The following is a 60,948-nucleotide window of genomic DNA, read 5'->3' on the forward strand; positions in this document are numbered from 1 at the left end:
TCTTTCCTGCTACACAGAGGCACATAAATTGTCTAAGTCACATTGCCTTACATCCTTTTTGGCACAAGTGAGGAATCAAGAGAGTATCTAAGTATGTAAATATAATTAAAGCCCTGTGTTTTCAAATTTTTGGAAGCTGACTTCTGCATTGGTCACCTCTGATGGTCTGAGCAAATGTGGTTGTTGATTCCCTTTATTTTCTGAACACCAGTCATATATTCCATAAAAGAAACTTTTAGATTTACATGAAACCTGACCACAATACAACTAAAGCCCAGTTGTTTAATAGTGTATGCCTAATTATTGCCAACTAATTCCTATGGCTCTGGGCATGACTCAGTGCCAGAAATGCCAATAATTACTGACCTCAGAGGGTCATGTATTCCTTCTTGGGGAAATTATCTGGGGTAAACCCTTATTCAAAAGTTTCTGTGGAGTTACTCTTCATTCTATTTGTTGCAATGAATTAAATCTCTTATAGGCCTAGAATTTCATAACCCCTCACAAAATGAGTTATATTCCCAGTTCACTCATTATCATAAATGGATTATTTCATTCTATCACCAAAAAGAAATCTACATTCACTTTTTTTTTTTTTTTTTTTTTTGTAAAGCTTCTAGGAAAGTCCAAAAGCTTTGGGATCAAAAAGACCTGGGTTTAAATGCTAGCTCTGAACTTTAAAGTGAGGTAACTTTGCACACAGACTTGAATTTTCAATTCTCTGTTTCTTTCTCAGTCAAATAAAGATCATATTACCTACCTGGCAAGGATGCTTTCAGGATCAGCATTAGTCCAAAGAGGGACTGGCAGATAACAAGTGCTTAATAAATGGTGTCTATTAATTTAGTGTTTCAGTTAGTTGTAAACCATTATTTGTGTTCTTATAGTAACTCAGTAACTTCTCTAAAGTTGCTAGTTACATAGTTATCAGTAGTAACTTATGTAAACCATATTTGTGTTTCTGTAGTTGATGAAACACTTTAATGTATATTATCCACTTGAGCCTCACTTTAATTCTGTAGGCTCATGCATAGGCTAAGCACCATCTCTATTATAGGGATGAAGATATAGGCTCAAATATTAAGCATTTTGCCCAAAGTTACACAATTTGTTAGGGAGTGCAAGGATGCCAAATCAGGTACTCTTGTGCTACCCTGCTTCCTGTCACTGACCCAAGTCAGCCTGTTCATCCATTTAAGGTAATATGTTAACTGTTTGAGTAAAATTCTAATGTCACATAATCTCACTGGAACCTGTTGAGAGAAATTTCCTTCTTTTCAACCTTCAGAAATTCTACAAATCTGATCCTTAAGAAAATGGTGAGGGTGAGTATAAATAGCTTGAAGATAGCTTATTAATATGTAACCTTGAATAATTCCATGTTCTATAGCTCTATTGTTTAATATAGTAGCCATAACAACCCATGGCCATTGAGCAACTGAACTGTGGCTTGTATAACTGAGAAAGTGAATTTTAAATTTCATTTTTAAAGCTAATTTAATGTTAATTTAATAATTAAGTTATTAATAATTAATTACAGATTTACTTATTTATAATTAACTTAATATAAAATTTAAAACCTGACACTTGTTTCAGTTACTGGAAGACTTTTAAGTATGTTTTAAACAACTTGGGCATGTGGATCTATTTTTTAGACTGTACATTTTATGAATTCTAAATACAAATCAAATATTTCCAATGAATATTTAGCATCTGAATTGAGATGTGCTGTAACTATAATATATATATCAGATTTCAAAGGCTTGGTACAAAAAAATAATGCAAAATATCTTCAAAAAAAATTTTATTATTAATTGCACATTGAAATGATAACTTTTTGGATATATTAGGTTAAATAAAAAAATATTATTACAATTAGGTTGTTACTAAGATCTTTCAGAGGTGCTGCCTTCTCTGAGACAACCAGAAGGCAAGAATGGGGATGTTTTTGGTAGGGTAGGAATAAAGAGACAGGGAAATGCCTAAAAAATCCTGAACCTGACATGACTATTGAATTAAAAGCTATGTTCAGTTTAATTCAGTGTCTCAAACATTTATGAAACATCTACAAAATGCAAATGACTTGTTACACAAAGGTCAATGGAGCCCCAAATCCTGGCTTCCGAGATGCTTATATTCAACTGCAGTATTTCTCAAGGTGTGGTCCGCAAACCAACCCATCAGCATCACCTGATTCTGCCTGTTAAAAATGCATATTCCAGGAGGCTGGCCAGTTAGCTCAGTTGGTTGGAGGGTTGGAGTGAGGTGTTATAACACCAAGGTCAAGGGTTCAGATTTCATACCAGCCAACTGCCAAAAAAAAAAAAAAAAAGCATATTCCTTGATCCCAGCTAGGCCTATTGACTTTCCGGACATATTACTCAGGAATGTGTATGTTAAATGGTGATTTTTATGCCACTAAAATCTAAGGTCCACTGTCCCAGACGGTGAGGGAGAAACATGAAACAAACATTAGACATCATATGAGTACTCTTCTTGAGGCACTGAAGCATTCACAGTGGGCCATGGAAGACTTTTTGAACAGCAGGCCTCTACACTGAGGCTGAATGACGAGCAGGAATTAGTCACTAAAGAAGTATGGGAGGAGAGCAGCAAGCAGAGGGTCAGAATGAGCGAGTCACCTCAGCACGAATCCTATGGCTACACACTGGCCTTATGAGCAGGCTGTGAAGGCTCTTAGATGTAATGCAAAGAGTTTAGGAATCTTTTATCTTTAAGGTAGACTTTTTTTAGGGTGAAGGAGACATTGGTAGAGGTCATAGGGGAGGCATGTGTAGTTTGAAAACAGTTTCCAGAAAACCCTGATAGTCTGGTCAAGAACCATGGCCACAAGCAGGATTTTAAGCAAAGAAGTTTTATGTCCAGGACTGTGTTTAGGAGTTTTTCTGACAGCTGTTAGGAGAAGGGCTTTGAGAGGGCCAGCCTAGCACCAGGGAGTTTGATAAGTGTCTAAGCTGAAGTGCGGGAGGAGGGACAAGAAGGTGGGAAACTTTGGATACATTTTAAAGAAGTAAACTTAGCAGGACTTTGTGCTTGATTGACTGTTGGGGTGGGGAGAGTTTAGGGTGACTCCAAGTTTTTCGCTTCACTACAACTGAAAGGGTGGTAATGCCTTTCACTGAGAAAGAACATCAACCACCCAGTCTGTTCTAATTTCAAAACTTTGCTTGGCATGTTTTTTTGAGTGAGTCATTCTATGGAAAACATGTCAATGATCTTCAGAAGGAGCCAGTGAAGCCCTATCATGACATAAGACTGTATACCACTATGCAGGAACTGCATTAGTTTTTGCATCCATAAAATCTTTTCCATGTTACGTTATCAAAGAAGCCTACTTACTATGAAATGCTTTAAGGATTTTAATCAACATTATCATCTTGAAAATTCTGATATTCGCATACTGAAAGGCACCTTTAAGTGCATTATGGTGAGATTTTTTTCGTAGCTTTAAACATTAATAACACCTGCTTCATATATATCCATATACATGGGGTGTCTTCAAAAAGTTCATGGAAATGGGTACTATGAAAAAATTGTGCATGGATGGCAAAAACTTTTTGCATCAAAATAAACTCATACTAACTTGTTATAACATGTCTGAACAGGATTAAGTTGGAAGTACTAAAAAGGGTAAGACATCAGTTTGAAAAGAGCCCCTATGAGATCAATGTGAATTCTGCTAAAATTGAAGAAAGAAAAAACATCAAATTTACAGTGAAGCTTGAGTGAAAGAATGGTGAAATCATTGATGCTTTACAGAAAGTTTATGCAGACAATGCCCCAAAGAAACCAGCAGTTTACAAATGGATAACTCATTTTAAGAAGGGACTAGATGATGTTGAAGATGAAATCCACAGAAGCAGACAATCCACATCATTTTGTGAGGAAAAAATTAACCTTAATTATGCCCTACCTGAAGAGAACCAGTGATTAACAGCAGACACAATGGCCAGCACCACTGACATCTCAATTAATTCAGTTTATACAATTTTTCTGACTGAAAAATCTCAGTTGAGCAAACTTTCTGCTCAATGGGTGCCAAAACTATTCACCCAGATCAGCTGCAGATGAAAGCAGAGCTTTCCATGGAAATTTTAAACAAGTGGGATCAAGATCCTGAAGAATTTCTTCAAAGGATTGTAACAGGAGATGAAACCAGTACAATCCTGAAGACAAAGCACAATCAAAGCCATGGCTACCAAGAGGAGGAAGTGGTCTAAGCAAAGAAAAAGGAGACTGTTCTGCCTGTTGACTTTCTGGAGGGCCAAAGAACAATAACATCTGCTTATGATAAGAGTGTTTTGAGAAAGTAACCCAAAGCTTTAGCAGAAAAATACCCAAGAAAGCTTCACCAGAGAGTCCTCCTCCATGACAATGTTCCTGTTCATTATTCCGATCAAACGAGGGCAATTTTGTGAGAGTTTTTGGTTTTTTTAGTAATTTATTTATTTTTATTGGTTATGAATATTCATGAGATGCAAAGCTGAGTGTCTCCCTTTGTGCCCATGATGTGAGGGCCAGGTTCATACTGGCAGCATACCCATTACCACAAGTTGCATTTGTACCCTGTGTCCCCCACCCAATTATCCCCAAACTCCCTCCCCCCCCACTCCACTTTGTAGCCCAAGGAATGTTCTCTACCTGTGCAAGTCCAATGCACCACTGTGGTCTTTCTTTCCTTCCTTTCTTCTTTCTCTCTTAGCTCCCACATATGAGTGAGGACATGCAGTATTTATCCCTCTATGTTTTGCTTATTTCACTCAACATAAGTTTCTCCAAGCTCATCAAATGGGAGAATTTCATTCTTTTTTATGGCAGAGTAATATTCCATGGTGTATATATATACCACAGTTTCCTTATCCAATCATCCATCAATGGACATTTAGGTTGGTGTAATTTTTTCCTGTTTTACCTGCAAACCTGACTGTGTCAGGCAACAGTCTTCTGGTCAGGTCTTCCTCCCCAACAGAGGACAAAGCTTTCTCACATGCTTCCTTCCTATTTTCTCTGACCTCTTCACTTTCAGGAAAGCCTTTCACTCTAAAACGTAACACACCATTTGGCTTCTGAAGGAAATTTACACCTGTGATAAAATGGTACATCAAAGATTCTGACCAGGAGTGGGAAGCCAATTTTGTGAGAGTTTTGATGGGAAATCACTGGACATCCACCTTATAGTCCTGATTTGGCTACTTCTGACATCTTTTCATTTCCTAATCTTAAAAAAATCTTTAAAGGGAACTCATTTTTCTTCAGTTAATAATGTAAAAAAGACTGCATCGACACTGTTAAATTCCCAGGACCCTCAGTTCTTTCGGGATGGACTAAATAGCTGGTAGCAACCTTCACAAAAGTTTCTTGAACTTGATGGAGCTTATGTTGAGAAATAAAGTTTATATTTTTATTTTTATCTTTTAATTCCATTTCTCTACAAATTTTTGAAGTCCTCCACATAAATCAAATTGTTAATTAAGAAAATTGTAACAGTGTGAGGGTAAAAGGTATTTTCTTTCTAAAAGTATTTTGCATATGCATTGTTCTTTAAATATTCCATGAGGTTATCATTAACTCCCAGTTATTTAAAAGAAAGAAAAAGCATCAAAAGAGGTTTCAGAGGAAAAACTATATGTACTCTAGACTAAAACATAAATTTGAATATTTACACATATATCAAAATATTACATTGTACCCATCAATATATACAATTATTACTTGTCCATTTATAAATAAATAAATAAATAAAAAGAACCTTAATATGAGAACTTTAGTGTACCTGAAAAAATATTGCTTTTGCTTTTCAGGGGTAAAAGCGCTCTCTGCCAGGCTGTGAACTAAAATAGGATCAGATGAGCTCCCCAAGCTCCAGCAGAGGTAGAACTTTAGAACTTTGTCAAAATTGTAATACAAAGGATGATAAACACTTTGATATAGTTTCTTTGCAGGTTTTTTTCATTAGAAAAAGTAAATGTTTTGTTTAACACAAATGTTTAAACCAAATTAAGATAATTCTGAGAATTAGTTTTTTCATAAGCTGATTGACTATTTTTATTTATTTCCGTAGAATCATTACTTTCCCTGAAAAGTAAATCAGAATAAATAATCTCTACAGATGTCAAAACTTTGTAGTATTCATTTTATACATTAACAAACTTTATATTTCTAGCAATACATTTAAATGGAAAGAGTAGAGTTATGGTATACTTTCTCCTAACAGAGTTCAAATTTAAAATTATATAGTCCACTTGATGTGAAGGGCTAAAGAAAAATAATTCTCCTAAAGCTATTCCCCCCTTCTCGTTCTGCTGAGTTAAGAATTTCATTTTCTTAGACTCTGGGTTCAGATTTAAAAAAAAAAAAAGAATTAGGAAAGACATATTAGTAATTAGAAAAGTTGCCAGTTCTTACCAAACAGTTTTCGCAAGGAATAAGAAAGCTTTTCATAGTTGCTGGAATCAAGCAGTCACTCACTCGTTGATTTTATGTCTGGTTTTCAAGTGATGGCTCCTTGAGGTAAAGGAATTTACCTTGAGGTAAAGTCAATATTATATAAAGATATATAAAAGTAAATAAACAGAGATAAAATATGCAATGATAGAGTAGGAAAGGAAGAAATAAGATTCAGAAAAACAATATGTGACACAACGTGCTTTGGGGGAAAAAAAAGTTCCAAAGTCACATTGCCAAAAGACAGCAATCTAAACAAATCTTAGAAATAAAGCAGTACTACCAAGTATAAAATTATGATGTTGCTATATTTTGTAAGGCTATCAGCCTTTACCTGAGGACAGAATTGAATCCATCTGAAGGACCCATGATTTGAGAAGAATTACAAAAACATAGAGGCACAGGAATTAAAAGTTGGGGGCTGCCACAGAGTAGTGGAAAAAACTCAGAATTTAAAATTAAAAAAAAAACCTGGATTTAAACAATCCAAGCTTTGCAATTCATTATGTGTGACATTGGGCAAATCAGTTCACCTTTCTCAACCTTAGTTACCCTGCCCGAAAATAGGGAAAATAATATGGGGGGTGGGGAAGAGGGGACATAAGCAGAAAGACACAAACTGCTGTGAGGATTAAATGAGGTAATATATGGCAAAGCCAGTGGTAAACTCTAAAACCTAAATACAAGGCATCATTAAGTATATTACAAACTAACAGTTCCAACTTGTTCCTCATTAATTGTCATCAGCACAACAGTTATGTGCATGCTTGTGCTCAAGACCCCATTCCAGGAACTGAGTAAGTAGAAAGGTAAAAGATACTGTCCCTATCCTCTAGTTTACAATCAAGACTCCAAATGAGATAAGGCACATTTATAAAAAATAGATAGATAGACAGAAGGATCAATGGATCGATTGATGGATGGGTAGATGGATAGATGGATGGATAGATAGACTGACAGATTGATAGAGAGCAAAGGAAGGTGACATAGGCCATATGCTCAATAAGAGGCACAATAGGTAGGCATGAACACACAGGTGGGAGAGATGACTGTGGATTAGGGACGTCTAAGAAGGCTTCAAAAGGAAGAGTGGGCTTCAGCGGGGCCTGAAGGATGAGTGGCACTTACGTAAGCAGAGAGGAGGAAGGAAGGCATTGCAGGCGGGAGGCATGGTGTAAGCAAAAGCCTGAGATTGCCAATGGTTTTCTGGGGAGGAAACACAGTGCAGAGAGCATGGCAGGAGATAAGTTTGGAAGGTAGGCTGTGTTGTAAGGCCAAATGGCAATTGGTGTGCCCCAGCTGAGCTCTGCCAGTTGTCCGTAGCCAGGACCACTCTGACTGGCCAGTGTATGAGCCAATCTAATTGTTAAATACTATCGCCCCCAGGGTAAGGTTGTGTAGGCACAGCATCCAGAGCAAGCTCAGGGTGGGGAATGCCAAGCTAAAGAATTCAGATCTTATCTTGTCAACATTAGGGAGCCAGTTCTGGGTTTTTAAACAGATAAGTAAACTGCAAAAGTGCGCATAATGAAATTGATCAGGCAGTGAGATGTGCAATGGTTGGGGGAGAAAGAAACCACAGGGTGGAAAATTAATTAGGGGAGCGGTTATGGTAGGTAGTTCGGGGTGAAGTAATGATAACCTCAAAGAAAGTGGTGACAATAGGAATAGAAGAGATGCCCTGAATGTGCAAGAATCATCCAGCAAAAGACCTGGTTCATTCTCTCTGTAGGCCCAAGCCTAGCACAGTGTCCGACACTGAGTAAATACAAGCGTTCATAAATAAGGAACTGTGGAAACATTGTCAGGTATACAATGGTGAAATGGGAGACCTAGGTATTTTGGGGGAAAACAGAATATTGAAGACTGGAAACACCTTTAAAGATCTCTACTGCAACCTCCATGGTTTGAAGGTTTGGAGCACGAGGCTCAGAGAAGTGTGTTCTGCTCATACATTTCATGAACCTGGCTCAGAAAATCTTCATTTTTGTTATCTCAATAAGCCCGTAAATGTTATTCATCTTTTTGTTGTTGTTGTTTCTATTAGCCTTCTTATTAATACAAGCTTACTATTTTATTGGCTGACTTGGAAGCTGCTATTTTACGTTTATAACATATGTGGGAGAAGTAGAGAGAAGGAAGAATTAACTAAGAACAGTTGTGAGAATAGATAGGAGAAAAATTACTTTTATAAATTGGTTTTCAGGACTTTCCCCCAAAGCTTTGAAAAAGATAGGACTGTCATTTGGGGAAAGTGAGCGATTCCATAAAGCAGATTTTCTTTTTTTTTTTTGGCCACTGGCTGTTACAGGAATCGAACCCGGGTCTTGGTGTTGTCAGCACCACACTCTAAACAGCTGAGCTAACAGGCCAGCCCCAAAGCAGATTTTCTAAAGCAGAAGGAGGTAAAGCCTTCATCCTCCACAGCAGTGTTTTCCAAACTGTGGTTCACCACCATAAACAAACAGGGAACAAAAATCCTTCAGGGATCCTGACCAAAATGTATTAGAATAGAATAGAATAGAGAATAGAATAGAGGGTGTCAGATTGTGTGGTTGATAGTAAGGGGAAAGTATTATTTTATGAAAACTCGTTTTTAAAGCTGGGGAGGCGTATGCACGGTGTGTTGAAATAGGATGTAAGATGTGTTTCTTACTGTGAGTCACAGCAAAAAATCTTTGAAAGCCACTGCTCAATAAATACTTTTCTCAAAGTAAATGAAAGCCTTTCAAAATCAGTTGACAAAATACAAAATTCTATTAAAAGAAGAAAAGAACAAACATTTATTTATATACAAGCACACTTCAAAAGTTCATGGAAAAACAGAATTAAAAAATAATACAAATCATTTCATCAACGTTGTGAAGTATCCTTGTGTATCTAGAAAACTTTCTTTACTCCCCAATGGGTCTCTCCACCTAGCCTCTACCTCTCAGTCTCAGCCTTGTCTTTTAACATCTTAAATATTCTCCAAAGACCTTCCCTTGGTCATCTGTCTATATAAATTTATATTAGTAAATTCATGATACAGCACACCATTGCTTTCATGCAAATAAAACTCTTAAATACAGCATTTATTCAGTGTGATGCTGGTAAATGTTTAACAACTGGGTTTTCAGGGGGGAAAGCCCTTATTTGTAGTATTTGCCACTTTCTGTGATGTAAATACTCCAACCATAGCCAATTTCAAGCTACTAACATGACTTCACCAAATGCAACATTGGAAATAGATGCACAACAGCATATATTATATAGTATTTCCATCATACAGATGTAATAGACATAAATAACCTGAAGTGCATAGATAATAGAAAAATGTAGTAAAATATGAAGCGATGATTTTTGAATATTATCTTTTAAAATATAATATATTTAATTGTAAGTTTATATAGTTTACTTTTTAATAATGGCTGTGTCTAACAACCGGCTCACAAAATTTAGCTCCAGCATGCTACTGTCCTAGCTCAACCTCTCTAGCAGGCTGTGATCCCACACTCTACCACCTGCTGTACCCGGATCTCTTCCATAAGAAACCGCAAGTTTAACATACCGAAATCTAAACACACTTTCCTCTTTGAATCTCCTAGTGCACATTTCTCTTCCCCTCTTGACTTCCCTATTTCTATTAATGGTGCCTCCAATATACATCCAATCAGTTGCAAAGTCTTGAAGGCTCTGCCTATGCAATGTTCTTCTGATCTGCCTCCTCCTTTTCATTCCACTTTGGGTTACTGCCCTAGTCCAGACCAATTAACTGAACTCTTCTCCTTCAGTCTCTTCTCACTCCAATTTGTCTGACTGTACTGTTAGATTAATCTTCCAAATGCACAGCTCTCATAATATAGCTTTTCTATTCCACACATACACGCTGTAATCTGACCTTCAGTGTTCTCTCTGCTCCAGGCAATCTGGACAGCTCCTTGTTCCCTGTGCTTGGAAACACGCCTTGTGGTTCCTGATTGTGTGCTTTTGCTCACACTTTTCCTTTCCTCTGGACTGTCCTTCCCTCATCATGGAAAGACTCGTACCTTTTATTCAAGACTCAATTCAAATGGTGATGAAAATATGCAGTTGTCACAGGAATATATAAGTTGATGAAAATCTGGAGAATGGAAACAAACAAAAAGAGCCAAATCGAAGGAATCATTTAAAGATAAAAATGGGGGCTGGTCAGTTAGCTCAGTTGTTTAGAACATGGTGCTATTAATGCCAAGGTCCAGGGTTCAATCCCTGTACTGGCCAGCTTCCAAAAAATAAAAATAAATAAATGCATAAGAAAAAAGGAGATAAAAATGTATTTGGTTACTATCTCTTATGAAGGCTCTATGAAACATATTGCATTAAGGTGGCACTTTCCCCCATTTTATTACTAAAAGTGTTGCTGGTAGCCAACATGAGGTTTATGGCAAACCTATGGATTGTGATTATACATGCTACATCTGTGCTTCGTTAACCGAAATGATCAAGAGTTGTCTGTATTTTAACCATTTGGTGTTTACTGTAATTATCACCCTCTTAATACTCTGAGCCAAATAGGGTTCAAAGGGTGTGAAAGGGGGTTGGTAGACACATGGAGCTCTTGAACCATGGTCTGTCACCACCATTGATAATCCTCATTCATCTTTGGGATGCCAATCACGGGGGGGGGGGGTTCTTTTTTTTTAAATTAATTTATTTTTTATTTATAATTATACAATGTAATTGATTTTCATGGCCCTTTGCCAATTCCTCCCAATCACAGGTATTAAAGATTCGCCACATGTCCAGGATTTCCCAGCAGTCAGAAGCAAAACAGCTAGAATTCATATGTTTTATACATATTTCTTCCTTCAGCCCTTCCTCAATGTTCAGAGTAAAATAAAATGCTTCAAGTGCTTGCTTTTTTGAGGGGGAGAATCGTAATGACGAAAAAGTGATTCTTTTTCTTCCATGCTTCAGATATGAGGCTGAAATTTAGTAGTAAAGAAGAAGGAACAGGCTGCCACAGCCCTCTGGTCACTGGCACCAGCTTTCCCATGGAGTTAAATTATTTTGGGTTATGGAGAGCTCAAATTCTCAGCCCACAAGAGGTGAAAGAGAATGAGGTAGGGGAAGGTGGTGGGAGACAACTGGCAAAGATAAAAGTGTCTGGAGCCAGCCTGCCCTCACTCTGATATCGAGATCATCAACGGATGGTCTGGAGACCACTTCCATGAAAACTGTTTGGGCACTTGCTAAAAATGCAGCTTCTTGGGCCCCACCTCAGACCTCCTGAATCACAGTGTCTGGGGGGACAGCATGCGACTGTGCATTTTTCATGGGTATACCCAGTGATTCTGAAACACACTAACGATCAAGGATCAGTGTTCTAGTGTAGGCCAACTATGGCCAGATTCACGCTAAAAATTCTTACATTTTAAGGGGTTGTAAAAAAAAAAAAAGAAAGAAAGAAAGAAAGGAAAAGAAGAAAGGAAGAAAGGAAGAAAGAAAAAGAAAAAACAGAATATGCAACACAGTCCACAAAGCCTAACACATTTACTATCAGGCCTTTTACAGAAAAGTTTTCTTACCCCTGTCTAGGACAGCAAAAATAAAAGGCCATATCTGAATTTAGGCCCAGCGCAGCCCCGACACAGCTAAAATAACTGATGTAGCATATCTTTAAAAAATTTGAGCAATGAAATATTTAAAGTCTTCTAAAAATGCATTTGTAATAACTATAGAGGGAGAGAGAAAATGTGTAAATATAATTACAGTAAACATTCTGTAATGTCTTTAAAAATATAGTTGCATCCATGCAAAAATTTCGATAACTCCATTTGATTCTATCCTTCCGTATACTCATCAGATGGCAATATATCACAAGTTATATTAATAAAATTATTGTATGTATATTCTTTATTGGACTATATATATCCCCAAGCATATTTATTGTCATGTATAAGGAAAAAATGCAAAACTATACCCCAAAATGTCTGGGGAATGAAAATATTATAAATTCTTAAAACAGCACATAGGTAAATGAAACACAAAAGGAATAAAGGAAAATTGAACTTAGTATCTTTCTACTTAAAAGGAGTTTAAGAATCGTAGAGTAGTTCTACCTCCTAAGAATCTTGGGAAAGAGGCTATAAACTCACATCTGGGAGGGTTCAGATGCTCACATGTGTTCAAGAGGCTCAGCAATTGGGAATCACACCAGTTAGATTCATAAAGTAATCCCAGAGCCAGATCTCTTTGGAGGCAATTTCTAGATGTGCTCTAGATTTTTTTAATTTTTATTTTTGATGTGGAGAAAGAAACTTTATTATAGAATCCAGAAATAAACGTTGGCTTTAAAAATATATTAACTTGCAGGTGACTTGTCTTTTGGAATTGTGAACTGAAATATCTCACAATAATTTTGTTTGAGTGTTAATTATTTCTCAAGAAGTGTTAAAACCTTACTAGAAACTAACATTTTTTGATAAAGATTTAAAGTATATAACAATTTTTAAGAAACAAAGGTTATAAAACACCAAATAGTCTTGAAACCTAGCATGCTTCACCATTTAATAAAATTATGAGTCATTTTAGTAAGAACATGCTTTTTTAGTAAGAAAAATGCTTTCTGAGCTAAGTTTGAACTGCTGGGGCACATGGGACACCCACAAGCCCAGTCAGCAGAAGTCTCAAACTCCTAAAACATTAAAGGAAAAATAAATTGGTGTGTACAGAGAATGAAAAAAAAAAAAAAAAAAAAATCCCCAATGGTACTAATCTATAAACGGAAGTAAAACTAAAACTCCCCTAAAATCCCCCAATCATCAATCCTTATAAATTCAGCACTTAATCTTCTATTTCTTCGCGAACCTCTAGTTCAGTGAACACGAAAGTCTTCGCCGACTTTTTTCTCTAAACAGAACACTCAAATTAAACTTCAGCATGGATACCGACCTCCGTAGTCACAAACTGTTTTAAGTTTTAAAATCAAGCATGCAAACGTGGGGTTTTCTGAGTTTTGCTACGGGTGGGCTGTTTGGAAGCCGGTGTCCTTTTTTTACAGGTGTGTGATCCAGGGCGCGCGTGCTGTGCTGGGGACAGACGTGTGTGGTGGGCGCCGCATGGGCCTGGCGGGGTGGGTGGGGCAGGGCGTGTGCCCGGGTCAGAGTGAAGAGCCTGTGACAATACGACGGTGGCTGGTCGCCTGCAGGACCTAGGAGGGGAGTGAAAAGTCGGCCGGGGAGCCCCATAAGTAGCGGTGATAGCCAGGGCTTCACTCGTATTTATGTGTCCTTTGTCACTAACAGGTTGAATTAGAGAATTTGTATGTAACAGAAAGCACCTAGCCGAACGACCTATGAAGACACAAGCTCCCAGCCCCTGCCCCCCAGCCCACCCCAATCCCTCCATCTCCAGGAAGCTGAGTTTCAAGCCTGCATAAAATCCAATCCCCAAAGCGCGTGTTTCCCCCCACCCCCGCGACAGTGAGTCGGGGCCGGCGAGCTCGGGTTCTGGTGGCCGGGGGCACGCCGAGTGGGGCGACCGAGGCGCGGCTGCCGAGGAGGAGGGGAGGCGGCCGCAGCGGGATTGGCGCCTCCGCGGCCCGGGAGCGGGGTTTGCGCAGGAAAAGGCGCCGCCGCGGCTCCCGGCCGCCCCTCCCCGGCCCCGGGCTCCCCGCCCGCGCGCCTCCCCGGCCTCGCCGCGCGCCAGGCACAGCGCGGCGGCGCGAGCGCCGAATGGGAGCGGCGGCCGGGCCAGCTCGGCAGCCCGGCGGGCGGCAGCTCGGGCGACCCCGGAGGCGGCTGGCAGGGCGCGTGCGCACTGCAGGGGCGCCAGATTTGGCGGGAGGGGGAGTGTCCAAAGCTCTTTGTTTGATGGCATCTCTGTTTACAGAGTTTACACTTTAATATCAACCTGTTTCCTCCTCCTCCTCCTCCTCCTCCGTGGCCTCCTTCTCCTCCTCCTCCTCTCTCTCCCGAGAAACTTCACCCCGGCGGTGCGGAGCGCCTCTGCGCAGCCGGGGAGGGACGCAGGCAGGCGGCGGGCACCGGGAGGCGGCAGCCCGGTGCGGTTCCCGCAGATCTCGGCGGAGCAGCCCCGCGCCCGCCGCGCCATGGCCCGGAGACCCCGGCACAGGTAACTGGGAGCCCGGGCGGGCGGCCGAGGGCGGGGGCACGCGGGGCGCCAAGCCCCTGAGAGCAGGTGGGAATTTGTTCCCGGACCTTCTGCGGGGCTGTCAGATCCTGCGACGACTTGGAGCCCCTGCCTCAGCAGCAGAAGCCGCTCGGGAAACTGATGAATAGAAGAGCCTGTGCGGGAAACGTGTCAGGACGCTGGGAAGCACACCCTGCGGCTCATTTTGCAAGTTGTGCGGGGATGTATTTCTCTTTAGGGGAAAGCAGCAGCACGTTCCAGCCGGGGGCAGAGCGGTGCCCACCAGCCCAGGGGAGCCCACCAGGTGCCTGGCTTGACGCCGCGGGTGTCGGCGAGGGAGTCGCAGCGTAATTGCTGGGTGCATTGAGATATGTTTGGACTTGGAAGTGCAGAGCATATGGCACATATAGGAAAAATGCCGGATTGTTTAGTAGCTGCAGGTAGTTCATGTAAATTTCATTCATTCTGTGTGGAGGCGAGGAAGAGTGTCAGCTGACAGACGGCTGGAAAGGAGACTTTAGGTGAGGAAAGGGATCTCTACGTTTGCAAATTGTTTTAAGCCCTGGTTTTGAAGGTTTGAATCATTATTCTCTGGGAGGCTTTTATTTCTCCTGCAAACATTGCACGCGCAGCTACACGCGCCCGCGCCGCACATGTCACCGCACTTGGGGAGGCTCGCCGGGATGACGCGTGAAATCCCCTTACATTTTGGCCGGACAGATGGGAAGAGGGAGCGGAGGAGGAGAGAAATAAATAGTCGTCTGAACTGTCAGTTGCTGGCTCTCCACCGGCCTCTGGACTTCCCGAACTGGACACACCGGAGCTCCCTGCGATCGGCTGGGTGTGGGGGCTAGCTCGCGGTTGCAACTCGTCGCAAAGGGACGGAGGCAGGCAGCACCCAAGGGCGCTGCTGCGCAACCAGGACGCAATCCCCGCAGGCTCTTCCCCTGGGCGAGAGGTCCCGGCGCGGCTCGGCTCGCACACGTGGACGCAGCTGAGGTCGCCGCTCCTCCCTGCGCCCTGCTCTCGCCACCTTAGGTCGCCACGGCCAAGGCGGGGTGACTCGACGGACCCCGGCGAAGGGGCTCTGGGCAAAACGTCCGTGGAGGCAAAGCCAGTCCACGCGCTTTTCCTCGGGTTGTGTGATTTTCTCGTGCATATTTGTTTTTGAACAGGCAGGCGCTGGGAAGTTGCAAAGAGCGTGGGTGTGGGCCCTGCAGCACCCCCGGCTGCGCCGGTCGGGAGCAGCGCCCAGGCACTGCTGGGCGCCAGAGAAAAGGGGGACGACCTGGGGAGCCCCGGGCTCTCTAAGTCTTGCTTGGGGCCTGGCCGCGCGGGCAGGCGGTGCTGCCCATGGCGAGATTTCACCTTTCGCCATTGAGACTTAACAGGCGAGCTGCCGGGGTTACCGTTTTTTGTTTTCTCATCTTTTTTTGAGAGCAGAAACCGGCAGCAGGAGGAGGAAGCTGGAAAGCGGTGCTAGGGGGAGGCGCGGCGGAGGCCCCGAGCCCCAGGTCTCGGCTGCCCCCGCGGGGCGGGGCCGCGCAGGTTCCAGGCGGCTCCCAGGTAGCCCGGAGGGGAGGTGGCGGGGAGGGGCGCGAGCCTTGAACCTGCCTCAGGGGGAAGAGAAACCCGGCTGCGGGCTCGAAGCCGTTTCTTGCAGGGCAAGCGTGAACTTGGCAGGGATTATTAACCAGGTCAGCGAAATGAGTCTGAACCCCTTTTCTAGAATCACAGTAGCGGCCACAAGACACTTCCTCCCGCTCCCCTCCCTCTTCCCAACCCCCAACTCCTCTTTTCTTTTTCGTTTCTTTGCACGGTTTGTTTCCTTGAGAGAATGAAATATTCATATTTGTACTCTTGTAACCACACCGGGTCTAGCAGGTGGGGAGTCGAGTGCATCAAGCCTGAAATCGCCCTTTGAAAGTCCTCTGACTGTTGGGTCTGAGATCTTGTCAGAGCTGATAAAGGAAAAGTTATTTCAGGTCCTTAGTAGAAATTAATCATGCTACTGAGGCGACCGGGACAACCTAGAGCAAGGAAATCGCATGCAAAGCTCAAAGGCGAGCCCCGTGCCCAGCCTGCTGATAGACTCCTGAGTGTGTGTGCGGCCCTGGCCTCGCCCTGCTGCCCTCGTGGCCTCTTCAGGACCTGCAGATGTCGCACACCACGTTTTCCCCCCCATACCTTGGTTTTGCACATCTCTGTCTCTGTGCTTAATTTTTAAGAGGCACAGAAAGACATGGAATCATCCTTTATTAGCGCTGGGAAGTACCTTGGAAATAGAATCCAAGCCGTTATGTGGAGGCGAGGAACTAAGGTCCTGAGAGAGAGGAAGTGATTTGTCCAAGTCACGCAGTTAGGTGGAAGCAGGAGGACTGATACCTTTGCCTCTAGAACGCTCGTCCTATTTGATTCCTGTTCTCTCTCACCTGACGTTGGCTGCCCCCTGTGGGCGGCTGACTGTGTTGCTTGTTCCTGGGTTCTTAAAGCTGTTGCCAAGAGAGAAGTGCCCACTTACTAGTTTGGAAAACGCCCTCACTTCCGAAAATGTGATCTCCGGATCCAGCCAAACCTAAAAAGTTAATCTGAGTTGAATCTATGACTCCCTTTTTAGACTCCTCTGGTTTTCTTGGTATCCCTGATATTTCACAAGGGACTTTCATTTGGGGGCTTTCCAAGGAGTTCCCTATGAACTTTTCAAAACATGCTGATTTACAGCTCTGGGTTTATAACTTTTTTCTTTTCTTTCTTTCTTTTTTTTTTTTTTTGCTTTATCATACTGTTTATATTAAAGGGAAACTCGTAATTATTATTAATCAGAAGTTGTTTAGTGCCTCCTGTTTACAGCGTGAAACAGAACTAGGCTCTCATTTCAAAGGACAGGAACTAAATGAAAGAAATGATTACAGATTATAAATACAGTTTAGTGGGATTTTTTGGAGGGTGGTGATATTTAAAGTTTGGATCACCTGCCGCGATGCAACTCGGACCATCCGACTGTTGGCCAAAATAATAGTTTAATTTGTAAGAACCTCCGATTCAGGATTTTTGGTAAGCACTTTTGCTTGACTTGTAGGGGGTTGGTAATATACACTTGTGAGTTAGTTTAGGAAGACAAAACCTGATATGAATATAAATTTCCTTTTCAAAAATAATAATTTACATTATGATGTTGCTTTTTATCATTTTTATTGGTCTCAGTTTGATAGATTTCTCAATAATACAATGATAAATTTTAATGAAGTTTCTAAGATAGTACAATTTTCCTATCTTAAGTTTTATAAGAAAAATTATAACTAAAACTAAACTGTGTCTGTGAAATTACTCTCATTTATTCAGTATATGATTAATAAACATTAAGTATAGCCTAACCTCATAAGTCATCAAAATTTTTAGTTTTGGTCAACTAGGTAAAAGGAAATCTCTTTTGAAAATTATAATGGGTTCTTCTTAAACCCATGGATTTCTTTTGGGGAATCCCTCCGTTTTGAATTAGGCAAATTTTAACATATTTCAAATACCATTGAGTCAGAGACAGAAAAAACAGAAGATAAGTAAGATTCTGACTATCAAGTAGCCTATTTATTCACTTAGTTACTCTGGAAACTGAGTATCGTAAACATAGCCACAAGGTGGATCAGCCAGGCCCAGAGTTTTGAATAGTTTGACATTAATGTTATTTACAAAACAGTTTGATCACCTCATGGTCTTATCCTTCCTCAAGTTTTAAAATCCTTTCCTCTTAGATTCTCCTAATCTTCTAATCTTTAGGGGATGACTATTAATTATGTTATTGGATGTATTACTCCTTGATTTTTTTTTTTCTTTTAATAAAACACCAGCCCCGTTGGAATAACAGAATTGAGTTGTTTATTGGGTTTGGGAAATATTATTTAAAGGATGTGACATATGCCAAAGATTTTTGAGTGTGTGCTTATATAAAGGACATAGTCTCTTGTTCCTTTTCTTGTCCTTAACATTAAGTTTTAAACTTAAACCTTCATTGGTTGGAAGGCTGCCAAATGTGTAACTTGTCTCTGGTCTAACAGTAACAGCAGGTTTAAACATGCAGAGCAATAGGAAACTAAGTGCCAAAGCCTTAGCCGTATCTGTGGATACCAGTAACAGCAGAACCAGTTTACAATACTAGAGCAACAGAATGCAAAAAACAATCTCGTTGTGCCAGTTCTCAAAGTTTTATCTCCATAACCTTTGAAAAGATTGTTAAGAAGTTTTCGTGTGAATTTTGTAATCCAATAGTTTAAATCCTCTTGTTTCAGCCCACGTCTGCCCATTCTTATTTCTGCAGCATATACAGTAGTGACGAGGACGATGAAGACTTTGAGATGTGTGACCATGACTATGACGGGCTGCTCCCCAAGTCTGGAAAGCGTCACTTGGGGAAAACTAGGTGGACCAGGGAAGAGGTAACTAATCACTTTATCAAAACATGAAAAGAAATACAGTGTATAATTTATGAAAAACAAAATTTCAGCTAAAGTACCTGTGTACAGAGTCATTAGCAGGCTCTTCATACCTTACCCTAGGCTTCCCCTGGCAGCGATCTTACCTCTCACCTCTCCCCCTCATGTACGCTGTACCATCCATTTCCAAACTATTTGTAGCTCTTTGAATGTCCTCTCCTTCACGCTTCATACTTCATCTGTGTTTTGCTCTGCCTGTTGAGTTCTCATTTTTTTGTTCCACCTCATCTTACTACTTCTTCATTACCTGTGAAGACGTCCCCTCTTCTGTGAAGCCATCTCTGGCTTCCCTGGACAGGGTTAGATGCCACCTCATGTGGTCCCATGCTATTGACGGCATGTTCTGTGTTTTCATTGCTATGACATGTCTGCCTCCACCAGTAGATTGCAGGTATTTTGAGGGCAGGGCTAAATGTCTGTTCATCTTTGTGCTTGCTGAACCCAGAATTGCTTATTGCAGGGCAGGATATTAATAAATGTTCCCTGAGTAAATGAATTGCTATTTCTCAAAACAAATGAAGGAATAAAACAAAACACTCATAGAATTCATCTTGTTACAGAGTATTCATTTAATATTCTTGACATATAATATTTCACAGAGCCATATCCATGAAGGTATGTTTTAAAAGCATCCAATAATGGATGAAGATGGAACCTGCTTCCCACGTTTCTTTTTCTGCTGGCCTATCAAAAGCTTGATCTTTGTAGGAATGGGAAAATACTTCTGAAGCAAAATCGTTATCGTGTGAGGAAACATTTCTTTTTCTTTAATATTCTCAAAAATTTTTAGAACTAATTTCAGAAGATTTCATGTTAGCATAAACAGTATTAACTCTTCTTCGGTTTCATTGCACTCTGCTTCATTTAAACCAGGGCTCCTGTTGAATCCCTCAGGATTCCCAGGGAGACCCCTAAATAGATGCATGTTTTACCTATTTTTTTTTTTTTTTTTTTAAAGATGACCGGTAAGGGAATCTCAACCCTTGGCTTGGTGTTGTCAGCACCACGCTCAGCCAGTGAGCAAACCGGCCATCCCTATATAGGATCCGAACCCGTGGCCTTGGTGTTATCAGCACCGCACTCTACCGAGTGAGCCACGGGCCAGCCTCATGTTTTACCTATTGAGATTGTGCACTTGGTTGATCCTTAGAGATATAGAAATTCCTTTGTTATCACTGGTTTCCTAATTCCTACCACCTGTATTGTGTGTGAATGTTACCTTTGCAGAAACCTAAGAAGGAACACATTTAGAAAGACACTTGTGAATTAGGAGGATGTGCCCAGTACGTGAACTGAAAGAACTGATTGCTCATGCATGTTTAGTGTCTTCTGTGTTCTAATACGTTTGGCCTCATTTAAACTGTGCCTATATTGATACAAAAACTAAATAATTTGCTTACATTATACATGCCTTAAATAAGTTTAATAAAGAAAAGTGATCTTACTTTTTTATATGAAAGAGGTTAAACTAACTGGAAATATTATATTTCTCACTCAAGATCTTATCTGTTGCTGTAGTTAAATATCTACTGAATATAACATTGGAATTCATTTTTTTCCCTACAAAGTAAGACTCTTAACAAGTACCATATATTAAACATTTAATGTATGCCAGGTTTATGTTAAGTTTTTCTAATAATTACCTCATGTTGATATCAGAATTCCCATTTTATAGATGACAGTACTAATTAGGTCCAGAAAGGTAAAATTATATACCCAAGTTTATACAACTAATCAATAGATGAGTCAATATGCAAACTCTGGCCTGACTCTAGATAAGTCTATGCTCTAAGCCAGTATATTACATTAATATCAGCTGTATTTGGATACTTTTGAGAGATTATTTTTCTGGATTGAATTATTGGATTGGTTCCGTCATTCACTCTAACTTGAACAGAGTTGTACAGTAAATGATTGATATTCTAGGATTACCTTTAAATATCTTAGGATGAAAAACTAAAGAAGCTGGTGGAACAGAATGGAACAGATGACTGGAAAGTTATTGCCAATTATCTTCCGGTAAGTTAGTAATTTTTTCTTTTTGTAAAAGAAAAGTTGTCCCAAGGATTTAAATAGTATTCTGGGACAGATTATTGGCTATTACATATTTGCTCACTTATAAGAGGTAGGGGGAGAGATGCCTAGTCTATAACATATTAACTTATATTTTATATTATAATGCATATAATTTAGATTTCTAAATAGATTATTAAAGATTTTGACATTTTTTTTAATTGCTTCTTGTTTTATCTTTTCATTTATTAGGTTAATATAAATTAGCAGTTTGGTGATCTGTTACGTGGTAGATGATTAAACTTGATGTTTTCTCCAAGTCAGCTTCTTCCAAATTCTGTATCATGGGAGCTGGCCAGTTAGCTCAGTTGGTTAGAGCACATCCTTATAGCACCAGGGTCAAGGGTTTGGATCCCTGTACACACCAGCCACCACAAATAAATAAATAAATTCCCTTTTTTTTTTTTTTTTTGACCAGTGAGGGGATCGCAACCATTGGCACGGTGTGGTCTGCACCATGCTCAGCCAGTGAGCGCACCGGCCATCCCTATATAGGATTGGAACCTGCGGCCTCAGCGCTACCAGCGCCACACTCCCCCGAGTGAGCCACGGGGCCAGCCCTGCCCTGTTTTTGTTAATAACCATACTTTTGGTGCCCGGGTTTCAAATTCTGTAGTCTTAGGCTGGCCAGTTAGCACAACTGGTTAGAGTGCAGTGTTAATAACACCAGGGTCAAGGGTTCAGATCCCCATAGCTAGCTGCCAAAAAATCATAAGTAAGTAAGTAAGTAAAAGTAAATAAATAAATAAATAAAGCAAAATTCTGCCACCTTTTTGACTTATCCCACTCCTCCAACCCCTACATCAGATACTAAGAAACCTGGAATACCACTGTAGTCTGTCTCTTCCTTTCCATTCTCGTGGTTGTGCCATGGGGTCAGCCCCCTGCCCTCTCATCTGGACTATTATACTGGCTTCTCCACTTGCAGCTTTCCACTTTTCCAGCCATCCAAAACGCCACTGGCAGATGGAGCTTCTTAAAATAGCTGTCCATAATCTTCTCAAAACCAACCACAGTGACTTAGAATCTCACAATTTTAGTAAACTACATTGACCTGGCACACAAGGACCCTCCTGTATGGCCCCAGCTTACAGCTCCAGTTCTGTTTCCTACTTCCTCTCTGTAAGCAGGTTTGCTTGAATTCAATTCTGGTTTCCCTCCTCTGTGCTTTTGTTCCTGGTAATCCTGCCTCCTAGAATGTCTGCCTTTATTTCACCAGTTAAAGTTCTGTCCATGCTTCAAAGTTCATATCAAGAGCTTTTCCAAATTCCTCCAAAAGAGAAGCTTCTCTCTTCACCCCAATATCATTTTGCTTTGGTCTCTTCTTGCATATGAATCAAATTCGGCCTTTGTTAGAATTACTTCTATACTTCTCTTTTCATTCTTATAAGATTACTGGTTCCTCTAAGGTAGTACCTATCTTTTATTCATCTTTGTTCCTTCCACAGTATAGATACTTGTGGTCCTGAATTGAAGCACATCTCTTACTTTGAATAGGAAGCAAACTTGGTCATTTAGGGTGGGTTTCCAGAAAAACTGCACAATATGGAAACTCTAACAAGTTTTAAGCCACGCAGGTATTTCCACATGCAACAGACTGAGGTCAAGGTTAAGTTAAATTGACAGGCACATGTGCAATATGATGTTCCTCTAGTCCACATGGCAGGACTGTTTCCCTCAGGAGGCCGAGCTTCTAATTTTAGATGCAACTTTGATGTATTCTTTGTATGTTCTTTAGCCTTTAAGTAATGAATGATAGGTGGGCTACTGTAAACATGCCCTAAAATGTTCTTGAATGTTTTCACTGTATATTGTCTAGGTATGATTTATATTATAACAAAGTCTTCATGTGCTTATCACATCATATCTGTCATATCTTTATGGTGATGTGTACATTGTTTGTCTAGAATCGAACAGATGTGCAGTGCCAACACCGATGGCAGAAAGTACTAAACCCTGAACTTATCAAGGGTCCTTGGACCAAGGAAGAAGATCAGAGAGTAAGTTCTTTCTTCATTGGGGTGTGAATCATAGTTAAGAACATTCCCAAAACATCTTTGTTGAATGTTTCCCAACTTGAGGAAGCAGGTAAAGTGTGCAAACAGGAAGTAAAGGACTATTACCATATTTCCAATGAATTAAAGCAGATTTTTAGAAATTTTCTGAAGATCTTATAACACTGAAGAATGACTACACTGACTCATTACATAACATTAAAACATAGGTTATTTTTGTGTGTTTATCTGAAGGTGATAGAGCTTGTACAGAAATACGGTCCGAAACGTTGGTCTGTTATTGCCAAGCACTTAAAAGGGAGAATTGGAAAACAATGTAGGGAGAGGTGGCATAACCACTTGAATCCAGAAGTTAAGAAAACCTCCTGGACAGAAGAGGAAGACAGAATTATTTACCAGGCACACAAGAGACTGGGGAACAGATGGGCAGAAATCGCAAAGCTACTGCCTGGACGGTAATAATATACAAAAACTATATTGATTGGGAAGAATGAGGGAGTGGGTATTGAGCATTCTGTTTTAAATGTATGGTGGGTGAATTACATTCCATCAATCATGAGTGTTTCATTAGATAAACCAGATCCATAGCTTTAGAACTGGAAGAGATCTTAAAGTTTATCTGGTTGAGGACTTCCAGGATCCACCCAGTGGTGAGCCCTGGGCCAAGACCTTTAATTGTTCTCAGCCTCAATGTCCCAATTTGAAGATGAATAATAACCTACTTCACAGAGCCATTGTTAGGATCAAATAAAATGAATGTCAGAGCACTTCGTAAGCCACAGAACTCTAAGCACATTGAAGGAAACTGAAGACAGACAAGTTTGTCTCTGGTCTGAGTTCACATGGCTGGTTAGGTGACCAGAAGGAACTCATTTTCCTAATATCTGCATTCATTTCATTATACCACTGGGCTTAATTGTTTTTTCCAATAAAAAAATAAGGTGTGTCTAGAATTATCATACTGCTCCCAGGTTTTTAAATAATGTTAGTGTAATGCTTTCCTTTTAATGAACAAAGCAAGAAAATGACCTCATTATCAGGGATAACTATGGAAGCTCATTTTTGTCCCACTTTCCCCACTTAAATAGTATATAACAGATTGTGTTTACTTTGAAAAGTAATACTTTTTATTATGTCTTATGTAAAAATAATGTAATGTAGAAAATATTAAAAATAGCTTTATTCTTGAGCTTCATAATACAGGAGAAAGGCTCGTTCCAAGGATGGTTTATGTAGTATTCTCTTGTGTTGCTCCAAAGCATTTCTTCCCTCATTCATAGTTCAGTGTAAGTTTAGAACATTCAAGAGGTTGGTGAAAGAGGCCTTTTCTCCCACGTAGTCTGAGAGGATATGCTGTTGATTCTTCTAAAAGTTAAAGGGGCGATTGAACTTCCTCTTTCTTCAGCATACATTCCCCCACCCCCATTGAAATAGTAAAAGAAAGGCTTAAAACGGTTTTTTGAATTGAGAAACTGTTTTCCTGAGAATGGAAAGACTTTAGTAAAAATGCTTTGCAGTTTGAAAATATATTGGGGGTTAGCACCTTTCCCTTTGGGATCCCATTTTCCACTCTCAGTTCTGTTTGGTTATAAGAACAATTGGGGTGGTTTTCAAAAGGTGTAGGAGGGGTTTTGTTTGTTTTTTTACTGAAAATGTCTCACTAGTCCCATGACAGATAGAGTGGACAGTGCGGCAGAATCATTATAATTTACCAAACATTACCAAGTCCCCGTTGTGGTATGTAGGCCCTGCTAAGCCACACTCAAAGGAATAATTTTTCTAAGACAGCTGGAACTTTAAGTTGTGTTACAGTCTCATACCACAAACAATCAGAATCAACGTGAAGGGTTATTGTATTGAAAATACTCCTTTACCAAGGAAACAAAATGGTTAGAAGATAACAAAATCTATAGAAAACAACATGCATTCCAGATTATGTAAGTAAGAGAAATCTACAGATTTTAAATTAGGCAACAGGGAAAGAATGATTTTAGGAGGTAAAGAAGACCAAAACAATTAAACAGAAAACTATTAGTGGACCCAAAGAAAAGGTCTCTGTTAGAAACAGTTTCCTGTCAATTAACTCTAATCTGACTTGAAATTTTTGTTTGTAAAATTTTTATGTGATATATTTCTGTGCAGAACTGATAATGCTATCAAGAACCACTGGAATTCTACAATGCGACGGAAGGTCGAACAGGAAGGTTATCTGCAGGAGTCTTCTAAAGCCGGCCAACCAACAGCGGCCACAAGTTTCCAGAAGAACAGTCATTTGATGGGTTTTACTCATACTCCACCTTCAGCTCAACTCCCTCCAACTGGCCAGCCCCCAGTAAACAATGACTATTCCTATTACCACATTTCTGAAGCACAAAATGTAAGCCATCCCCGAGAATTTAGCTTAATAAGAGAGATCGGAATAATAATACTTCGCAGTTGCATGCTTTTCAGAGAGCTTTCAGTCACAATCATGATTCATCATCATCTACACCCTTTGAAGTAGATAGGTGTAGGTATTGTTATCCCTGATTTATGTATCCAGAAACGAGGATGGTAAGTCATTCATCTAGGGTTACACAGCTCATAGAGATAGTGCTGAGCAGAATTCAGGTTCTTTGATTCTAACCTGCTGCTTCAAAACTAAGTTAGCTTTTGACTGTAAATTTACTTAAAGTACTGCTGAAGAAGAATGGAGGAATGGAAATATATTTGTAGTTTATTTTTCTCTTCCAAAAAGAAGAGTGAATGCAATATTACTTTTAAAGAAGAAATAGTTTGACATTGAAATTCAAGGGAGAATTGTAAGTTCAATTCTGGCAGTGACCTAGCAGAAATGTCTTAATTTGTTTGTTCAGTGAGTGTTTGCCTTCTTATGTTGAGTCAGGACCAGAGCTATGTGACATTAATTCTCTGATGTTTCCTTTTATCCTACTCTGAATCGATGATATTCCTTCTTCATTTCTAGGTGTTAATATTTAGAGAAAGAAATAATTCATAATGGGTGGAAAACAAGAAAAAAAAGAAAAAATTAAGACACGTTAATCTTAGAACTAACAATAACAAATGATAAAACTTACCCAAGAATACAGAGTTCATATGCAAATTCTATGCAAAACATATTCATAAATAATTTTTACTCTTCTCTATCTGTTCCATGCGTTTGTCTGCAAACTTTCCAGAAAGATCTCAGGTGGACAAATTACTGTAAGAGGTTCTGTGCTTTTTATTAAAACTCATTCTAAGAAAAATATATTTGTTTACAAACACCTAATGCCATCAGTTTTTTCCATCAAAACATCTTTCATACATTCATGAATGTATTTTAGATTATACTTTCCATTGTGTTTTTCTCTAATTCAGGAATACTTTCTGACAGAATAGCTTTAGCTATTTAGTCATTTTTGAAGCCCTGGCTAAATTTCCAGTTAGAGGGTTTTTTTTTTTTTTTATTGTTTAGTGAATTTTATCAGTAAAATACTTTTCCCCCTCAGTCCCAGAACAAAACCGCAGGAAGCCAAGTACCCTGAAGCATGTGTAACCATGAACGAAGCAGCCTTTGTTTTGCCTTTTCGATCTAGGTCTCCAGTCATGTTCCGTATCCTGTGGCGTTACATGTAAATATAGTCAATGTCCCTCAACCAGCTGCTGCAGCCATTCAGGTAAGATCGTTTTATAAAGAAACTTGGTAGCTGTTCAAGGCACTGCTTTTAAGAAATGCTTTATTTCTTACATCTAAACATGTATTTTCACCTGACCAACTGAAGTAAAGAGAAAAGGGAATGTGGAGAGGAGTTCTGGCCAGCAGTCTACCAATCTTGGCTTCTAGAGTGCTCTGGAATTTTCTGTTTCTCTGATGTTATAAGATGAAACAGGTCATCAGTCAGTATCCACTCTAGCCTCAGATTTACATCCTTCCCTTAGGACTGAAATAACATTCACAAGGATTGCTGCAGTGGCCACATTCAATGGCGTTGGTTTCACACTGAGGCTCTTTGGACCGTGTGTGGTACCTCCTGACTACAGGCTACAATCATTGTATTTACAGCTTCCAATCAGACGTTTTCTTTTCTGCCCTTAACTTGTAATTTCAGAGACACTATAATGATGAAGATCCTGAGAAAGAAAAGCGAATAAAGGAATTAGAGTTGCTCCTAATGTCTACTGAGAATGAGCTAAAAGGACAGCAGGCGCTACCAGTAAGAATGTCATTGTGTGCTTAATGGGGGGGAGGTAGCAACTTCACTCCTTGTCTTCTAAACATTACACTAATCAAGGCTTTACATACCCATTAATGATGTTTCAACCCAAGAAACAAAATGCAGTTGGTATCAGACCATATGACACCAAATGTCTGTTGACTAAGTCGGAAGTTGTCTTTTTGTATTGCAATTGAAACACAATAGCCACTTGTGACTGTCATCAGGTTTTTTCCTCCAGAAGGACTGTAATCAATTCAAAGACTAGCAAAGATAAAATGAGTGAAAATCTGCATTTTTTATAATACTATATGTTGCCTATTCATTTGAGTTTTTCCTTTTTCTATTATTTTCTCAACCTATATTTTCATATTTTATCATTTCAAACATGATTTGATGCATGTTCAATTTACAAATGTAAAAAAGATATATATAAAACCTCTTCGTTAACAACAGCCACTCTTGTTTGCATGCATGAAAGCTGTGCTGGCCATTACTGAATTGTCTTTTTTAAGTGACTGGATAGCAAACTGGCAAAGCAGCTTATACTTTGTAACATAAGTAGTTAAGCAACAAAGAGAATAAAAGAGAAGTGATACCCAGTAGGTATTCTTAGGGGTAAATTTCTTTTTTGTTAAATAATAAAATGATTATGTGCATATGCAAGTTTGACCGCTTTTTAACTTTAGTTAATGTTTTGTAACTTCTCCTGTTGTGTGGTCATGCTGTAAGGAGACTTCTGTTAATTTGCTCTTCTGCTTTCCTAACCACGTTGATTTGTCATCTGTGCAATCTATAGCATTAGAAAGGGATAGAAGGAACAAGAATATGTCAGATAAAAGCAACTCTCACTCTTGAATCCTCTAGTCTTTTTGTAGATCAGAATGCAAATAGGACAATTCTTAACTCACAGCCAACATTTATGGGCCATTTGCAAATTATATTAAATTGGATTTTTAAGACACTCAGTATGAGAATTGTACTTTGTGACATAGTCCCATCAGTGGAAATTTTAACAAAATGATAACAATTAAGGTAATCATGTAGGTACAAATTATAGCACTATTAAAAAGCAGGGTCTTGCATTGATAAAAGGAAACATCTTGACAACTGTTTCATAGCCGTAAGTTTTGGATGATGCAATTACTTTTATCTTTCCTCCAACAGCATCTGATACCTTGTGCAACATCATTGCTAAGTTCCTTCTCCCTTTCATCTCCCCACTCTTTCTTTATTTCTACACACCCCCTTCCTCAGACACAGAACCACTCATGCAGCTACCCCGGGTGGCACAGCACCACCATTGCCGACCACACCAGACCTCATGGAGACAGTGCACCTGTTTCCTGTTTGGGAGAACACCACTCCACTCCATCTCTACCAGTGGATCCTGGCTCCCTACCTGAAGAAAGTGCCTCACCAGCAAGGTGCATGATCGTCCACCAGGGCACCATTCTGGATAATGTTAAGAACCTCTTAGAATTTGCAGAAACTCTCCAATTTATAGATTCTGTAAGTAGAATTGTTAAAGCAACTTAATGTTTCTGGAAGAGGAATTAGAAAACCCATTTCTTAAATCATTGCCATTTTCTGTAGCAAATATGTTATTAGCATATATTCATGTAAAAGTAAGATTTTCGTCTTAGCATATATGTTTTTTCGAAGATGTTGATTTCGTAGGCTACCCAGATAAGAGGTAGTTTTTCACACTTTGCCTTCAAAAGGCATATTTGTTAAAATAGTGAAGTTGATGACTTGCAAAGCAGAGTTCAGGTTATGGGAATGATGTCTGAGTTGCTTTTAACTTTTTTTTTTACTTCAATTACTTTGTGCTTCTCTAGAATTTTGCTTTGCTTTCGGATAGCACATTAAGAATGATATCTACTTGGAGATTCAAGCAGTCTTTCAATGTATTTGAAGTGATAGTTCATTGGTGGTACATGGCTTTCTCTACAAAATTCCGATTATTGATTAACAAACAATCCCTTTGATTCACTGAGATAAACCATCTTTAGTGAAACTAATTTGAGTCCAGTACCTCCTTCGCAGACACTCAGTTCATTTCCTTTGTTTCCCGGTTGGTTAAAAAGCATGTATTACATGCCCGTGGGACAGGGAATGACTAGTGCCATCTGGAAAAGGCTTTTGCATTACATCGCATGCAAATAATAGAGTGCTGGAAGCTTCCTGCGGCACATGTGTAGGACCAGCCTTGCGGCAGCATGGTGCACCCCTCTAATGCAAAGTAACAGAACAACTGTTCATTCTGAAGCTGTTTCTCAAGAAGTCCAGATGGGCCAGGTGTTTTGTTTGCATTTAGCATCTCTTTCTCAGTGCTGTGTTTCAGGTGATGATGGCACACACTCTCTCAAAGTCCTGTGCCTCCCACATTGTTTCAGGATTCTTCATCACGGTGTGATCTCAGCAGTTTTGAATTCTTTGAAGAAGCAGACCTTTCACGTAGCCAACATCACACAGGCAAAGCCCTCAAGCTTCAGCAAAGAGGGGGCAATGTGAATAGACCTGCAGGAGAGCCTAGCCCGAGGGTGAACAAACGCTTGTTGAGTGAGGGTTCACCTGACCCACCCAAGGCCTCACCTCCCGCGAGGCACAGCACAATTCCACTGGTCATCCTCCGAAAAAAGCGGGGCCAGGCCAGCCCCTTAGCGACAGGAGACTCTAGCTTCATATTTGCTGACGCCAGCAGTTCAACTCCCAAGCGTTCCCCTGTCAAAAGCCTACCCTTCTCTCCCTCGAAGGTAGAGCACAATTTCTGCACAGCTGTTACTAATTTTCAACAGACACCCGAGCCTTCCTAATCTAGAAACTAATCCTTCAGAGCAAATGACTAATTGCTGTTGCCTCACTGATTCCACTCCATCATTGTTAAGTCATATTGCCTCCCAGAGTTTAGACTGTCTGCAGACTGACTGATGATTTTGTCATAATTCTCTCTCTTTTACTTTTTTGGTGATTTGGAAGATAGTTGCATGAGATGTACTTTTATTTCCTTCAACACTCAAGTTTAACATTTCTGTCCCTTCCTCTTCTACCATGTGATCCTTCCCTTTTAATATTTTAACATATTTTCTGCCACTTTGTTCATGTATTATTATGTGATTCACTGACCCAGAGGTGGAGCGAACCAAATTATGTTTATATCACGTTTGGGTTGCAACTAGGAAATATAAAGCTAGAAAATATAAAGGTTCCAATCCATCTTTAAGTGGAAATGTTTAGGAAGAGGAACAATGTCTAAGGAAAATAACTTTCTTAAATTTTAACTTCTCAACATTGGCTCTTTTGAGTTTTGCCGTAATATTTTACTAGTGCACTTTTTCCAATGAGTATCTTATTTTATATACTTGAAATTAATAGATAATTTGGCACTTAAAAACATTTTTCCCATTATGTCTGGTGAGTTTAAGAACAGCTTTACATATGAACAAATGATGTCCCCACAAAAACTAATTACCTTTTTTTTTGCCTTTATCTTTCAAACTGTGTTATACAGAATATTTGTTCTATAAAACTTTAATAGATTTTCTAGAAAAAATCTAAATATATGTGTGTATAAGTTTGGGAAACACTAAATCAAAGTTAAAAATTGGTTTCTTTACTGCAGGACCTCTCAGGGTTATTAATATGCTAATGTACATTGTGAATTTCCAGGAGGAGATTATGACATGTTGTGTTTCCCAAACTTATTTTACCTTGGAATTGTTTGAGGAACACCTATCATTTTCCCAGAACTTTAGAATTCTGCCAGACACAGATCATTATTCAAGAATTTTCCATAAAATGTAAACCTTCTGTAATAATAATTTTGGTTCATAGATTACTAAAGAGAAAACAGAATATGAAAGAAAAACACTAATTGTTTTCCCAAAAAATCACTTTAACCTTTTTTAATGTTAATAAAGGCACTTCTCATTTACTTTAATGGCAAGTGTCATTTATTGAGAACATTTTCTTAGGATTTTGCAAGTTTTTCAGCATTGACCGTAGACTTTATTTCTTAGAAATCACACTCCAAATCTTGGGTGCCCAACTTGGGTAAATCTTGGGTAAATAAAATAATTACCTTATTCAACACTACATGACTTGTTAATATCTTTATTATTTTATATAGTGGGTCAGTAAAACATACTTGCTTGTTATCATGGTGTGATTTTTAAATTGGGCTAAAAAGAATCACTGTTTAATTTAAGTAATTTTTATTCTTTCTCCCCATATTTAGTTCTTAAACACTTCCAGTAACCATGAAAACTTAGACTTGGAAATACCTTCTTTAACGTCCAGCCCTCTCAATGGCCACAAATTGACTGTTACAGCACCATTTCATAGAGACCAGACTATGAAAACGCAAAAGGAAAATACCATGTAAGTCCTCGGTTCAAAAAGAAAATTATTTATCTTCTTTACTTATTTTTAATTGATGGAATATAGTCCCCTAATGTCTGATCCACTTACTTGTATGTACATAATTTTACTGACCACTTGTATGTAATTATTGAATATGCCTGTCATGGGCATGTTACAATCACCTACAGGTAGAAGGTGGGAGGATAAACTAAATTACCTTTTGTAGTTCACTCCAAAATTTTCTATATATGCAAATGTAGTTTCCACATAATTTTTCCCTTCAATTTTGTTCATTCAATAAGGTCTTTTCTTCTCACTGGAAACAAGATTTTCTACCTCCTTTCCTCTCAGATTATAAGCTTCAGAATAAGAATGAGTATGGTTCTTTACTTAATTCATATTTTTTAATCTTACTTTTTCTTTTTAAATTTTATGTATGGATAGGACCTCTTCTGACATCACCAGGAATAGTATATAATTAGAAGCCAAGGGATGATTATGCGGTTAATTCTGTTCAATAAAGGCTTAACCAGTTCAAAGAAATGGCAGAGAAAGTCAGTGTGAATTATAAGAAAGCTTTGAAAAAAATGTACTCATGTTATTTCTAAGTACGAAAAATAAATTTTGTCTACCCCTGTACCATCCTGAACGTGCCTGATCTTGCCTGATCTCAGAAGCTAAGTAACACAGGGCCTGGTTAATACTTGGATGGAAGACCACCTGCAGATACAGGGTGCTGATGGCTTGTAAAAAATTTTTAAAATAAAAAAAAGTAAGTTTTAAAAGGTTAACATATGTTTTCTAGTGTGGGCCCTGTTTTAATGAACAGATAAAATTGGTTGGTAAATAACCTCAGATCTTTACAATGCTTCTGGTGATTTATGTAGACCTAGGGTTGCTACATGTGTCTTCAGAACCATTAAGGAAAGATTTTAATGCTCTTAGTGTTAGAGGTATAATAGTTTAAAATATTTGAAAATATGTGATATACATATTATCTTTTTCTTAACACATAATATGATTAAGCAGGATACCCAATTCCATATCAATAACAGAGCTTGTTTTATTCAGTGGAAAAATATTAAATTTAACAGGTAAAACAATGTAGGGTGCATATGTTCTTTTATATTGAGCCAGTGCTTGTTTTCTTTTTAAAGTTTTAGAACTCCAGCTATTAAAAGGTCAATCTTAGAAAGCTCTCCAAGAACTCCTACACCATTCAAACATGCACTTGCAGCTCAAGAAATTAAATATGGTCCCTTGAAGATGCTAGTAAGTTTTTAAAAGTTCTTGGGTTTAGTTGGTTTATTAGTACAGACAGGAATTTTTTTCTGATGTAAAGATACTCTTCCCTTTAGCCTCAGACACCCTCTCATCTAGTAGAAGACCTACAGGATGTGATCAAACAAGAATCTGATGAATCTGGAATTGTTGCTGAATTTCAAGAAAATGGACCACCCTTACTGAAGAAAATCAAACAAGAGGTAAATATGAGATCCTCTGGGAGGAACAAGCCGTGATTCCTCCTTCCTTGTATGCAGCTTGATGTGTTTGGCATTGGCTCTGGGTAAACCACTTTTCATACGAGATGCAGTTAGAAGATATTCCCAGGCTGTAGGCATCCAGCCTTTCATTTGGGAAGCCCAACCATTTCTATCTACTTCATGTTTGGATGGCAAGCATGCTAGAGAGGATACAGGAGAGAGAGAAGCAGCTTTTTACTGTATTTTTTTTTATCACTGATTATAGACAGATGATTGATAGACATTTCATTTTCAGATATTGTGGGTAATTGGAATTTAAATTAAAATAGTAGTATTTTTAATTCATAGTATAAAAGAAAGGGAATCTAACCTGCAAGCATCAAAGTTTTAGCATGTTGGCCAGAGGCATTTCCAACAGGTTAGATACAATGCCTCTTGAATTTATTTTCATGTAAGAAAAAGTGTTTGAGAGACTGGCCAGAAATTTAACTCTTGAGCATAAATGTTTCATGGGAAATTCTAGTTCTAGAAACAAATCACAAAGCACTTCTGGTTTGCTTTTAGGTGGAATCACCAACTGATAAAGCAGGGAACTTCTTCTGCTCAAACCACTGGGAAGGGGACAGTCTGAATACTCAACTGTTCACACAGGCGTCACCTGTGGCAGATGCCCCAGTAAGTCCATGCACATAAGTCGCCAAGTTGTCACGTGATGTTGGTGCCTCACAAAATCCCATGTGTGGCATGTGGAGCTACTGAGGTTTCAGCACATATTCCTTACTGCATCTTATTTTTAAATAGTCTCTCTCACATGGTTTTTGTTAATTATTAATGTAGAATACAGAGTTGAAATTTCTGTTTGTGTATTGGAAACAGATTCCGTTCCATTGAAGACTTTCTTATTTGTTTTCTCAAGGTTTGAGTGTCCTTGCCACTTGAAAAATCTGCAGCATGGATATTTCTATAAAAACAGAATGTTAATTTTTAAATTTTCCTTTAATTTATCTGTCTTCTAAATGTAGTATTTCCTTCTCGTTAAGTTGTCTCTTGTTTGGTTTTATGTAGCATCTAGCATGGTACCAACCACAGCATCTATAGTAGGTGCCCACTGTTGTGCCCAATATTGCATTGCTTTGGTTATCACCATTTTTAATGTTCATAATTTGTGGATGGTTGCTCTTATGTCCTATGGAGAATCAGAGCTAATAACAATTGCTAATGCTTCCTCAGTATGTACTAATAGGAAAGTACTATTCTAAGGGCTTTAGATGAATTAATTCATTTTAATCCTCACAACAACCCTGTAAGGTTGGCAACAATATCATCTATTATACCAACTGGGAATCTGAGGCATGGGGAGGCTTAGTCATTTGCTCAAGATTATGTACCTAATAAGTGGTGGTGCTGTGTTAGAACTCAGAAAATCTGGTTCTAAATTTCATACTTTTCACCATTGTACTATACTGCCATTAATTTGTAGCTCTAAAATAGTTCTGTGCCAATATATGAAATAGAGTTCTCTCTCGAGAGCTTAGTAAATCTTTTATTTTTAAAAGCATGTATTTATTAATTCATTTACCAGATATTTTCTGAGTGCCTACCACATGCCTAAAACTATGTAGGACCCTTGAAGCTTTTTGTTTTGGTGACATTTACCACAATGGGATTAAGGTTAATTTATAGTTGAGTCCCCCTTTTAACTTACAGGGAAAAGAATTTCTGGCAGATACCTGCATTTTTCATGCTAATGTGTATCATCTTATAGTAATCTACTTTCTACTGTGATAGAATTATATTGACGCTCATATTATCCAACTTCATTTAAATTTCAAATGATTCTCTTTCCCTTTAGAATATTCTTACAAGTTCCGTTTTAATGACGCCGGTATCAGAAGATGAAGACAATGTTCTCAAAGCATTTACAGTACCTAAAAACAGGTCCCTGGCGAGTACCTTGCAGGTAATTACTATTCCAACATTGGTATCTTACAATTTGCTCACTGAAAAACTGTCATCTTATGTGATATTCTTTAACATTTTAAACATAGGAGAGAGATGCTTTTAAACAATTTCTTGCCTCTTAAAAAAAATCCTATAATTTCTTATTGCTACTGATATGAGAGATGCTGGAAATTTTTGTGAGAGGAGGTTATCTTTTGGCTTTTTTTGTTTTGTTTTATTTTGTTTGGTTTGGTGGCTGGCTGGTATAGGAGCAGGTTCTTAAAGCATGATGAAGTGAAACATTTTTTACTGTGACTGAGATTAAGATCCCACATTACACGTGTCAACATCCCCTCCTTCTGCTTTTAAATATCTTATAAAAGTTTATCTATATAGTTTACTTTTTGTTCCAAAACTTTTATTTTTTATGCTCTATCACTAAGCAATCAAAGCTCAGAGACTGTTTAGATTTTTAAATGAAGTTTGGAATGAGCTAGACAGAAAAGAATTGCACTGTATTTGACTATCAGAATAAAAAAGTCAACTGTCAGTGTTGTGTGGCGAATCTGTAGTTGACCATCTGCTGTCAGGTTTTAATATCAAAAGAGATTTCCCTTGTAACCCTGAAATGGGTGTGTGTTGATGAAATACAACAAAATTTCCAGATTAAACCCGAGCCAAATGTAAACAGAAATGCAAATTCACTCCCCCAAATTATTTAAAGCAGTTCCCAACATTAAATAGCCCAGTACCCAGCCACCTGCAGAACTCTCCCCCCTGTGCTACTCAGAGGGAAACTTCATAAACATTGGAGCAGGTGGAGAACTTGGATTCAGAAATGGAAGTTGTATTTGATGATGTAAGTTTAAAGGCACCATAATAGGATTGTATTAGTCCATTTCTGTAGCTTATAACAAAATACACAGAACTGGGTGATTTATAAAGAAAATGAAATTTATTGCTTACAGTTTCTGAGGCTAGGAAGTCCAAAGTCCATCTGGTGGTGGCAACAGTGACCCAGGGAGTCTCACATTGCAAGATGGTGGAAGCAGAAAGAGCAGAGAGAGAGAAAGACAAACTCTCCTTTTCTTTTAAAGCTCTCAGAACCACGCCCCAGCCACCATTTTTAATTCATTCACTACGGCACAGTCCTACAATTCAGTCATCTCTTCGAGGCTCCACCTTTCAATTAATAATAGGATTTCCCACCCTCTTAACAGTCAAAGTGGGCACCAAGTTTCTAATACATAAAACTTGGGGAACACAATTCAAGCTTTAATGAGTTTTGGGGGATGTAATTCAATCCACTACAAGGATGGTTGTCTTGTAACCTTGCTTGTGCCCTTAAAGGACTTTCCCATCATGGTGATATGCCTTCTGGCTCCAAATTGTGAGAATCTTAAAAATTCCTCTTTTTAAGTATTCATGATAGTATTATTTTAACGCAAATATAGCTAGAAAGGTTGTAGGCACATTTTATTTATTAATTCACATTGCTGCCCTCATGGCCTCTATCTGACACTCATTGTTTTGGGAGATGGCTGTGGATTGGAGTGTGGGAGAGGGAAAGTCAGTGTTTGTAGTGAATCTGTATAAATCCTGAGTCAGTCAGGCTTGTGTAGACCCCATATGGAGAAGATTCAGAATATCACAAAGAATTGGGAGATGAGGAAGACAATTCCACCCAGGTGTAAAAGGGACAAAGAAAGGGGATTAGAAAGATGTCAAGGCAAAGGGCAACTATTTCAGACTTTTGCTCAGAGCTGATCCTGAGTCCAGAAGGGATACCCTTTCTTTGTTTTTCTTTTCCTCTTCTCTCCTAAGTTACTTGGCCTTTGGTTCCCAGAGCACAGAATTTGACTGCTGCTATTAGTACTTTAGTTAAGTTAGATTAAGTTTTATGTATATTCTGCAATCTAGCCTGGGACCGAGCTGTATCTATAGTAGTATAGAAAAAAATGCATTCTAACTTTCAAAGTGCAAGCTTGTAAATATATATAGGACACTTATCATTACATAAGTTGAAAACCCCTGGTTATTTTCTAAAATCAAATCCCAATAGATTTTGACCTAACCAAATAGTGTTTAGCCAAAACCATTTAGAGCTGAACATGCTGCCAATATAAAATATGTTATATAAGAGTTGTCAATAATGTCGGTGTTTATGAAAAATACATTGTTCAATTTATTACCATAAAGTTTCTAATGCTATTACATTAAAAAAAAGAATTTTATCTACCTATTTGTATTTTACTTAATGGAAATATTAGCTGTCTTTGAAACTCAAAATGAAGTGGTAGCTTTACTTTGTTTATCTGTATTTTCCAGCATATCAGTGACTCATATTTGGCACTCTGCAGATTCTAACATTTGTATACTGAGATTAAGTCATGTGTGTAGATCACATGGTGAAGGTGATTTTTGTCAATTCCACCAAACTGAATAATTGAGACTTAAAAGGTCATTTTAGAGTCAGTGTTTCTATCTATACTATATAGTTTACTGGTTCACACTGATTGAATGTATTTTAATAACCTGCTGTAATAGATAACCAATTCATTTTAAGAAATACTAAATGAATGAATGCTATACACCAAGTATTTCCTTCATTTTTGTCTTGGAAATCTAGCTTCTGATACCACAGAAATATGTGATTTCTAAAACATTTCAAACTTTTGTGATAAATGTTGGAAAATGCATCAAGTGATTCTAAATATTTAACATACACTGCCTATATTTCATATAATCCTGATTAACAATATTTATATATGTTTTTCTTCAGTTTGGTAAGTTTATTTGTTTAAAACATAAAGCCATTTCATATATTTCCATTGGTGATCCTATTTGACACATCAAGCAGATTTCTCACACATGGTTTTATTGAACATACTGTGCATTTATTAAATGATCTGACTGTTTGACTTAAGAATACTTTGTATAATCTATAACTTTTATAATTTGTACTTATAATATCATATATTAAATGGGATTTTAGCCACCATCTAGATATGTTTGTCATTGGTGCTTTTAATTAAAACAACAAAATATGATTCTCAAAAATTTTTAAATTTGAATAATTCTAAAATGAAAATATTTGCCACTTGTATAGTGCAATTGATTGTCTATGCATTTGTCTTTGTTTTGTGTTGCTATAAAAGAATACCTGAGACTGGGTAATTTATAAAGAAAAGAGGTTTATTGGCTCATGACTCTGTAGGCTGGAAAGTCCAAGATTGGGCAACTGCATCTGGTGTGGGCCCCAGGCTGCTTCCATTCATGGCAGAAATTGGAAGGGGAGCTGATGTATGCATAGAGGTCACATGGCAAGAGAGGAAGCAAGAGAGAAGGAGGGGAGATGCCAGGCTCTTTTTAAAAAGGAGCTCTTGGGAGAACTGAGAGAGCTGGAAGGCATCCACCCCTGAGGGAGGGCATTAATCTATTCATGAGGCACCCACCCCCATGACCCAAATGCTTCCCACTAGGCCCCACCTTCCCACAATAACGCTTTGGGGATCAAATTTCAACACAAGTTTTGTAAGGGACAAACATGCAAACTATAGCACCATCTGATTATCTAAATAACTTTACTTAGGTGCAAGAGCAGTTCATGGAAGACCATAGTAACTGTGCAATTCTGTGTTCTGTCATTTCAGTTTCTGACTTGATGATGGCAATAACATTTTAGAGCAATTATTGTTTCTGAGGCCCATATCCTGGGCCTCTCTGGATTTTCTTCTAATGCACATGTAAATGCACATACTTATACATAAATACGTGTAAATTACATTTGTTATTTTAAAATTAGAAATGTAAGAAACTTTGAGTTTAATATTTTGTTATGAATAATTTTAAACATACATACAAGTACAGAAAATATACTATTTCTCCATTTTGCCATATCAACTTCATCTATCTTTTATGAAGTCCTTTAACGTAAATTCCAGACAGTATAGCATTTTATTTTTAACAAAATAAAATTAAAAAGGAGCTAGATAGAGCTCCTTGTTAAAAAGAGCCTGGCACCTCCCCCCCCAACTTCCTCTCTCACCATGTGACCTCTGTGCATGCACCAGCTCCCCTTCCAATTTCTGCCATGAATGGAAGCAGCCTGAGGCCCTCACCAGATGCAATTACCCAATTGTGGACCTTCCAATTTACAGAACCATGAATCTCTAAAAATAGACATTTTTGTATATACCTAATAAATACTGTAATCACACATTATTATTAGCAATAATTTTTGAATGTTCTCATTCCTTGAGTATATTTAAATTTTTCTATTAATACAAAAAAGGATCTTTTTATTATCTGTTTGTTCAATCAAAATTGAAATAATGTCACATATTGCATTTGGTTATTAAGTCTCTTAAATCTCTCTTAATATCTAGACCAGTGCTGTCTAATAGAACTTCTGCAGTGATGGAAATGTCCAATATGCTGCTGTCCAATATGATAGCCACAAATCATATGTGGCTATTGAGCATTTGAAATATGGCTAATGCTATTGAGCAACAGAAATTTCAATTTTATTTAATTTAAGTTGCTTTCATTCAATAGCCACATTTCTTTACTCTCTTCCTGGAACCATCTATTTCCTTGTGATGCTCTGAATCCTTTTAGTGGGAAATGGTATGTAGAGACCAAAATCAGAAAGCTAAGTATGCCCATTGCTATGTGGGTTACAATTGTGACACAATGAATTTTAATAATTCAGAACTCCACATACATCCCCTAATCTATAATCAATGATGCTTAAATAGAGACTTTTATAAGCCATTATACACAATCACGTTATATTTGTTTGTTACTTATACTTGATCTTTTTCCAAAAGGAATTTTTAGCAGTTGCATAATCTTATGATTGTTGGGTTAATTTCATTCTTTTTTAAATTGCTTTAATTTTTAATTGTAAAAGCAAACAGGGTATTCTTATAATTAAAATGTTGTGAGGAATTTTTTATATTCGTTTCTTTCATGTGGCTCAGAATACATGAGATTTTCACACTGTGTCACAGTCAGCACTCAGCCTTTTTCCTGCATTGCGTTGGGTAGAGGATGGAGTCTAGAATCTCATAAAATGATCACAAATGAGGAAACACTGAAAGAATTCAGCATAGAAAGTTTGCAGTTTGGCTCAGGAAAGACAGATTCGCTGTGCAATGCTGCTAGATTCTAGCCTTCCACCCTGAGAGGGCTGGCCGGTTAGCTCAGTTGGTTAGATCAAGGTGTTATAACACCAAGGTCAAGGGTTTAGATTCCTATACTGGTCAGCTGCCAGATAAATAAAGTTACCCTAAGAGAAACCAAAGCCAACGTGCACACACAGGGCTCCCTCCTCAGCAAAGAGAAAAGAGCTGCTGGTTTTCCTCAGTATGCTTTTAATTTGCTTTCCATTTTGAAATAAATGCATTATGCTAATAAAACATTTCTTAAGGTAGACATTTTTATTAGTAGCTACAAAACCATACTTAAGTTATAAGCATTCAGCTCTTCTGTGTCTTTCTCTTAAATTATAATTTCCTTTTATTCCTATTTAAAACCCAAGGGTAAAAGATGTGTTTATATGCTTTTTTCTCACTCACTTTCCTCTTTTTTGTAACCACAGAATGACAGCCTTAAATTTTAATTTCCTGACTTTGCTTGTCATGGTCTTACTTTTTTAAAACAATGAGTTTAAGTGAATTTCTCAAGCCATTATTACTTAAACACATTTGCACAGCATTATAGAATTTTAAAACATTATTGTTAGCAATTGAAACTCACTTTTTCCCTTGGACTTTTTGTTCAGTGTTTTTTGGGTTGCTCTTATCTTTGTATGATTTGTTTATGAAATTGTATATTTTTCAAAAAATAGAGCAAACCCTTTTTGCATGATAGGTGTCACTGAGAAATATAATAAACTAGCATGTGGGCAACAAAACCTGGGTGTAGTCTGGACTTCACCATTTTCTGTTTGCATGAGTTTAATTCATTAAATTGCTCTTGTCTATAAATTGAGGACCATAGCACATCTTCCACTCATCACACAAGGTTGCTATGAAGATAGAAGGATATAATATTGCTTTCAGGATGGCACTACACTCGCCGATGTATGGCTGGTGGTATATATTACTCAGAGGCTGAACGCAGTCTCTGTCCTTAGAAACGCAGACAAGGAGGTTTCACCAATGGCCAGGTTTTCTTGCACTGTGGTGTGTTATTTTCTCTGGCATGCTATTCCCTGTTCTGCTCTTGTAGAACTGTGTCAGTGGGTCACCAAAAGAGAGAGCTGATTCAAAGACTTCCTTGAAACGAAAGTAGTCAGACCTCTTGGTATTATGGAGATGATACAACTGATTTACCGTTTCTCTCTTTTTCTTCTGCTCATGTTGACACTTAGACCTGGAAACAGACATGGGAAAAGATAGAGAACTTTCCGGACATTTCTTTATCTAGTGTGCTATTGTTGACCTGCTCCCCTGGATGTCTCCACACGCATTTGGTTCTCCCTTTTGGTCACATTTTTCCACTGACCCTGGCAAAACAGCAGCTGTCAGTAATATTTCCATGACCTGCTTTCAATAGATGTTATAATTTAAGCAAGTTTTCTATGTACAGCTTTTGGGTTGAACCGTGAAAAGCTAAATGAAGGGGAAGCTCTATTGAGTGCAGAGTCAGAGTGTCCTGCCCCAGACATTGCAAGATGTGGATTTTTCATTTGTTTTATTTGGTGACACTTAGAATAAACACTCTGAGATAGACTCTTCCTTGGGCGGGCCAGCAAAGATAGAATTGCTTTAGAGCAATTTGGCTTTTGTCTTAATTTTAATAGTCTGGAACTAATATATGACTAAGGAAAGAGCTATTCTTCCAAAAAACTATGAGACCCTAGGCTATGTGGTACATAAACTATTGGTAAGTCTGTAAACATGTAAGATAAAGAGACTTCTAGAGACATCTGGGACAAACTCCAAATTTGAGAAAAGTCCATCCACATTAGCAAGTGTTAATTTAGGCTTCGGAAGTGGAGACACAGGTGAGTTATGAAATTCCAGTCACCATCTGGACCTTTAATCCCCTAACTTTTAAGGTTCTTTTCTATGAAAAATTAGCAACGCTGAACTTGGAGGCATTTAATTGATTTTGTGCTGATATAGGAAGGCAATCACTCATGAGAAAAATTTGGTAACCATTAACCTTACCTTAGCAGCATTCCAGCTCAAGTTCATCCCTGACTTTTAAGATACTACTGAAGATTACTACATTATCTTTTATAACCATACATTTTAAAAAGATGTCTCTTTGGGAAGGAATTCTGACTTTTAGAATTTTAGTCGAAAGTAAGTATTTTCTCCAGATGAGTAATAGAATAACCAGAGAATTCTTATTTCTTACTCTTTTGGGCACTATTTATACCTGGTTATTATTTTAAAACAAAATAAAAACATAATACCATCTCATGAGTTGCTTTGGTTTTACAGAATTACTTTTACTTATATATTTTATTAGGTTTGCAATTTGTAAAACACAGTTTGCTAAGGCTTGTGTGAAGTTGCTATGTGAATATAATAATAATAGTAATTGTTCAGCATGATGAAAAAAACTATTCATATTCTAAATGAAAATGTGAAGATAGTCTAATTCTGACAGAAAACCACCTGTGGACATGGCCTTTTCTCATTTTATTTCTTCTGTTTTCTACAAAGAATCTGAGTATTTATTTAAAGTGCTTTAACAGGATATCCTAGTTAAAGCTTTGACAGACTGTTTATAGTTCACTTCTGCCCAGGGGCAATTAAAGGCACATTACAGGATAAGCAAGGTGCCTCCCCAGCAACAGGAGGAGGATGTGCGGGCAGGATTATTAATGCTGAAGTGAATTAGGATAGAGTGACATGTCTGCATAGCACCAGGGCTTAGTAATGTAACAAGAATTCATTTGCAGAAATCCGTAATTCTTATAAGTTCTTTAGCGTAAATGAAACTAAAATTTAGGGACAGGGAGCAAGGAGGATGCACAAAGATATATATGACAGTGTTAAAAAATATTCTTCCAGCACAAAGACACTTAATCCTCCTTTGTCAAAACTATTCTGTCTGCTTGAAAAGTTGGCGTAGGGCCCAGGGCTTCAAGGTAAGAATGGAGAAAGGGAGCATTTCTTTTTCCCGAGTCCTCAACCTTCTGATCTTCCTTTACTTTCATGCCATAGGTATGTGTCTGCTGTGACCAGTATGTTTCATTTATTGTTGTAAGATGTACTTGCTCTGTGCGTTTCTGGTGCAGAAAAGGAGCTGCCCCACTCACGCCCACTGGCCGTTTTGTTCCTACACATGGTGGTTCTTGTGCACAGTCGTTAGTGCATCCTGGTCTTTGTCTATACTGGGAGAATTAGGTGTTTTTGAGTTGTCTTGCCCACCCTAGGCTCCGAGCCCTTGAAACACTGTACTTTCTGGAATTCGAAGATTTCAGTCAATTTGATTTGTTTCTTGGAAAATTCCCCTTTGACTTTGGAGAAGCTGATTATTTGAAAAGTTCTCTCAAAATATGAATTAAAATACTAATACTAATTAAGGTAGTAATACTAATTAAGGTACTAATACTATATACTACCTTCTTTATATTGATCTTGTTTTAAATATCTGGTCCTGGAAGAAGAGCCAAATATGAATAAAGTGGTAAGCTATGTGGGTGGAATCTAACAAGAACACAGACAAATTTTAAGTTGAAAATATATGAAGCTGATAATACTTAGTATTAGAGTCTCCTGAGCAGACTTTTGGAGTTCTGAGTCAACCTAAGTACTATGTCACAGAGGATCAGAACTGGACCAGGAAGCATAGGAAAAGCAAGCGTAGATTGTTTTAACATAGTACTTTAATTTACTTGTTTGGAAAATTAATTCTATATTAATTGAAGCCCAGCCAAGTAGAAAAATTCATAACCAGAGAAAAACAGAAACAATCCTTTCTTCCTTGTCACTTTTATCTCCATTCTCACTTTCATTCCTCTTTCCTCTCCATTAGTTTCAAGATACACAGTTTTTTTCTTTTTTATGCATTTTTATGTAAATTTTACATTCACATACAAGATATTGGAATACTAAGATATTTCCTTCTGCCTCCTTTTTTGTCACTAGTTCTTTAAGAGCCAGGCTCTTTGCTCTATGTAATGCTTGCTTCTAAGCACTGCATCACATTTGGTGTTAGATATCCACCTTATTGAGATATTCACTCTCAGAAGTCATTATATGTCACATTGCTGCAGTGACTACAAACGCACGCTCAATAACGAAAAAGATAACATTAAATTTTATTTTTAATTGGTTTCTTGTGTCAATTTAGTGTTTCAGTGCTGCACTGGAAAATGTTAGCATTAACATGTAAGCAACCAATTAAACTAAAATATGGAATTTGGATGGACAGATACACATCAGAGAAATATGTGTCTGTAATCCATATTCTTAAGTCTAGGGAAACATCATTTATTTAGAACTGTTTCAAAGAATGCTATAACTACCAGGTGATTTTGTTTAGGAAAACATTAAATGTGACTTAGTGTCAGAAGTCAACTCAGAATACCTGTCTGTCCTCTTTGTCTTGTCATTTTTGTGATACACAGTCCCTGGGGGAATATTAGTATAATTTATCTTGCTATGTAGTATTTCAAGTTACGTGTTAAGCCTCTGAGCTTTGAGAGTAAACATTTGTGTATTTGGACAGTGCCATTTACATGGGTGAGGAGATGGCACAAGCTAAGGAACCCGTTTTGTGTCCTAGGAAAGTTTAAAGTTAGAACACAGCACCGCAAGTCTTACGTCAGCCAGTAGGTGAGGAAACTTCACTACCATAACAATAAAATGTTCATTCAGAATTATCATATCTCTTTGCCGTCATGTCCTATCTCGCTCCTTCCTGCATTCCAAGGTCCTGGTGACCTGACCCCACAATTTCCCACCAAGTTACTTGCATTGCTCTTGACAAGAACTCTAACGGAAGCAGCATCTTATACTCTTTAGGGGTGTGGGCTTTCATATCACATGGCCAGGGTTCAAATTCTTGTTCCATCATTCCATAGCTGGGTGACCTTGAGAGTATTGCCTAAATTCTCCTTTCAAATTGCCTGGTCTGTAAAATAGGTTCAATGACTCATACCTGTGCCACAGGTGTTTTGTGTGAGAATTAAATGAGATGCGACACATGAAACACTCAGAAACATGGGTGGCACATAGTGAGGGCTTGTTACCTGTTGTCATTTAACCCACTGTCCCCTTTTCTCTCCCTCCCAGACGATGTACAAATCGCAGCTTCCTGAATCCTTTCTGCTATTTCTCCACCTGGATTACACTCCTGCTTTTCCACCTATCCCTGGCGATTCCTCGGTGTCCCATCTCATCTTCATCGGGGCGTGGCACCACAAACCTGCACACACTATCTGTTATTATAACCCCTGTTTCTCATGTGTTCGTTTTGTCTCCTAAAGGATACTTTAGGCTCCGGAGAACAAAGGCCTTTCGTATTCTTCTTTTGTCCCATGGAAACTAATCCCTCTTAGATGTCAATACCAGGAATAATTGTGTGTTTTCTAAGCCAATGGTTTCATTTTGAGCTTACGGGCACCAGGTCTTGTATCTGCTGGTATTTCTGTTTCCCTCTCTGCAGTTCACCGCTAGAGAGCTCAGAGTCAAGCTGGAGGTCTGCTTCCAGCTGGGCCGCTGTTCTTCATGGCAAACGTTTTGTGTGCAAATCTCTCCCCGCTTCATATTATTTATTTTTCCCACATTTGTTTCCCTGTGATCCTGCATTCTGCACTTTTGAAACCCTGTTGTATTGTGTTTATTTTGTAACATCTTAAATCCTTTCAGGAACTAAGTGGGGCATAAATAGTACATATTTTAGCGTGAGGCAACACGGAGGCATGGCGGGCACTGGCCTGTGCAGAAGACAGACCGAAGTTCAAAGCCACATTACCACTTGCCTGCAGGGTGGCCTGGGACAAGTTACCTCCACTCTCTGAGTCTCTATTTCCTAGCCTGACTAAAGAGAGGATGCGCCCATCTCCCAGGGTGGTTGTGCTACTTAAATGAGATAATGTGTCTGCTCAGCACTGTCCCTGGCATCTAGATGCTAATCCTTAGATATTGTTTTTATCTTATATCCTTGAGTGTGTCTTTAAAAATTAAGCTATGCTGATAAACAGATATTTCTACACTAATGGGTGGGAACATATATGCTGTGTTTAGCAGGTGTTGATCAATTCCAGCTCCTGCGTGAGCTTCCTTGCTCATGCAACTCAAGCACTCACCAGTTGGCTTAGTGAGTAAAAAGGCCATGTCAGGTATCTGGAAAGTTATGCTCATTCCTCTCTCCAACTTCTGTTAAATACCCTTGTAGAAAAAAGACATGAAAGTATGAAGATGTGGTTGTATCTTATGCAACTGTCTGGAGTGGGTTTACCCTCCTAATGATAAACAACTTCTGATAATTAATATCTCCTAAGAATTGGGGATTTCTGGATGTCTGGGAATTAAGATTCTATCAGACAAAGGCTTCCTGGTATCAACAACTTGCTATTGGGTGCTCAAAATGTCCTATCCTGGCCCTGCTGGGATTGGGGGTTCCTTTGTGGATTACAGTATGTGCTTCCTGGTCTGACCTTGCTGTTGACCTCTCTTTCCCCATTAGCCTTGTAGCGGTGCCTGGGAACCTGCATCCTGTGGAAAGACCGAGGATCAGATGACAGCTTCGGGTCAGACTCGTAAATATGTGAATGCATTCTCAGCCCGAACTCTGGTCATGTGAAACGTTTCCAGAAAAGCATTATGGTTTTCAGAACACTTCAAGTTGACTTGGGATCTATCATTCCTCGACATGAAACTTTTCATGAATGGGAGAAGAAGCTATTTTTGTTGTGGTACAACAGTTGAGAGCCGCACCAAGTGCATTTAGTTGGGTGAAATCTTAAAGGATTTTTAAAAATAAATAAATAACAGTCTTACCTAAATTATTAGGTAACGAATTGTAGCAAGTTGTTAATATCTTAATGAAGATTTTTTTTAAAACATAAAATGATTTATCTGTATTTTAGAGGATCCAGCAGATCAGTATTTTTTCCTATGATGAGTTTTTTGAAATTTTACACACAAAAAAAAGGTACTCCAGTATTTCACTTTTCTCAATCACTAAACATATGCATAGATTTTTAAAAAATCAGTAAAAGCATTACTATAAATGTTGGCTAAATACCATGAAGCAATGAATCAGGATTGTAAATGCTCATTTATGGTTAATAACATTGGGGGTACATTTATTGTACTAAACCATTTTATGAGTTTTTTTTGTTAGCTTGCTTTAAAAATTATTACTGTATGAAATAGTTTTATAAAAAATTATATTTTTATTCAGTAATTTAATTTTGTAAATGCCAAATGAGAACTGTGTTTTGCTGCTATGGTCTTAGCCTGTAGAGATGCTGCTAGTATCAGAGGGGCAGTAGAGCTTGGATGGAGAGAAAAGAAACTTGGTTTTAGGTAATTTACTATGCACTAGTATTTCAGACTTTTTTTATTTTTATATATATACTTTTTTTCCTTTTGTAATACATTGGAAAACTTATTTGGGAGATTTTGCATTTGTTGTTGTATGTGTGTTGTCTTTTTTTTTTTTTTTTTTTTTTTGTTACTGTTGTTTTATAAAAGCATGCATTGCACTTCTTGTTTTGGGAGATCTTTGTTGTTGATGTCCGGTGTTTTGTTCCAAGTTCAGCCTGATCTTTAATTCAGGAGTTCTGAGTTCACTCAGCATCCCCCATGGTTTCTGAGTGTGTAGTCTCAGAACTGCCACCCAGATCCTATGTTTGCAGCTAGAGAGACAGAGACTGCTGTGGATAGCCAGTTGCTGCCTTAAGAACATTTGGTGCAAGATGGCCAGCACTGAACTTTTGATATGACAGTGTACTTACTGCCTTGTAGCAAAATAAAGCTGTGCCCTATTTTACTTACTTTTGACTTCTCTCTTACTTGTGATTGTGGACAATAGTTATCCTTTTAAGAAAATGAAGCAAACTCAAAGCACTTTCTTCTCTTAATACTTGTCACACCACCTGAACTTCATGTGAAGAAGCCAAGAATCATTACTATGGAGGAAGAAAAACAAGGAAACCAAGTTAAATAGTTTACAAAATAATCACAATGACAACTGAGAGGAATCTTCCAGAATGTACCAGTCAGGGTTCCAGCAGCATTTGAGTTGGGGTAATGAGAGGAGAGTTCATTCACATGGATGTAGGCAGGGCAAAAGAGATCGACAGGGAAGTGTGTGCATGGGGAGGAGGCCTGAAGGACACTGCCACCTAGAAGGGGAGAGTTGTGGGAAGCAGGAGCCCTTAAAAGAAGTAACCTTTGGCAAGGGCACTGCCACCCAAGGAGACCTCACAGGGAGAGAGCCAAGGGTAATCCCAAACTCAGCTTCCCCTGCTCCTCCCATCTCTGCCCAGGGGTCCTCACTGGCAGAACCAACCAGAGGGCAAGAGAGTACCCGATGTGAACCAGTTAGTCAGTCACCTAGGATATCCCAGAGTCGTCCATTCAGTTCCACGCTCCGGTGTTACAGATGAATCTCCACTGGCTCCATCTCTCAGCTCAATGTTCTTTTTGCTGTGCTATGATATCCCTTTAACATAAATTCCTTTTAATTTCCTATAGTCACTGTGTTCCAACTCAGACTTTGAATTCTCATATGCATGATGCACTTGGTGTTCCAGGAGTCAAGGATTTGTCACAACTAAAGGCTGTTTTGTATTCTTTGATTGTCCTTCTGATGGATGATAACATGTCATCCTAGTGTGAGGAAGCTTTTTACATTCATGCCCTCCCAGAGTTTGTTCCAGGGGCTGACTCTGCCACTTACTAGCAATTTGACCTTGGACAAGTCACTAACCTCCCTGTGCCTTTTTTCTTTATTTGGGAAATGAGTTAATTCCTACAATGGAACTTTGGTTAACAAAGTACAACAAGTATTTGTTATTACATATGCCTTCCATAATTAAGTGATGTGTGCCATGTCATGTGTCATATGTTCATCTGGCTGTTAATGTGCATTGCCAATTGCAGAGTTACAATTAGGCGTCACGTTATAATTATTTTAAAAAAATTAATGGCAAGAGTGAACTGAACATTATATGGAACTGAAATATATATATTTACTTTTCCAACAAGTATATAATGCAATAACTGGAGACTGAAATCCTAAACTAATAAAAAGGAGTGGAAATTTAGATTGTATATGCAAATACACTCATATAACACAATTTCACAAGCATCTCTAAAACATTTATTTGTCCTGATCATTTTTTTTTATCATCCTGCTCTCTACAGCAGGAATTCAAGTAGTAAAATAAATGGGAGCAGCATTATTTACTACTCAATCAAAAGGTTGTCCTTTTGAGTCACTCTGCATAGACCTTGCATCTACAAACATACATCTATCAGGAGGGACACTGAGAAGACTGGTCTCCCTGCCTCTAGATGGGACTGATGGATGAGAGATGTCCAGGGAAGAATTTCCCTGTTTCTTAAGAAATTATACTATATTAGAACTGGAAGGAACCTTAGATATCATCAGGGGCTTCTAATAAGGGGCTCACTGCATTGCTTCATTGAAAGAAGATCAGTTTTCGAGCCTGACCAACCTTGGTTTGAATTCAGATTCTGTCCTTTATCAGTTCTGTGACTTTGTATGGGTTTTACTTAGTTTCTGTAAGCTTCGTTTTACTTATGTTGGAGACAAAAATACATCTCAAGTTTGTTGGGTATGTGAAGATTACGTGAGGTAGTAAATACATTCTTGCATCTCTGTAAAATGTTGCAATGCCTGTTGATTAGATAAGTCTCCTTAATAACTTAGGGTCAGTCAGTAAAAAACCATGTCCATTTACCCAACATTGGAGAAGTGAATACTGCTGAGGTCCATGTCCCTGATGGTGTGTTAAATCTATTTTCTGTATTAAAACTAACTTTAAACTATATCTTCTCAAAATATTCCTAATTATTCTAGCATATATTTAAAGATAACTTTCTTTTTCTTGTACATATGTATGTAGGAAATATGGGGCGTATTTTCCTTAAACTTGTTGGTTTCTAACCCAAAAAAGAAAACTAGTACATAAAATGTGATGTGCAGGTTTATTACACTGCACTTAAAATTCTTGCAAGTTTGGGGCTTACTTTTCTTCTTTTAACCATTGTTATTATGAGTATAAAATAAATTATTCCTTATTCACCATTTTTAGAGGGTAGAGTTGAGAAGAGGAGGTCAGCTAAAATGCAACCTCTTTTTTAAAATGAAGTTTACTTGTATACGATTATACATATTAACCTTGCTTCCCATAGCAAAAGAAAGCTGAATGATAAATCTTATGGAACTTATTAGTGTTTTGGTAATAAATGGGTAAGAATTCTATTTAATTAATACTCAATGCAAATAATCTTAATGCTAATGTGGAAATTGAAAAGATTGTTCATTTGCCTTATGGACCATATTTCTTTAATCCACTAGTATATTTTGAACATCTATTGTGTGCCAGGTGCTGTGTTTGGAGTTGGTTAGAGCTCAGAACAACATAGATAAAAATCCCTGCTCTGTGTCACCTTATGTTCTAATGGGAGGTACAGATGGTTAAGTGGTTTATTAACAACATGGTCCAAATAGAGATAATGGAAGCCATAGGAGAGCAGGAGATCTAGACCTGAAGGAACATGACAGGTTTCCCACAGAACTGACATCAAGGCAGGAATGGCAGATAAAGCCAGGCTAACGTGGAGGCAGGAGATGGAGGGGACAGCAGAGTGAGGGGTGGCGTCTGAGATTTACTGGAGAAAAACACCCAAATGTAATGACTTGTCTTTAAACTCATGATGACAAATTGCAAATGGGCACTCAGGCAGTTCTACGACCTGAGTATACTCTCCAGTATGTTCTATTTCCCGTGCTCCGGACAACAATTTCGCACTGCTTCCTCTCAAGCCTCTCCATCCCATCTCTGCCCAGCTCCCAGAAAGTAACCTTGACTCCTACCTGAATGAGAACGTGGAGGCCTCTGGCAGCCACACCCACCTCCCCACACCAGCTGCCACGACCTGCACGTGTCCTGCGGACCCCGCTTCACTCGCTCGCGTTAGCACAGATGAGCACTCCAGCTGCAGGCGTGGGCTTGGCCTTGCAACCCTCCCTTTGCGTCCTCACACTCTCCCTCTCTGCCATCATCAGTGTCTTCCTTGCTCCTGGATCATTCCCACCACCTTAACGTGGTCAACATCTCCCAGCAGGAGAAATAACACCGTGACCCCACCTCCCCATCATCCCGCCCCGTTTGTCTGCTCCTCGGCACAACCGCTCCAGGGGACCCAGGGGTGGCCACCGCTTCCTCACGTTGCACCCCCACCCCCCAGCCCACTCCTGCACGCTGGCCCTTGCCAGTATCACCCGTGACCTTCAGGTTGCCAAACCCTGTGGTCGCTTCCTTGGCTTCATTTTACTTCACCTATTGGCAGCCTTGAACAGAATGGATGCTCCCACTTTCTGGAACCACTTTCCTCTCTTGGCTTCAGGCACAACTCTCCTGGTGTCCTCCTTCCTCACTGGTCCCCTCTGTTTGCTGCTCCTCCGCGTGGCCTCCCAGTGGCCTTTCCTCCTGCTCCTTCCATCGTTCTCCCTAAGGGATGCCTTAAACACCATCCCTATCTTCAGCCCTGACCCCTCTCTGGAATTCCACATTCCTAGCGTCTATTCCACGTTAAAGCTTCCCTACATAAGCATCTTAAATTTAGTATGAACAACATAGAACTCATAGCCACTCAAATGCTTCTATTTTTCTCATTTACAGTAATGAGCCCTCATATCGTAGTAATTTCTTAATTTCTCAAGCCAAAAATGTAAAGGTCATCCCTGATTTTTCACTTTACCTAATCCCCTTCCCTACACGCAAGTGCTCAGAAAGACCTGAATATTGTACCTTCAAAACATATCTTAAATGTGTCTGCTTTTCTCCATGGTCAGTAATGATGTTATTAATAGCGACACAGTATTTGTTACATGCTCACTCTGTGCTAGGGAAGAAAGGAGAGAGAGGGAAGGTTTCTGGGAGAGAGAAGAAAAATGGTGATATCTAAGATGTCAGAGTGTTGAGAAACTGAAAGAGAAACCTGGAGAAAAGGAAAAGACAAGCGGCTGGACAGCCATTTAAATAGAGTTTGAACTTTGTTCTTAGAAATATGGGGAGTCACTGAATAGTTTTAGGCATTGGTTAATGATTAATTAGTTATCAATTTCTATACGATTTATATGAATAATTCTGTACAAATCCCTTTTTCATAGATAGTATAAATTAGACCTCAGGTTAGCAGGGCCAGATGATTGCAGTCTGAATTTTATACCCAGTTAATTGGGTTTTACATAGCGCATTCCCTACTGCTTCTTAATTCGAAAAGAATGTACTTTAATCCCAGAAAATCTTATTGAAAAAAATATCTTTTGATTTGAAGTTGATAAATGTTACTTTCACATTGCATAGTTCATGAAGTAATTAGTTCAGGGAGAATTGGTTTCATAAAACACTTTTCTCCTTTAAGAGCAGAATATTTTCAACCGGATAATTTATCTAAAACTTTCCTATCATTTTCAAAAACCAAATCTTCCATTGACTTTTTTGTATACTGTATAATCCTTGATCCTTGATTACAATTCGATATTTTGATATATTTTGGTATTTTTCCCATTAAGGAATTCTGCTAACGTTTGTTCTTAAGGCATTTTCAGCTTAATTTTATATTTTATTTTACTCTTTTAATTTAGAATGCATCCTTATAGTCAGTGGTTCTAGATTTTATCGGGCATCAGAAACACATTGGAAACTTGTTTAAAATGGAGATTCTTGATCTCACCCTGAAAGATCCTGCTTCATGAGGGAGGCGTAGACCTAGAAATGTTTAACAAGCTTCCAAGTGATCATAACACAGGTGGTCTTGGAGGACCACACCAAAAACCCTGCCTTAGGGAAAAACTTCTACTCCCCCTAACTCTGTGTTTTCTGTTTAAACATTCCCCAATAGCTTTCAATTCCTGTGGAGCCCATAATTTTTAATTAAAATGCCCGTTGGTCTATTGAATGTTAGAAAAATATTAAGACCATAACTACAAGTAGATTTCCTTAAATCCAGAGAGTTATTATGTTACAGATGTTGGTAGTCAAGGCTTACCTTGGCTTTCGGATCTATCTTTTGTTTGAGCTTCACAATATGTGGGGAACCATAATTTTATTCACAGTATATCTGAACCTCTTTAATAATATGGTTCTATTGCACGTGACCTATCAAAAGGGAATTTATATCTCAAGAAGTTTAGCATATAAACAAAACAAACCAAAAAAGCCATTTTCATTCAGAAGTCCTTGATTCTAAATCAGTCTGTAATCAGCCTGCCGAAAACACTCACTCAAGTCATTTTACACCTCTGGGCTTTCGGATTTCTATAGAAATGGAGGAAGTATTTAATCCTGTATATAGTTACAAAGCACAAGGAGGTCCTCAGATCAAAGACAAACAAAATTCAAAGAAAGCCTCAATAACCCAAGACATTGGAACACTTAGGCTAGAACTGTGAGGTTTTCCTGCTAGAAAACATCCTCTGAAGTGAACTTGTAAGTTAAATCACCCTTAGCCTGTGTTTGGGAGCAGATATTAAGGACAGAGTCAGGATTTATCACTTTTCTAAAGGATGTAAACCCATCCATTTATTCTTTAATGGTAGACCAACTCTCCCCACTTCCCTTCCTTGGTCAGTTTCCAAGTTGGTGCAAGCAGTGCCCAGTGCATGCCCAGAAGCACACTGCAAAGGTGGCCACTGGTTAGGATGTTCGCTGGCGTGGCCTTACTTTGATCATCCAAAATCCATCTCCGTCTCCCATTTCAAGTGTTCCAAAATGAAAAGACACTAGAAACATGAATTCTGGTTAAATATAGTGAATTGAAGAATTAATGCCACTCCATCAGGAAATTCCACCACATGACAATGAAGGGGGAAGTAAGGAGCATAAATATACAAGTCAAAGAGAACAGGAAACAGCATGTAAGAGATTATTTGCCAAGAACCTAAGTCATTAATTTATTCAACAAATATTTATTGAGCACTTCCAAAGCAGGCAAGGCAGAATTCAAAACAATTAAATGTATATTACATATATATGAACAGATATGTTTATACATAAATAATTAATACTAAAAATATAATTTATATGCATATAAAATTACTGGCAGAATAATATATTCTTGGATACTTCCAGAAGTAGTAAGAAAGAGGCCTATTTCAGATTTGCTTTTTTAGTAACCATATTTCTGTAAAATGCCCTTTTTCAATTTTTAACACTTCTGACATCAGACTGTGTCTTTAACATGGCCTGATTTTTCTTTGAAAACTTATTAAATCCATCGAGGAAGAGCTTGGAACTTACCAGCAGATATTTCAGAAAGGACCCTCTAGCTTTTTATTAGCAATGAAATCAAGTGCTGTTCTTCTGGAAAACTTTACCCACTTTCTCCAGGCACATCAGAGTTTAACTACGGCTCATGGATTAGTGCATATCTGAACTTCTCCAGTATGGAAGCCCCTTTTTATCACCAGTGTATAACCCAATGCCCAACATGAACTATGCACTCAATAAATATTCAGGAAATCCACGAATGACTATGGATTAGCATCCCCGTATGATTAACCGCTTGAGTTTGTGCTTGTTCAGCTATAAGTGAGTTTTGGATGGGCTCAGCCATAGACTCCTAGCTCTTAACCATCTCTGAGTACGTTTAGTCATTAAGAAATGGGGGACTACAGTGGTTTTAGAGGATTTGTTTGAAGTGTGTATCGCTCATGAAGATAATGCATTTGATCATATTTGCTAAACACCAAGTATCAGAAGGGAAGAGTTTCCACACTTTGAGTCTTCTCCCATCTCCATCCCCAAGACTCAAAATTGCTGCTTAAATGGGAGTCCAAGGAATGCAGCAATACTTGGTTGTGTCCCTTAAAATCTATTTAACATAAGGAAGCTTTCTGCGTGTCTTATAGCTAATTCGTATCACAAGTCGACTAGCCAGCTATTTCATCATGCAAGAGCCTAAGATAACTTACATCTACTTTCTAACACTCTTATGGGAAATCAGTACCCTAGTGCAGAGGTGGGCAAATTATAGCCCCTGGCCAAATCTGGCCCACTGCCTGTTTTCATAAAAACAGTTACTGGAACACAGTCACACCCTTTCATTTCCATATTGTCTATGGCTGGTTTCCTGATAGGATGGCAGAGCTGAGTAGTTGCAACAGGGACCATGTGGCCTGCAAAGCCTAACAAATCTACTATCAGGCCCTTCACAGAAAAAGTCTGTGAGCCCAGCCCTAAAAGAAAAGTAATCAAAAATCACAGTAGCAGTATTGGTGGTGAAGAGAATAGAGTTTGCTTCAGTTAAACAGACTAATGGAGTTTATGATGTCTTCCTTTTCTGGGCCCTTTTGTTGGCTACGCATGGCAACTCCTTGTTTGGAAGTTGAAAATATCTAGTAGGTTGAACTGTATGAAAATGCCAGTATTTAATGGATTTGACCTACACATATGGCAACTTCATGTGACTCAACCTAGTACTCTGGCTTCCTTCAGTGCGTTCGGGTTTAATTCCCCATTCCTTGGTAGTCTTCCAACTACCTCAGTGGTTCTCAATCTTGGTTACATACTGTAATCACCTAAATAGCTTTTTTAAAAAGTAATGCCCAGACCACACCCAGAACCAACTGAAACAGACTCTCTGGGAGAGGAGTCCAGCATTCAGTATTTTCGGAAAGCTCCCGAGGCGATTCTAAAGTGCAATTGGGCTTGAAAGCCACCAGGCTACTAAGAGCTTTTGGCAATGCCCATGTGCTGGGTATCAGGGACCCGTGCCAACTGGATGAAAGAATGTGGACAAGTGTGACAGACAACTGGGGTAATCACTACCACAGTGCTTCTCCAACTTCAGCATGCATTACCTGCCGGGCTGTGAAAACAGATTTCTGGCCACCACCCCAGAGTTTCTGATTCTGTAGGTCTGGGGTGGGGTCTGAGAGTTTGTATTTCCAGCAAGTGACCAGGCAACATGGATGCCACTGGTCCAGGATCCACACTTTGAGAAACACTGTGTACCATTACTGTCTTTCATGGGCAGAGTGCCTAGCTCACAGTTATGTCTTTCAAAATGTTGAACAGATAATGGGAAAATTGTGGCAGAGGGTAAAGCTAGTGATTATTCTGTGTTAGATGCTAGGGGCATAGCAGTGAATAAGACAGTCTCTGTCCTACTGGAGCTTACTCTCTAGACTGAAATACAAAACTTCAAGGGTGGGTATGAATCCTACACAAGAGAAGCGTGGAATACTGTACCATAGCACAAATAGAAATCTCCTAGACCAGTGGTTCCTGGCCTTCTGAACACCCCCCTTTCACATACCATATTTCCAAGGTCTATCATCACTAGGTAAGCCAGAATCCAAGGACAGAATAGTCACTTGGGAAAATAGATTTGGAGGGGAGGGGCAGTGGACAGAAAGAGAAAAAGAGAGAGCTGGTTGATAGCTTTATTTAAAAAAAAAAAAAAAAAAAAAGCAAAAAGTGAGCTCGACAGGAGTCAGATTTAGGTTCCTACTTTGGTCTTATTACCACTGACTATAAATAAACATAGGCTTATTTAGTCAACTACAAAACTAGATTGTCTCTAAAATATCTACAATCCTAATAATTCCTAGGAGGAAGGACATAGAGGCATGAGTGAAGATTTTATAGCTCCTTCCTCGGCTCCCCTAACACACATACAACTACCGGCATGATAGCATGTCTTAGAATGAGAGAAGGTCTCCATTTCCAGTTATTTAAGCTACTTATGATTGCAAAGGCCAAAGACACATACAGATTCAGGTCGCCTCAGCTTTTGGGGCCTTTCTGCAAAGATGTGAGGAAAAGTTTGCAAGAAACAAACGTGGTTTCAGTGGCAGCAGTAGTCAGGTCTTCCGGAGAGCCAGAAGGTTATCTGGGATGCCATGGCAGGTCTGATGATCCAATTACCAAGAGGTCCTCCATTCTTGTGGCTCAGTTGCTGTTGCTCGTGGCCACTGGTTCTGCAGCCCTTCCCACTGTGAGCACTCCCTGCAGGTTCCCATTAGCTTGATGTTATCTCCATAACCGGTTAGGATGACGTGATTGCTTTTGTCTTGGGCTTAATTTTTTAAATTCTTTTCTACAAACTATTACCAGAAGCTCTCATTTTTTCAGGCCAAGGTCCTAGAAATCTTTTTCATAGGAAATCATGGATAATGTACTATACCAATAATAGATTTTGGTGGAGTAGAATTTTTCCTTACTGATCAATCATACTGCGAGACAGCTGACTAAGTTCTTCTACAATTCCCTCCTTCTATCGTCTTTCCACTCCTTTAGTTGCTTTCCTAATTCCCCCCTGGAAGGTATTAAGATTTTTTAAACATCTGCTTATCCCCAAGCCAGGCAGTTGTGGTTTTAGCAGGGGGAGGAGGAGTCACTGAATACACTTGCTGGAGAAGCTCCCAGCAACCATAATCAAGCAGCCAGAGAACTTACCACAACCCATCTACAAAAACAATCAGTATACACTGGAATGTGCGGGGCTCCCTAAGCCACAGTCTCAAATCCATTTATAATGCTGGTTGCTGGTTACTGGTTCCCTTTAGTTCAATTCTCTTATTAATGCTAATTCTCTTATTAAGATGAGGCATGAAACAGCATGCGCTTGGGACATAAAATCAATTATAGGGCTATGTGGGCTCTGTTGTAGTTTAAAAGCAATGGTGGAGTATTTCCAGAGCTCCCTTCTAGACGTCTGTAGTGCACGTTGCTGCTCTTCCTCCTGACTGATCGGACCTGGATCATTCTTCTGGAGTTGCCCCGTCTCTTCTCTCCATCTCTCTGTGTGTTTTTTGGTTTCCTGTTCTCAGTGAATTTCACCCTTTATCCCAGACATCTGGCTCCTTGGGCAAAGTCACAAGGTGGTCATCTGCCCTCCTCTATCCCATGAGTTTATGATTCCCTTTCTTGTCTTTTATCTTTGTTTATATCACTATTAAGAGGGAGGCCCCAGGAGTTTCTATTTTAAAAAAGGTCCAAACTGTGACTCAGAATTAGAACTTCAGTAAAGGAAAATTCTCTGGGCCAGGGTGCAGGAGTTACATCCCTGCCAATGCTTCCTATGAGCAGGTGGGCAATGCCTCCTTTCCGACTATGTAAGTCATTTTGAAACCGATTGCAGTTGGTGCTTTTATTGGCACCCTTCCTTTGAAGTTGACTTTCAGATCATCAATGGTTTTGCCTGTAGACCCTGTGCCAAGGTGAAGTGACAAACCTTTGCTCACAAAGCAATATTCTTAACAGTCTTTTGTCCCGGACTCATAGGATTAAAGGTGAATACAGACAGATTTGGTGGATGGATAGGGATGGATAGATGGACCAATGATATGATAGTTCAAGCATTGTAAAATGTTAATTGTAGAATCTAGGTAGTGGGTGTGTATGGGTGTTTGCTTTAAAAATTCTTTCAACTTTTCTGGATGTTTAAAATACTCATAATAAAATGTTGGGGGGAAAGGTGAACACAGCACAGCAGTGAGGTTAGTAGAAAATTGTAAACACTTGAAAGCTGAGCATGCAGGTAAGGCTGTAGAGGTGTTTTTTGGTTTGTTTTTTTTTTAATTACATGGCTTATTGCTATAAGTTAATGATTTCTCTACTCATTTTATATTTCATATTAAAGATAGATGTTGTGCAAGAAGACAAGTGATTAACATTCTTTCCCCCTTGGCTCTGCTTTATTAACCTCAGCACCCTTTGGATGCACTTTAAAAAAACAAACCACATACTCAATGGGAACTGGATTTGGATCCAGGCTGGTGGCACCTGGCCCCAGAAGAATTCCTCAACCAAGGTGGATTTATACAAAATGCCAGAGGAAAAGTGAGACAATGTGGTGCTGAGCCGAGGGGCAGCCAATTGGCAGAGCAGCAGGCAGTGATGGTACAGGCAGGTCCTGCCTCTTACTCGTAAGTGCGAGCGCTAACTGCGCTGCTGTGGGTGGGTGTCAGGATGAGTGTCCCATCACTTAGCTCCCGCACAAGTGTTGTCTCTTGCCCGTCCCACTTTTGCACATCGACAAGTTTGCCTCCATCCAGTGTCACAATGGACTTGACCTTCCTGTCATCTGCTGTTGTCTCATCGAACTCCACCCCCAGCTTAAAGCTGATTTTGGTGCTCTTGAAGGTGCTCTGTGTTTTTATGATGACAGTGTCCCCATTCTTTCCTATGATTGTGGTAGTCTTGGTCATTCTGGCCACCTGTTTAGTAGCAAAACCCACCCACACCGATTGACTTCATCTAATCATCGAAATTCTTGCTGTCCTCTAGCTTCCAGGTGCCCACGAAGGTGTCCACCACGGTGAGTCTTGGCTGAGAAAGAAGCTGAGCAGATGTGCAAGGACTCTAGGACCAGTGGCCGTGATTAACATCCTGAAGGCCTTAAATGAAACATATTATCAAATTCCAAACCACTGACCATTTATTAACACACAGAAAAAGCATGTGTTTTGGTGTTGGATGGTAATAGGAACATGCTTTCCTCTTCCATTAGACCAAGCGACAATCTCTGTGAGCCTTGGTTTTCTCAGGTGTAAAATGGGCTGGGGGGTGGGGGTAGGGGTTGGGCAGGGAAGGAATAGTACCTACATTGCAAAGTTATAAGGTTTAAATACTCTGTAAAGGATAAAGTGCCTTATAAATATTACTTATTTTAAAAAAGAGAGAATAAAAGACCTTTTTATTATCCAGACGTTTCAGACAGGCCCTCCAAAATTTGGCCAGTGCTGTGTGAATGGCACTGCTGGAGCATTTTGAAAGGTTAGAGGTCCCAGAGACCCTCAATTAAATACATTCCCTCTTTCTGGGCGGGAACCCCTGAAACTCATCGTACATTTAATGGTGTTTTTTTTTTTTTTTTTTTTTTTTTGCACTCAGAAAAAATGATGGAAATAAAATATTGTGGCTTTTAACTATAGTTCTTAAGTGAATTACACAAAATCTGTGTTTATGTATTACAGAAGGGTAATTTGCACATTACTGAAACAAATGCAATATGTCATGCTCACAAAGTTCCTGCAAGAAGTCCTTGGCCCAGGTTACTATCTAATGTTATTACTAAGAACAGAGTGAAACTTGCCCTCTTAACATGCCTCAGAAGAGAAATGTCACTATGACAATATAACAAAGCAGCTCAAAATTTAGCGTCATAAAATAACAGCCATTAATTCTTTCTTGTGAATCTACAGTTCTGCTGGACTCAGCGAGGTTCCCTTAAGCAAACTACAGTCCAGCTCTGCTTCCGGATTTGGTTTAGGGGGTGTTGGGGCTTGTTCACAGGATGGCTCAGCAGAGTTCCAAAGCAGCAGGTGAACATGTGCACAGCCTCTGAAGACCAGGGCTCAGAACAGGTACAATGTCACTTCTTTGACATTCTATTGGTCAAAGCAGGACACCAGATCAGCCCAGGTTCAAGAGGAGGGGAAATAGGCTCCATCTCTTAATGGGAAGAGCTATAAAGTTAACACTGCACAGGGATCTAATCGTAGCATTTTTGCAAACAATCTATCAAAGCAATCACCACACCAATCATTCTTATCCCAAATATGCCACACAAGGGTCAGCACATCATCTCTCTTTAAAGCAGATGTGTAGTAGTTGAAA

General features: G+C 39.0%; 1 protein-coding gene across 8 annotated transcripts; it reads left to right on the top strand.

The window, feature by feature from the left end:
- Positions 1–14,539: 14,539 nt before the first annotated feature.
- On the top strand, positions 14,540–46,919 carry MYB (MYB proto-oncogene, transcription factor). 8 transcript variants are annotated; one of them, XM_063097453.1, is made up of 16 exons: positions 14,540–14,562; positions 18,893–19,010; positions 21,015–21,086; positions 23,048–23,140; positions 23,390–23,610; positions 25,298–25,532; positions 26,734–26,814; positions 27,247–27,351; positions 28,609–28,863; positions 29,751–30,110; positions 31,592–31,734; positions 32,874–32,988; positions 33,075–33,200; positions 33,765–33,875; positions 35,053–35,160; positions 46,803–46,919. In XM_063097453.1, the coding sequence occupies exons 1-16, from the start codon at positions 14,540–14,542 to the stop codon at positions 46,917–46,919; spliced, it is 2,283 nt and encodes a 760-aa protein (XP_062953523.1). The 8 variants fall into 8 exon arrangements, with proteins under 8 accessions (XP_062953523.1, XP_062953526.1, XP_062953525.1 ...); XM_063097456.1 differs by having other exon boundaries at positions 28,609–28,815; XM_063097455.1 differs by having other exon boundaries at positions 27,247–27,342.
- The last annotated feature ends 14,029 nt before the right edge of the window (positions 46,920–60,948 follow it).

Source organism: Cynocephalus volans, chromosome 5 (genome assembly GCF_027409185.1).
Source record: "Cynocephalus volans isolate mCynVol1 chromosome 5, mCynVol1.pri, whole genome shotgun sequence".
Classification (NCBI taxonomy): Eukaryota; Metazoa; Chordata; class Mammalia; order Dermoptera; family Cynocephalidae; genus Cynocephalus; species Cynocephalus volans.

Excerpts from the sequence above, each read along its gene's own strand:
- MYB (XM_063097453.1), top strand. The coding sequence starts at position 14,540 with ATGGCCCGGAGACCCCGGCACAG. Across the intron at positions 14,563-18,892 it reads GCCCGGAGACCCCGGCACAG|CATATACAGTAGTGACGAGG; the intron begins GTAACTGGGAGC and ends TTATTTCTGCAG. Across the intron at positions 33,201-33,764 it reads TGAAGAAAATCAAACAAGAG|GTGGAATCACCAACTGATAA; the intron begins GTAAATATGAGA and ends GTTTGCTTTTAG.